Source organism: Nansenia antarctica, assembly GCF_963989245.1.
Source record: "Nansenia antarctica genome assembly, chromosome: 4".
Taxonomy (NCBI): domain Eukaryota; kingdom Metazoa; phylum Chordata; class Actinopteri; order Argentiniformes; family Microstomatidae; genus Nansenia; species Nansenia antarctica.
In genome coordinates, this window is record NC_137689.1 from 55,018,298 (window position 1) to 55,090,386 (window position 72,089).

General features: G+C 43.7%; 3 protein-coding genes across 4 annotated transcripts in view; 2 read left to right on the top strand and 1 right to left on the bottom strand.

The window, feature by feature from the left end:
* The window catches only part of ark2n (arkadia (rnf111) N-terminal like PKA signaling regulator 2n), a 13,368-nt gene extending 10,774 nt beyond the window's left edge, over positions 1-2,594 (top strand). Inside the window, exons 3-5 of the mRNA XM_080528188.1 lie at positions 735-917; positions 1,457-1,565; positions 1,785-2,594. Of these exons, the coding sequence (XP_080384314.1) occupies positions 735-917; positions 1,457-1,565; positions 1,785-1,974 (482 nt within the window). The 3' untranslated portion in view covers positions 1,975-2,594. The remainder of the gene's footprint in view (positions 1-734; positions 918-1,456; positions 1,566-1,784) is intronic.
* Positions 2,595-7,293: 4,699 nt separating this feature from the next.
* Positions 7,294-15,867, top strand: ark2ca (arkadia (RNF111) C-terminal like ring finger ubiquitin ligase 2Ca; the record flags this gene model as incomplete). Of its 2 annotated transcripts, none has more annotated exons than XM_080528480.1 (8): positions 7,294-7,354; positions 13,692-13,995; positions 14,215-14,376; positions 14,487-14,619; positions 14,783-14,887; positions 15,053-15,148; positions 15,279-15,382; positions 15,750-15,867. In XM_080528480.1, 8 exons carry the CDS (start codon positions 7,294-7,296, stop codon positions 15,865-15,867), a joined length of 1,083 nt encoding a protein of 360 aa, XP_080384606.1. The 2 variants fall into 2 exon arrangements, with proteins under 2 accessions (XP_080384606.1, XP_080384607.1); XM_080528481.1 differs by having other exon boundaries at positions 14,245-14,376.
* Positions 15,868-20,623: 4,756 nt separating this feature from the next.
* Positions 20,624-49,646, bottom strand: loxhd1a (lipoxygenase homology PLAT domains 1a; the record flags this gene model as incomplete). Its single annotated transcript, XM_080529962.1, has 41 exons — positions 49,166-49,646; positions 47,040-47,154; positions 44,461-44,541; positions 43,068-43,255; positions 41,964-42,062; positions 41,699-41,850; positions 41,479-41,602; positions 41,033-41,283; positions 40,653-40,788; positions 40,331-40,491; positions 38,610-38,696; positions 38,240-38,375; positions 37,804-37,958; positions 37,488-37,648; positions 36,755-36,831; positions 36,363-36,559; positions 35,975-36,167; positions 35,487-35,647; positions 34,920-35,250; positions 34,442-34,593; positions 34,186-34,319; positions 33,665-33,816; positions 33,187-33,291; positions 32,951-33,076; positions 32,564-32,728; positions 32,191-32,372; positions 31,937-32,053; positions 31,412-31,574; positions 30,820-30,974; positions 30,359-30,568; positions 30,143-30,269; positions 29,745-29,953; positions 29,348-29,533; positions 28,702-28,829; positions 27,627-27,744; positions 25,964-26,141; positions 24,562-24,747; positions 22,790-22,960; positions 22,446-22,584; positions 21,930-22,085; positions 20,624-21,104 (listed from the first exon to the last, which is right to left on the bottom strand). The coding sequence occupies exons 1-41, from the start codon at positions 49,527-49,529 to the stop codon at positions 20,624-20,626; spliced, it is 6,909 nt and encodes a 2,302-aa protein (XP_080386088.1). The 5' UTR covers positions 49,530-49,646.
* Positions 49,647-72,089: the final 22,443 nt, after the last annotated feature.

Genomic DNA, 72,089 nt, shown 5'->3' on the forward strand with positions numbered 1-72,089 from the left:
AGATTTTGAACTGAAAATTTACTGAGTTTTGTAATGATTGCATCCTGTAGTAGTTTTTTTGTGAATGGCTGTCATTTGAAAAGCATTAAAAAGGATACGCAAAATACATTGTCATTTGTGGCCTATTTTCCAATGCATTAAACCTGACATTGCTCTGTAAGATACGTTTAGGTTTTCATCACAAATTAGGCTAGAGCAAAAATGGTCAACCTCAGCATTCTCTTTAATTGTTGTGTTCTTTCCAACTTCACACAGCGTTCGTCTTTGTAGGACACACACAGAAAAGTCTCAGACGGTGTTGCCATCAAATACATTTTCTTCAGTCTGACAACAATTAAGCCTACTCTAAGAATATTGTTGAATAAGATCCAGGCCTTAACATTGTGCACAATTCATCACCATAGCGTCTTGACCGGTAAATGCAGTGTATACTATATAGGCATGGCAGATGAGAACATATGAAATGACATCTTTGGAGTTGTACGATGTAGCCTGATGGTGGCAGTGGCGAGTGGTGTCTGATTTTTCAACCGAGGGAAAGCCAGAGCTATGTTAATACACACTCAGTGGGCCGAGCTGTTCTGTGCTCCAGTGTACTGCTATAACCTGGTGTAATGCCTATGATCTAGGCCCTAGATTCTGGGGTTTTTAACCTGCTTTGCTTTGTTGCACTTTCCCCTCCAGTCTGAGAGACATGGTTTAAATAATGAAGTGTTTTCTGTGTGTTTCTGCAGACGGGCCTCCTGTAGTGGGGCACTTTGATATTTCAGACACTGATTCTAACCAGGAGAGCTTAAGTGTGGAGAGAGTCCAGCGGACCAGCGTGATAATAACACATGAGCTAAGCACACACAGAGACCAGGATATGGGAGCACACTCTGGGTCTAAAAGAGCACAGCATCTGTGCTTCCTCTCAGGTCAGTTACAAACCCAGTGTATCAAACTGAAAATGTCCTCCTTCTCAAAGAGTCGATTAGGCCCATCTCTGGCATAAGCCAGGAGACACGTGGGGAGCAGCATTAGTTACACTAGGTTTAGGCTCTGTGCATGTGGCCCAAAATTCATATGGGTTTCAGAAAAGGTAAACAAATATTAGTCTTGAGATAAATGGAATAAAACAATTCTGCTGTGCTCCGAAAGCTGAAGAGTGGAATACGTCCTTGGGAGTTTGCCTGTATTGTTAAAACACACGAAACAGAAGCTCCCTCTGTCCGCTTTGGCCCAATGCAATGAAACAGTTTAAGCTATTTATGCCATACAACATTGTATCCACCCCGACACCAAGTGTTGATTTGTGTCCCTGTATTTATCCTAACTTTATGTTGTTTCTGTGTATTACCTAGGTATAAGCTAATGTCTAAAGACCCAGTGTGTATTGTGTGTGTGTCCCTGCGCACTCTAAGTGTGTTGTACGTGTACCTGTGCACTCTAAAGGGTGATGTGTTGTGTGTTCCAGGTCATATGAAGGCTGAGCTGTCTCACAGGGACCCTCCTCACAAGGGCCAGATCAACATCCCCTCCTCAGACAGCGAGGTGGAAATAGTAGGAGTGCAAGAAAACACAAGGTGAGTTAGTTCCTCCTGTTGGTTCACACACAAAGGCAGAGTCAGTCCTGGTCCCACTGGAAACCCTGCAGATTATCAGTAGTTTGAAAAAGTGTTTGCAGCTCACAATGATTTGATATGAATTTGATTGATGTTTTATTAATGTATGCAAACTGTCGGCATATTTGAGGTCACCAAATTGCTACTTTAATGCTGTTCTGTTACGGTGATGTCACATAGATGTGCCCATCCTCGGGGAGGTGTTATCCAGAGCCTGTCTTCCTGGAAGCCAAACTCAGTGGAGCAATTCAACAGCACAAGGCAATCCCAGCTCTGGACTACAGTGTCCCCACAGCCCAACTGGGTGTCCCCTCCTGAGGTAGTGGACCTCACTCTGGACGAGGACACCAGACACAAATACCTTCTCTAAGCAACCTGTGCACTGAAGACTCCCCGCCCCTCCACCACCCCCAGCCTCCCCTCCATGGCGGAGACCCTACCTGTTGTTAGACACACACCTGTAACTCATGGACTCTCCCTGTTCCTTAGTGCTGTTTGTTTTTTAACCTACTGTAGAACCTTGTGTATCAAAGCCATTTCATCAATCACTAAGGTGGTTCCCTAATCATGTTTTTTTTTTTTTTCAATCAAAAAAATTATCAATTGATTAAGAGGATTAAAAAGTAAGCATAGCAATATTCTCCCTGTTTAGTACCTCGTTGACCCTGAGAACTGTCTTCGGTAGGCACTGTGTGTACACTAGCTGTAATAATAAGACTTAAAGCTGCTGCATGAGGGGAGGGGGCAGGATTTGAGGCTGCCATCACTGTTGTTGACCTGCTACACTACACACTCTCTGTGGCCTGTTCTCAGACTGGATTGGGCTTTTTTTTTATCAACAGTCACCTGCAGTCAATACTAAACGACAGTTGGTACACTTTCTGGAGTGCAATAGACCAGCCACTGACGGAGGCCACTGCAGTCTAACCTCACATTAGCTTCATGTTTTTAAGATAGCTAGAATTCTACCACTGGCTCCATACATGATATACAGACTATATTGATTACATTGTTTGATTATTCTATGCTTAAAGAAAGTTACAGTGGAAGATAATCATTTGTATTTCTGGCTCTGTCAATAATTGGGGCATACAGTAGATGTGTTTGTTTGATACAGAAAATTGAATTTCTCAATGTTAAGAATGAAACCAGTTCATTTCATCTCTATAAGTGCAAGCTCCATAAATGTACCTTTTTCCTGTTCTAAAAAAGGTCTAGGTGATGCTCCCTAGAGGGGGTAATGGTCTAATGTAGTGCTGCAGTCTTTGCACTCAAGCAGTGCTGCAGCACACAGGCAATGCAGGTAATGTACTATTATTACTGTAAGGCAAGTCTACTGTTTGTGGAGCCAGGGTGTTGCTATGGAGGAGGTCTGAAAGTGTCCCAGGTGTCGTTTTGCCAGTCAGTGAATGTACAGTATGACCCTGCAGTGCTGACTGGGTGCACTTTTGGTTTGCGTGTGTTAGTGTGAATGAGAACTCCCTCCTAAACCTCTCTGGACCCCTTTGACACCTGAGGAAATGTATCTTCCATTGAACATTGCAAAGCAAGATAGCCTGAATGCCTTGGAATGTGCACTATTTTCTTTCAGAATCATGTATATTCTTTTACCTTAAACACGGCAGATTTTGCCGTCTCTACAAGAAATATTTTAATAATAGATGTGAATTTACTACATAGATACTCAGAGGTAAAGTGCTGGTGAGTTTGTGCCCACTCGGGGGCTTATACTAGAGAGACATATTTATGTATGAATTGTTTTAACCCTGATCCTCAGGGCTATTTCTCTCCCTGTCGTCTCATGTGTATCTGTGCAGTACTGCGGACCTGGGGAGACTGCAGCCAAGCCTGCTTAGTTTTTATCAATAATCTGATTTGACACATCAGCTCCATTTTACTGCATCATACCCCCTTGTCTCTCTCCCTCACTAAAGGGTTATTTAAGCATTTCATTTGCTCCTGCTGGTCACAGAAAGGGAAAGTGCTCGAACCCGGCAGGAACTGAACCAAAGTGTAATGGAACTGTTGTCAATGAAAGACTAAAACCTAAAGACTTATGATATTTAAGCTTTTGACAACTGTTTTCTTTTTCTTTGCACGTATGACATATTTTTTGCTCTATGTTTTTGAAGCAGAATTTTCATGATAAGTGAGTTGATTTCAACTTGAACCTTCCCAGAGCAAATGCTGTGTAAATTAGATGACATCATGATTATTTCAGCATCACCTTGACGGTTTCTAACTGGCCAGTTTTCTCCACTGTATGCAGCTAGCACTGATGTACATTTTTATTCCAGACCTCTTCTATTGCATGCAAACCCGCAAAACCCATTTTTGTTGTGTAGCTCCTCATCATGATTTATTGTTAAATGTCAGATAAGTGAGACTTTGCTCATGCCTTTAGGGTTAGCCTAGTGGTTTGCTTTCTGTAAAAAAAACTAGGGCATTGAAGCCCAAGTATGGTTGCACATACCATTTTTGTAACATTTTTATCCAAATGTAAAACATTGTTTCCCAACCAGGAATTTAACCATTATGTTCTGCTATTTTCATTTATTTTACTGTCAGTATTTTAAATTAACAAAACAAATTTGAGTGTTAATATTTTGTTGCTTCTGCAAGTCCCTGGCTTCCTTGAAATGATATGTCTGTAGAACAAAAGGAAACTATTTTAAAACTAAATAAATAGAGTATTATTTAAAGGCTGTGTTGTGCATTTTATTTCCTCATTGTGCAGTGAAAGCAGTATCAGTGTTTCTGGCTGTAAGAGTAACTATAGGGGGTGTAGCCTGGTTACCAGTTGAATTATTTACTGAATATCTTTGTGGTCTTTTGTATTTGTAAAACTAGTTTGCCAGCTAACACTGATGGGTTAGGTGTCCCAATATTCACTTACCTAATTTCAAAAGATGATCTGCCTGTGGTAGTTAGTTAGTTACCCTTCGTCCTGAAGTGTATGTACGCTGGCCAATCTCACTGAAACTAACGCCATGCTCCCAGTCAGAGTGAACATAGCAAATACGTATGCTTCTGTGTATGACCAAGAAGTGCTTGACTATCAATGTATGACATTGCGCATGTATGAGGGTGTGTATGAGTATGTGCTTCTCTGTGAGTGAGTTTGCATGACCAGTTTACAGAGGTGGGGGGTTACGGGATCTCTCATTGTTCACTTTTGCCCTATGGCCAGGCTGTCTAGACAAAGTGCCTTCTATGAACAATACGACCCCTCACCCACAAAAGGACAGGGTCAGAGGTCAGGCAAGGGCACCTGCCGCTAGGGGGACATGTGGAGCTTGAATGGAGAGGACAAAGACTGGAGCTGTGCAATCTGCCTGCCTTAACCCTAACCCTACAGCCCCTCTGTCATCTCTGCTCATCCTGAGGGCAGAACCTCAGCTGTATGCTAATTTGTGTGGGCACGAGTTCCTTGTCATTGGCTGTATTGCTGTAGATGTTTCACTAGTCAAGAAGAGAGCTGTGAAAGCATTCAGTGCTGGCATTTTAGGGGACACTTATACAAATACTTTGCATATGAATAGAATAGTTATGGTATTCCCGCGTGTTCTATCCCAGCCTACTATCCACATCTATATACAGAGACTGTAAGATGCAGACCTGACCACCAGAGGGCCATGTCCAGGCAGAAATCATATCATTTCTCCATATTTGCTTTTTTGTCAATGAGAGTAAGTAAGCAGGTCTGCCTTATGTGAGAATGGGCTATTATTCTCCTTATTACACCAAACGTTCTCAGTCTACTGGTCCAAAGTGTAATCACAACATTTATCTGCCTGCCATTTTGAAACATTCATAAGCTTTCACTTTCCAAGACCATCATGTCAATGTTCTGCAATCATTTATGGACATACTATTTCATTCATCACACTATTTATTTTTCTATTACTATTATTCATGAATTATTATTTTCAGTAGGATGCATTTGTTATACTGTTGTGAACATGTTATTGAGTTAACCTCAAGTCTGCTGCCAGAAGACTTTGTCTGAACCAACTGCTGGCAACTTTGCATTGAATTGAGTTTCATATGCCAATTGTATACACAACAATATTTACACGTCAGCAAAGAAGAGAGAGAGAGAGAGAGAGAGAGAGAGAGAGAGAGAGAGAGAGAGAGAGAGAGAGAGAGAGAGAGAGAGAGAGAGAGAGAGAGAGAGAGAGAGATTGACACAATGTAAAAACTACACAAATATTAGAGAGGAGTTCTTCCCAAAATTTGAAACTAATTTCCCAGAATTCCGAACTATGACAGAAAGGGAAAGATTACCAGCCCTTCTGGGGGAACAGAAAGAATGTGCAGTTTTGGCTGCAAAATATGTCAATTCCTGTCACAAGAAAAGGGACAACCAGTAGGACATACATACAGTATGCCATGTTTTATTCTCTGCACCACCTGCTTTATTTTATTTATATTATTTTTATTTATTTTTTCATGTCATTGATATTATGTTGTTATGTTGTTGTTCGTCATATCTGTGATTGTGCTTTGGCAACACTTGTAAAACGTCATGCCAATAAAGCCTGTTGAATTGAATTGAATTGAATTGAGAGAGAGAGAGAGAGAGAGAGAGAGAGAGAGAGAGAGAGAGAGAGAGAGAGAGAGAGAGAGAGAGAGAGAGAGAGAGAGAGAGAGAGTGTGTGTGTGTGTGTGTGTGTGTGTGTGTGAAGAACATGTGTAAGGTGTATAGTACCTCTTTTTAAGTCAAAAATGTTCTCAACTGCTGTCTTTCTGGTTGATTTGGGTGCAATAAATGGGAATGAACAATTGAGTATGTTTTCTTGTTTTTTTCCTAACAAGCAAATAATAATAGATGGTCCGTTTGGTAGGACTATGACAGGAGTGATGGCCAGTATCTTTTGGGAGCACAGAGGAGATGAGGTAATAGTTGCAGTAGCATGACCTCCATAGACAATAGAGTGGGGTGCTGCAGGAGCAGAACTCAGCTCAGGGTCCTTTGTGTAAAACGAGAGGCGCATGGTGGTGGTGGCTCGGAGTTGTGAGTAGAGCTAGCCAGAGTTTAGTAACCCCCTCCACTTCCCGTCCCCATCTGTTCCCATGTCAGACCACCCCCTTGTCTTAATTCTGGTAGAGTCTGTCCAGGACAATTGTATGGGTCAGATTACAACTGTAATTCCAATTTACATATACAACTGTAAAAAATATATATTATTTCATGGATATTTCACCCATACATACACAGGAATATGACACACACACAAAAAAAAACTTTTATAAATATAACAATATGTTGTTCATTAGTTAAAAAGAAATACAATCATCTATTCAACACAGGATCTGGGCATGATTGACTTTAGTGGGCGTCGAGAACATAGCTTTGGAACATAGACATCTCCACCTCTTTGTAATTCACAAAAGACTGGTTGCCTGATATGCTTATTGTGATTGGCTGTTCTGGACGCCACAGGAAGAGTCCTCTTAGCAGAGGTGTTCAATGATTGGTCCATTCTGTCTTTGTCTTATTTATGATTGGCTGTTCTGGACACCACAGGAAGGGTCCTCTTAGCAGAGGTGTTCAGTGATTGGTCCGTTCTGTCTTTGTCTGCGAGGCAGCTGGGCAGCCTGTCCTGTTTGAATGTGCAGGGATTGGAAGGGAACATTTCCATGGACCATCTGTCTCGCAGGCTACCGCTACAACAAAGGACCCAGGATGGTGTTAGTGCATGTCGGATATTTGGTTCTTCCCGTCTTTGGATCTGTAAGAAATAGAGGTATAGTTATTTTTTTTATTCTAACAAATGTGTATGTTATTTTCAAGGTCCCAGCGTACCTAACATTATGGCTAGCTAGGCTACCTGCCATCTGCAACGACCAAGCTAGTCAATATGCCTGCCAGCAGCCTAGCTGATGTTAGCCAGCCAGCTAATAGCGATGTTCTTCAGCTTGAAGCGAATAATTTTTTTGGGGGGGTATTCGTTGTTCTATAATGTCAAACAAAAGCTGGCAAATGTACAGAGCTGGCTAGTTATAACGAACGAGTCGCTTATGTTTTGCCATGTCAATCTCTCTGACGTTGTTTGATGTTGATATTAGCTCATTTTAAAATCGAGTATTTTGTCAAAGTCAAATGTTATCCTGTCAAAGCTGGCTACGCAAAATGGTAGCAATGAATCTAGCTAGCTATGCTGTTAGTTCATCTTCTGACCGAGGCAGGCTGTCACAGTCGCTGCACCAGGTCAGTGCGAGTTGAATCAGAAAACTGTCAATTAAGAAAATGTCATTAGTCGTCGTTTCCTCTCTTAAGCCCACACGGGATCACACCGCCAATGTATATGACTAACATATTATAGCCTGGCTGGGCTGTGTTCAATCTGACCCAGCAGCTGGTGTTGTGACCGAAACAGGCGATTGTTTACCCAAGCATTATGTACCTGCTAGTTACGGTTATTATAACTGTTATTGGCAACATGGTGGGGTTAACTAGTAGTTGCCTCAAACTGGATATTTCCCCAAACGTATTGTATTGTATTGTAAGGTTAATTGGTCATGCGGTTATCCTAGTTTGTAACACAAATAAATACAAATCAATTTGCAGTATCATGCGATAAACGCCCTGAAAGACCAGTAAGCTAATAGATCTGTGTTGTACATTTGTGGAACTGGGCTATGTGCCGTGATGATGACGCCATTTCTTATATTAAACCAAAAACATTCCCACTCAGCCGTAATTGTATTGTTATAGATAGCACCGAGGTGCGGTGATGAGGTTTTTCTTTTCTCAAACGCTTAGACCAAAATCTCCTTTTCTCGTTTTAAAAATGGTCTTCAAAGAAAAAACATCAACACACCGCCATTTGTTGTGGTCAATTTCCAACACTATGAAAAGGCTTCGACACTATAAAAAAAAACAACATCATCCATATATGCAGTAGGCTATCTTTGCTGATTATTATGTAATAATAATGACGTACATTTTTAAAAGACATGCAGTAGCACCAATGATTTCATTGTGCTTTTATTTGTGTTCTTTTTTCCTGTTCCATAGTATCGAGGCTGGCTCTACATTCCGCATTTCTCAGACCTTTGTCCCCCTCCATTGTGTAGCTAACGATCATCTGCTGCTGTCTGCCGTAGCCTCTGCCTGTTCTCTGCATCTAGCTGTGTTGTGAACCCCTTCTTCCTCATTTCCTCTTTCCATCTGAAGACGACATTGGCATTAAAACCGAGTTCCCACTCATATCCTGTATCCTTCTGTGTAACAGACTAAAGAATAACACCTTTCTGTAGAAACAGTTTGTCTTTATTTAAACTGTCATGTTGCTCTTTAGTAAATAACCCATTGTAGCATTAGATCTTACTACAAAAAATGTCATTGTGATTTTCCCATTCAGTGTGGATAGACTACATTCTGCTGTAAATTTCTGTAAAGTGGATACATTTTACCCCCCTCCCCCCCAATTCGATTATAGCCAGGCTTGATCGGACAATTGGATAGCTGTCTCAATCCCCTTTCCAAAGGTGCATTGCATTACATCCAGATTTGTTAATTTAACAAAATTAGGCTTACCTTTTGAAACAAATCACATTCATATCCCCCAAATGCTACTCTAATAATGATTAACCAATTTGCCAATAACTGCAATACACGGCACAGTAATTTGCATGCTGTTACTTCCCAAACAATTTGAAATGGTCACCTTTGATGGTCCACTGCACCTGTTTTAGTGGCTAAATTGCCAGTCATAATCCTATCCATGTGTACAAGGCTTTGTTCCTGCTAATTGAATGAACCCATTTAGTTCATCACAGACGATTGGCGAGATTTAGGCCTAACCCAACTTGCCATTTAAAATTCCCTGTGTGATCCACTGTCATGCTAAATCCCTAGTCTCAACACCCCCAGAATGCTATCCATTTTACAGGGATGTCTATATCCTGCACTGCTGTAGAACTCCTTTTAGAATCAAAATGTCTTTATTCTTTGGTTGTGGTTCTCTACCTTATGTTCTTGTACTAGAACCTAATGCATGATCATTTTTTATTGTTTCACATTGAACAGCAGATTCCAATGTAATCTTTGTGTAGAGATGTCCCTGCTGTACTGAAATGTGCTGTAGCATACACATCTACTCATTGGATGCTGCTTCTGTTCTGTTAACCCTACAGAGCATGGTCGGGCCTTGCCTTTGGTCTTTATTTGCATGAAGTTATTATTATATTATTACTATTATCACACAGTGCCACACATACTAATATTTTCCAATAAAGACTGTAGTATCTTTCCTAACCCTCAGTGTGCTTTTTGCTGATTTCCATGTGTGTGTTTTCCCCCACCGTGCTGTCACTGAGGCAGACCCCCCTCTCTCTGTGCTCTCATCTCTCAGCTCTCTCTCTCTCTTGTGGAGGCACTTCAAGGTGTTGCTCTGAATCTGAATCATTGGATTAGGGACAGCCAAATCTCTAGGTCCTGCTGCCAAAACATGTTTTAACTTAGACCTAGAGATCGGGACTAATGTTGGAACCATACAGTCACTCCTTTCCAATCAATACACATTCCATCTGTATTTTACTCTTGTCAGCTTTGGCACGTTGGCTGTGGAGTGAACAAACCGGCTCCTTTCCGCTCATCCATTTGCCAGTCTCGACCTTCCTTGGTTTTGGGCTATTAGGCCTATATACACTTGTTGTTAGGAATTTACATGTCACGCCCAACTTACGAATTTGGCATTCTTTTCTTTTGCAAAATAATGAGACTTGACTGTGTCTTTCAGAAACTGACCTGGACGGGAGATTTGGCGTTTTTATCAGGATGCACCTTGAAGTCCCTCTTCATTTTACACAACATAAAACACTGATCTAAATGCTTTGTAGGTTTTGCCAGTTCTGATTACTATGGTGTTCTTGCACATTACACATTAGTAACAATTTATAAAAAGATTAAACTAATTACTGATAAATACTGGGCACACAGAGTAGATGAGGTTAGTTATCTCAGCACTATAACATTATCAAAACATTGAGCCTGCATTAACATTCACATCAATACCCTTTGGTTCATTGTCGATTGGGACTGACCTCTGTTCGGGTTAACTAGAGCTATCAAATGACTGAACTGTTAGGCTATCGATGTTTTGTAAAAGCACAGCAGCTAATGTCTTGAGTTCACTTGGTATGATTTGGCTCATAACTGTATGTGGCCATATCCTTTTCAACCTCAATTTAAAGAAGTGTTATGGCTAAATATATACAAATGGGAAAAGTAACAACCAAGACAGTCTGAAGCATTTTTATTAAAGCCCCGATCCTCATTCTCAGTACATTTCTAAAGTCTTCTGAAAAGACATTTTCACTGGTTGTAGTTTTTAAAGGTAGATTTGGGGATGGGGTCATGTTGATGACAAGGACAATTAGGCTAGATTTAGCTGAATTGGAGATTACACTGTCTAACAGTGCATACTCAATACAAGTCAGAGTTTATTTATATGATCCATTATTCTACTTGTATGCCTGTTTCACATATGTTGCTTTTATGAAGAGGCTTGTAAATATAAAGGTCAGGGTTACAGTTCTATATTTACAGTTCAGTTATCCCCCTAGAGGGTAAAGTGAAGGTCAAAGTTGGTGTTTTACCACCTCAGCCCCTAAGGAAGGCATAGATGCTTCATGGAATAATTGCAGATGGATTGTAGCGTTTTCAAGTAGTTTAGACTTCACATTACACCTGCATTTCAAACATTAGAATGAAGAGGGAATGGAAAACAAGAATTAACATATTGTTTTTGTTTTATTAGAGATACCATCCTCTGCTCTCAACCTCATTCCACCAACCAGCTGCACACTTAAGCACATTACATGCTGTTACATCAGACCCTACATTTTAAAAACATTCAGGATTGGTTGGTACTGCACTGCTCAGTGCTCACACGCATAGCCTTGCGCCACCCAACCCCCCCCCCCCTTAAGCGAAGCGATGTAATGTAATAGGATGCTGAGGGAACAGGGGGGTGTAGAGGGGGGATTATGTTGGAGGGTAGTAGCAGTGATTATAAAGCTGCAGAGCGAGAGAGAGAGAGACAGGTCGGAGGACGTCAGACTGCTGCAGTCATGGGTAGGCAGGGCTAAAGGGCTGTCACTCAGACAGAGGAGCCATGCCGCAGCCACACAGTGGGGGAGGGGCTGTGGTGGGGGAGCTCTGGGAGAGCAGATCTGCACCAGTCAGGAGATTTACGTCCAGAGCTCAGCTCACAGGGAGGTATGATCAGACAGACAGGCAATAACAACATTAAAGCTCTGTGTATGCTGGGGCTCTGTGATTGGTGCAATGTGGGCCAAGTCCCCTAATGTAGTTCATCATTAGACCGAGATAAGCTCTTTTCACCCTATTCTCCTGGTATAAAAATATACAATTTATGTAATTGTGTTGTTTACGTCTTTGTCACTGAGGTCACTGGAATATTTACACACGCAGTGACGCAAGGCATTCTGTCAGAACTGGGTGAAAATGCCTTGAAGCTGAATCCTCTGGTCCACCAAATCCAGAAGCCAACATTTTCCACTCTGCTTCCCCAGCCAACATAATTTCTCCTCAGATGGCTCCAAGGTTCAGGAGCGTCCTGTGTCTCAAGGCAATATTATTGTATGTTGCAAAATCCAACCGAAGAAATATGTCAGGTCTGTGATTAGAACAGTCACGTGCACAGCTCCAAATTAGACTATGATGTATGAACAACAAAGGGATAACAAAATGTATAGATGACTTGAATTACCCTCAGTACTTTGTAACTGAATAGTCCCTAAACTGCGTCAGATAAATACATTTGGTATGAACATGTAATACAATGTGTTGCGAACAATACATCAACATTCAGCAATCTCCCCACTCTTTTTATCATCATCGTTACTGGCAATCAATGCTAAATGTCCCTCTTAAACATTGCACTAATAGAATTGTGTGGTTTAACCCTTCCGTCGCAGTATCAAATTAGAAAAAACATTTCATAGCCAGTCTGACTTTCAGTAATGCAGTAAAAAGCCTTTTAGGCTTGCTGGATAAATAGATGACACCACAGATCCTGCATGTCCATGTTCCCAGGACATTCATAGCCACAGAGGCCTGGTCTTGCTCTTCACATGTGAGACGCGTGTCTGAAAGCCCCCCAGAGCTTGGTGTCTGTTCCATGGCTCAGACAGCTGGGGGGCTATAACTGGGGCTGAAGGAGCAGCTGCCGGCCTGCCCCCACACCCCCTACCTCTTCCTCCCTCCTCGGGGTGTAATGGATATTGATTGTTTGGCCGCAGCCCAAGAGCGTGCTGATTCAGCAGGAAGGCCAGAGCCCCACTCCTCCGACAGAGAGACGGCCCCTCACCCTGGAGGGAAGGTGGGAGGGAAGGAGGGAGGGAAGGAAGGAGGGAGGGAGGGAGTAGGGTGGGTAGACCAGCACCAGCCTACCCTGCCTGAAATGGAGGAGGCTGGATTAAGTGTAGCCCTTCTCAGTGACTGGTGGGTCTCTCGCTGACCCCACAATGTCAGCTCCATTACCACACACACACCTACCCTGTATCTGGCATCAGTCCACATGTCCAAATGTTCTACGTCTGAGTTGTTCATTGCCAGGCTCTTTCTAAAGGACAGTATGTGCTCTGTGAACCCCAGTCACCCCAGTCACCCCCACCCCCCACCTGCTGACTCTGTAGAAGTGCAAGACAGGAGCTGGACAGTTGGGCTCCCTCTGTGGGGTTAGAGGGCACTCCTCCATGTCTGTCTCCATCTGTTGTTTCACCTGTTTTGTGTTCTCTCTTCCTGGGTGAGGTCTTACTCTTTCTGCTTTCTGACCGTGTATGATTGCTGTCTGTCTGTCTATTGTGACGTTGTGTGGCTGTCTGTGCGTGATCGTTCGGAGCGTGTGTGTGTGTGTGTGTGTGAGATTTTCCTGTGTGTTGTCCAGTTGTTTATTGGTTACCTTGGCTCTTGTATGATTATGTGTGAAAGTGTGTCTGGCTGTTGTCTGTGTGGGTACTCTGTCTGTTGTGTGCTTGGTTCCTCTCTGTTATCTGACTCATTGGAGCTACTCTGTCTCAATGCTGATAGGATGCATTTCTCTCCTGCAGGGGCGCACTTCACTCGGCATCAGCACAGCCATGCTACCTCCTGCCGACATTTTCACCTGGGTGCGGCCCAGGCGCCCATCTCAGCCGAGTTCCCCCTGGGTCACGCCAGCCAGCCCCCCCAGACTGGCCTCGCCCCCCACCTGGCCCCAGCGGCGCACCATCCTCCTCTCACAGCCCTGCCAGCACCCCCTCAGTTCCAGGATGTCCCAGGCCCCCCGTTCCTACCTCAGGCCTTACACCAGCAATACCTCATCCAGCAACAGCTTTTGGAAGCGCAGCACCGCAGGATCCTCCCGCACTCCAGGTAGCTACAACACACACACACACACACACACACACACACACACACACACACACACACACACACACACACACACACACACACACTTAAATACACACTTAAATACATTGGCTGTCTCAGTTACATAGTGATTCACACACTTGAACACTCACTTACACATTTTCTAGCATGCTTACACAGGTTTTCAGATAAAGACATACACTTGCAATACAGATTGAACAGATTACTGACAGAAATGTTTCCTGCATGCAGACGAACCCAGGAACGTGTTCCCCTGAACCCTCACAGGCTACGCCCAGGCTACGACTACTCCCCTCCCCTCCATGTCCCCCAGCCAATCAATCAGCAGCAACAGCCACGCTACTTGGCTGAGGGCACAGACTGGTGAGTCACAGTTGAAAATGAAGCGGGTTTACCATGGAGGCGATAAGTTCTCCTTCCATCTGTCTGGCCTCGGTGTTGATGTTGACTTAGGTGTCTCCCTTGGCCTGCAGGGACCTCAGCGTGGATGCTGGCCTCTCTCACCATCAGTACCAGCTCCAGCAGCTCCCACAGCACTATCAGCATTACCTGGCGGCATCCCCCAGAATGCATCACTTTCCCAGGAACACCTCCTCTGCACAAGTGGTAGGTTCATGGCTGTTTACGTCATTGTCCTGCTGTCTTTTGTGTGGTTTAAGGTTTCTCTTGGGTCCCATCTGGGCTGTGTATTTGCTCTTACACTGTTCCAACAGTATTATAACGGTATTATGTCGATGATCAAAGAGGCCTCTCCTATCTGTTCTGACAGGTTGTGCATGAGATCAGAAACTACCCGTATCCCCAACTCCATCTGCTGGCCCTGCAGGGCCTGAACCCCTCACGCCACGCGTCTGCTGTACGGGAGAGCTATGAGGTAACCGCCAGGTCAAAACCCCAATATCCTTCACCACCGGTATTAGTGTTTTGTCTAAAAGCTTTATGTTATTTATTTGACTCGCCGTTTACCTTGTTTTAGCTGTGCTGACTGGTTTGTGTTGGAAGCCTCTCCTGTCTAAAGCCTTGTTCTCCTGTGCCCTAGGAGTTGTTGCAGCTTGAAGACAGGTTGGGAAGTGTCAGTAGAGGAGCTGTGCAGACCACCATCGAGAGATTTACCTTCCCACACAAATACAAAAAGGTGAGGAGGCAACTCTGTTACATACACACAAGTGGATGAATTTACCTTGCCTCTTTGGGTGTTTTGTATCTTAAAACTCGGATGACCCTGTTGGATTCTAATTCTGATCTGTAATGTGATTGGTCTACAGAGGAAGCCTCTAGATCTGAAGATTGGTGATGAAGACGAGGAGACTGACGTGGATGAGAAATGCACCATCTGCCTGTCTATGTTGGAGGACGCAGAGGATGTCAGGTAATGTCAGCTTACACATGGGAGACTGTGCCATAGGGGGGGAAATAATGTAGGATAATTATACGGTGGCATGAATGTCTGGGATTGTTTGAGACTATGGGCTTTCATATCATACCAAGGCCACTGGTGGTAGATCTTAGGATTGGGGGGCCTCCTGTCACTATTTCTGTGTGAATTATATACCCCGGGGGACACTACTGACCAGCAAACCCATTATGAATTTTAGAATTGGTTAAAGTTTGATTAGGGTCAGTTTTAGGTTTTGAGTTTCAGTGCTGGTCAAAAAAGTCTCTTTAGTCTCTCCTGTGTGAACGGATCGTCAGCTAGAGGACTGATGTTCTCTCTTGCCACTGTCTCTTTCTCCCAGGAGGCTACCCTGCATGCACCTCTTCCACCAGGGGTGTGTGGACCAGTGGCTCACCATGAGCAGGAAGTGTCCGATCTGCCGAGTGGACATTGAGACGCAACTGAACCCTGACAGCTGATGGCCCGGGGGAGGAGCCTGGCCCTGTCACTCTCCCTGGCGTGGTTCCTGCTCCCTTCCACCCCGGCCCCTCCCCCTTCGGGTGCTTTGCCAAATGTCTCCGGACGTCATATGACTTCATCACCCTCTGACTCACGCTTTACTGAGCCAACACAGGATTACTGCACGAGAGACTGGAGACTCTCTCAATAAAAGCACATCCCTGGCAAAAAGACACACACACACACACACACACACACACACACACACACACACACACACACTCACGAACACACAGGCACACAGAGACGTAGACACACACACACAGACAGACAGACAGACACACACACACACACACACACACACACGTACACAGGGTTTACTAGTTGCTTGCTGGTTGGAGGTGAGGTATTGTTGCAGCTGTGTCGTCGTAGGTAGCGGAGGCAGGTGTGTTTCCTGTCTGTGTATTTGTAGCATGTTCTTAAAGCCATGACTTAATGTACGGAGAGTGGAGAACATACAACCCCACTGCCAGCTGGCTATGCTCACACAACTTTACAGATTCTGCCACAACTGGAAGCTAAACACAAACACTTAACGCCCTCTCGCCATGTTTGCCTACAGATCATTTGTGGTAGTACAGTAGCAGACACAGTGGAAACCCCTTGCTTTGTGACAAGAGGCACCTAACTGAGTGTTCAGATCTCACCCAGCTTCTACGTTTTGCAATAGTACATTTCCTTGGGACTGGTGGTGTCAATGTTAATAGGTCTATTTCACTGCTATCATGTGAGCCAACCCAAATGCATGGGTTAGTGTTTAACTAAATACGCAGGTTAGAGAGTGCGTTTAACCAAATGCGTTGCTATGGTGTTGCTTGACCCGGGCACGGGTCACTGTGTGTGTTCTGCCCAATACAGTATGTGGGTTACAGTGTGTGTTTAACCAATGCGTGGGTGTGTGACAAACCTTAAGTGCGGGTTCAAGTGTGTGTCAAGGGTTCCAGAGAGACATCGATGTTAGCTGAAGGTGCATTGGAGAGCTTGTAGTATACAAAGCCAAATAAGGAATAAAAAAAACTAAAATTTAGGACCCATTCCCCCGTCATGCACTGCAGTGACTGAGTGAGGTGGGGGGCATTCTGGGAACACAGGAGGGTTAGCTGCCCTGGATATGGAGACTCTGAGCCATCCACCTCCTGGCGCAGGTGTTTTGGCTGAGCAGTGTAGTAAAATGCATGTTTCAATGTTGGCTTGGGCTGTTGTGTTAGCGTTTATAAAAAGGAGGACAAGGCGCGGGGTTGTCTGTGCATGACTTAGTTAATCTGAGCTGTGACTATCTTTCTCAACACTAACAAACAAAAAAAATGAGCACGATGTCAGTGGCTGTCCCTGACCTGTAGCGTGTGTTCACCATGTACCCTTGGTGGCAACGATGGAATCCTATTGTGACGTTTACCTTATTGCCTAAAGAACAAGCACATGTGATGATAGATATAGCAACAACCTCTTTCTTTGGTATTGCATTTGCGTTGGTTTTAGTATATTTAGGTATATAAACACACGCAGTGTTTGGATGGAGGGAGGAGCTTGTGTGCGTGAATCTTGTGTTTTTGTGTGACAGATCTCCCCTTGTGGTTGCTATGCTGGTTGCTATGCTGTATTGCTAGAACAACAATGTAGAATGTTGTGGGATGGAGGCAGTATCCTCTCACAGTGCACTAATACTGAGGAGGGGCGTTAGGGCAAGATAAGAAGATGTGACCTTTTTGTTGTTAAAAACAAGACTGAACTTTGTGTTAAATTTGTATAATTCATGCTCTTTCCCTTGTTCTGTCTGTTGCTCTTGTAATACTGTAGGTCTTGCTGTAGTAGAAGGGTGCATGAACACTAAACAGGGTTATAGGATTGGCACAGACCCTAACTGTCCCCATGCACTGAGGACTCAAGTAGTAAAGGATTGGGACAAACCCTCCAGATCCCAGTAGCCCTGTGGACTGAGGGATCAATTAGAAAGGATTAGGACAAACCCCATGTGTCCTGTGCACTGCCAGTGTTGATACTGCCTCCTCCAGTAGTGGAGTTTTCTATGGGAAGTTTTGATAGTTTACACAGGGTGTTGTCAGATGAGATGCCTTAAGTATTTAACAATCATAATTTATTACTAACTGTAGATATTGTGGGTACGTATTTAATTTTATATAGTTTTTTTTTGCAATTGAATCATAATTTATTTATTTAGAAATAACAACAAAAAAAATGATTTAAAAAAAAAAACAATTACCTCATTTTGCATTGTTTTATGGGAATGCTTTGCATGCAGTTGTAATTTTTCCGAAGACTAAACTAAAAAAGCCCTGCTGTTTAATCTCCTCCCTGAGCCGGCTGTGCTATGTTTACTGTCCTGGGCTGAGCCGTTGAGCCTGCTCTCTCATGTGGTGCTGTGGATCTTGGTTACATTCCATTCAATGCAATTTCTCTGATCCCCTATGCTGTGATGTAGTGGACAAACTGCAATGGAGTGAAATGGTTTTAGTTTGTATTTTCTGTCTTGTTTTGCACTCTTAGTTTTAACATGGGAACCCTCTCACTGGCATAATGCAGTTACGATCGTAGATTTATGATTATGATTATTATTATTATTATATACTCTGTCATTTGCAGCTCTCTGCCTCTCATACTGTCTTGACCTCTCCATTCTGTCCTCTAAGCATGTTCCTTCTCCTGCTTTCTCTCCTAGGGTGTTTTTCACTCCCTATTTTTCACAATAACTTGTAGTTTTAAGCCCAACAAGTGCCTCGCTTCTAGTGTCAAGAGATATTTTCTTATGATTTTAACCGTTTAACACAAGTCAACCTCATTCCTGCCGTGGAAACTAATTTACCCAGAGGCTATCATGCTGAATTGGGACACATCCTGAAACCACACTTCTGCACTACTCGGGCACGATGATATTCTGAGGGCTATGTCCAAATGAAATGCTGTGTTCCTTCCCTCAGCCCCCTTGTCCTTGCTTCTTTCTATAAGGTGACCACTGGCTGATGTGAAAGGACTAGAAAGGCCGTTTGGTGGCAACCTTCATAGATGGAGTGTGGGAACTTCCAAGATGGCGCTGCCATTGTATTGCTTTCAGTGGTTACCTTATGAAATTAGGTAAAGCAGCGTTTTATGAGTACCATGACAACTTAATGGTTTCCCATCGTTTCGGATTTAACGCAGAACACTGACATTTTCTACCTAAATTATTATTATACAGTATGGAAATATTTCTGACTACAAAGAGGCATGTTTCACTGTGTTCATCTACACAAACACTACATCTATACTCCCAGATATTATTTTCTCTTAGTTTCCCTTCTCCTCCATGTCTTCTCCTCTCTTTCTCTTTCTGTCTTCTGAGCCTGACCTAACCGTCCATCCCTCTCAGAACCCATCCAATGTCTCGCATCACTTTATCCTCTCTCTCTAGGGAAAAACAATGACAAACAGAGGATCTTAAAGCACAACCTTACTAAAATGCATGTTTTTCTCAGGTTTGAATATATTCTCAATGGTATATAAGTATATGGTGAAATTATTGCAGATATACAAAGAATATTACAGATGATTTAATTTTGCTGCTGCTTGCATCTGAAAAACAAAACTGAAGGAAGAGAAAACCCAAAAAGTGCCAGTGAAAGGGCTGCCGCCATCTTTGTATGAGAACCTGCTGTTTAGCTGTGACTGCGCAATGTTTTTCAATATAGGATATTTTATTGGAGATTAGAACTATTTATCATTAATATTAAAGCAATAGCTCATTAATGATGATGAGTGTGTTGATGAAGAACTGGATGAGCATATTATGTGTAAATGTTAGATTCAAATTTGGTGGAATTTTGTACTTTATTTATTACTACTAATAATAATGATTTTAAAAGTTGCATCGCTAAACCCAAACTGTTCTTTTTTTAATTTCAATTTTATTTCAAGGCTTGTATATTATCCTTTTTTGTATGTGCTCTTTTTGTAATAAATTGGATAAAATGCAAGTGAATCCAGTTGTTGTTTTTACATGATGCATGTGCATTGATTTTATTCTGCGTGGTAGTGTGTTTTCCCTTTTGAGGCTATCTGAAATGTCCTTTTTTGGAGTTGGACAGGATGGATGGAGAAAGAAAATTAACCAATTTCCGTAAACAGTATGTGCTTTCACTTATAATGTGCAGTACAGCGTATGTGCTAGCTTACAAGGGTGACACTCATATTCTGATTTGTTTTCAGAGTCTGCCTTCACAAGGTAATGGAAAACTCACTGTCATCTTAAAACATCTGACAAACCGTAATCTAAAAAGCAGACGGGTATGGAAAAGAAAAATATTTGAAACGTGCAGTACAAAATAGCACACGTGTAAAAAAAAAAACATTATAATAAAGCAGCTGAGCACATACCATCCCTGATACATTGCTTTAAAAATGGTGGCACAATTGTGTTACCTGGCCAACGGACGTCTATTATGGCTTCTCCACTATCAACAGGCCACATCAAAAGGTTAATCCAAAGTTATAGTATATATATACTATTAAAAAAAATACAATAAATATATAAACATCAGTTCCTGAGAGCTTGACCTTGTTTGGGTAAATAAAAATGTCCATTAGAAAATGAAGCAGCTGCCTACAACAAGCCCCACAAGAGTTAAGTATCTGTCTCTCCACCATGGAGATGTTCAGATAATGTATGGTCCAACATAGAAAGGTTTTGTCTCAAGGTCAGAGGATGAAGTGCTTGTGAAGCCATCAGTACTTTGGGTAGAGGATTCTGAAGATCTGCCTGTCTGCCCTCTTGTTGTCCAACCACTTCCCACAGAGGAAGATAGTGGTGACACCATTGGCAGTGTTGGTGATCTCCACCCGGTCCAGCAGCCATCCTGGGCTGAGGCGGGTGTTATCGTGTTCCACCCTCACCCTCAGTAACTCCCCCATGTCCAGCATCTCCAGCAGGAAGCGGTCTGTCTGCCCGCGCTCAAACAGGTTACGGAACTTCTGCCGTAACTGCCGGCAGCCTGAGTTTCCATTGGAGCCGTAGATTGTGACGAAGACGTTGGCATCGGTGCCTGCCCCCTTGTCGTCGCCGGTGATGACAATGATCTCATATTTGACCGGCACCAGGCTGCGGGCCTTGCTAGCGAAGCTCTCTATGGCTTTGGTGCACTCAAAGGTCTGGAACTCATCTTTCTTTGGAGAGAGGGGGATCAGGCTATTGCAGAGAAAGATGAACCTGAGAGAGGATTGATATAGAAGGAAAGATATGGTCTTGTTCAATAACTGTGCTTGAGGATGAAGGATGAGTAAGTGGTTAATTGGGACAGATTATTATTTGGAGAAAAGGTAATACGGAGCAAAAAATCTACAGAGAGTCGTGAGAACAGCACAGGGGATCACCGGCGCCACCCTCCCCTCTCTGGAGAAGCTGTACGAAACACGCTGTCTCAGGAGGGCCTCCAAGATCTCCAAGGACCCGACCCACCCTGGGCACGAACACTTTGTCAAGCTGCCCTCGAACAGGAGGTACAGGACCCCGGCCGCTAAGACAAACAGACTGAAGAACTGCTTCTACCACAGGGCCGTCAAGGCCCTGAACACAGAAAAGGCCTAAGTTCTGGGCCCAGGACAAGTCCGGACGGATTGTAATGGCAGCCAGTGCTGAGGCACAAACATGTACATTTTCAAGCCTGCAAACTGTGACACTTTAAAAAAATGTGAAAAAATACTTTCTTGTGCAATATGACAACCCTAGTTGACTATCTGTGCAGTATAGTACAGTGGATTGTGTACATAGCCTCTATTGATGTAAACCAGCTCTTTATCTTCTTGTGATTTTATGCATCTATGCTTTTTCCAAAATGTGTTTCTTTTTCCTTTCTTAAACACCAGGGGAGCCTCCCCTCCTAAATTTCGTTGTTTGGTACCTGTACTGTAACAATGACAAATAAAGTCTATCTATCTATCTATCTATCTATCTATCTAAAAAAGATTCTTCCATCAGTGGTTGATAAACCTGAAAGTCAAACTAAGGCTGATAGGTCAACAAAGGGTCACTCACCTGTTACCCAGCTCTTTCTCTATGACAACGACCTCCTCCACATGCCAGACTGCCTCCCCTTTGACCTTTTTACCATCTTTGGGGATGTGGCCAAGGCAGATGCCAGCAATGTCACCCAGTTGCTTGGAGGAAAACTCAAAGTTATCTGTGGTTCCGCTGAAAAGAAACAAGAAAAAAAACATATCCAAATCATGTTGTGAGCTAATGTAACTGATTAGATTTCACGAGACTCTCTCTAGGTTCGGAAAAGTCATAATGAGTTAACTTGATTTAATTAAATTAGAGCTGATTGGACTGATGATTTAAGGTCCTGACTCATCTTATGTTGTTTGACTTGCATCAACTTGATGCTGAGTACATGTCCACTGAAATATTGATATATCTTTCTGATGTTGCCCACCTATTATTTCTACCAGCACACCCTAATAGCAAGCTAAAACCGTCTCTGCTTCCAAATCCAATTATTTCTTTACACAAACAGCCCCGTTTTTAAAACTCATCTTAAGAGCAGCATACCGCAAGAATCTCTTTTTCTTTGATGAGTTCTCCATCATAAATTCTTTTGATCGGCCCTTCCTTCCTTCCAGTACGATCCAGATATTCTCTTTGGTTTCTGCATCATCTGTGTCTGCCGTCATGGTAACAATTTCATATTCTTTTGAACAGAGAAACAAACACAAGGAATTAGCCTAGGGTAACTGAACTCTTGATATGAACCATCATAACATTAAGCAATACAGTGGTGTACAGGAGAGTACAATGTATACACAGTGCATTATGATGCAGTAAAAGATACTGCACACTGTTCTTATTTCTTTGTGATCTGACTGGAGAAGTCGGTAACAGGCAGTTGATCTTACTGGTCTTCTCATTGAGGTCTAAGATGGTGTTGTTGGCGCAAGCTAACTCTCTCATGATCTGTCCATCATCATCGCTCTTGGCCAACCAACGGTCGCAGGGGAAGCGGAACGTCTTGTCCATAGTTTCGTCCTTCACATCAATGTACTCCAAGTGCCATCCCGGGGCAGGTCCTGATTATGACATGAAGACAGGAAACCCACATGTAGACCGTATCAATGTGACAGATGACAGAGGACAGGTATGAGTTAAAGATACCAACACTGAACGTTTGTCACGAATCCATCACTTTCTGGAATGTTGACTGTATGGTTCGTGATATTATGTTAATTTATTTCCTATCTCATTAGGCTGCACAGCCCTTTGTAACATATGGGTAACATATGGGTGTGACAGTATGTCTATTTAGGGGACCCATATAATCACTTTAATTAGTATGATATCACATTGAAGCATACAGTACTTATACTTACAGTACAATAAATCAATAGATGCATGTCAACAGATGCATGTACTGTATGTTTGTAGGCTATTGTACGTGCAGCATAGATTATATATTAAAATGAGGTATAACAAGCATTTTATTATACAGTACAGACTGGTTCACTCTGATTCAGCCCAGTTTCCCCATGTGATGTCACTATTGGCGCTTTTCCATTGACCAGACCGGTACGGCTCAGCATGGCATGCATTTGAAAAGTTCGGTATGGTACGGGTAGGATACGTTCTCCATTATACACAACAGACCAGGAACGAGCGGTGACAGTAGGAGGAGTTAAGTGTCATAAGAGCACTTCACTTTAATAAGTGCCGGTATACAGCTCAACAGGGGGAAATGCATTAAGAATTAAAAAATGCAGCACTATCATGCACAGATCAGCCTTAAAACATGTGACGTTAGATATATAACATTAGACAGGGAGTCATGTATTTCTACGGAAAGGCTGTGCTTGACGCTCCCATTGGACTGACGGCGGGGCTCATACAATCTCTACGTTTGTTATAGATACGAGTGCTCCGGTGTCTTGCTGGTAGTCAAATATATTTATTTATACAGCATATAGATGTTACGTGCCTGTTACTTGCCACTTTCAGTTCTAGTAGATCTAGTAGTTCTAGTAGATCGCGCAGCCAGGGAAACGCCGATATGTGTGGGAGCAAGACGCGAATGTACCGGCATTTGGCTCATGAGTGAACGGCGAAAATGCCTGGTCGGCACAGCTTGGGATTCCATGGAAATTATAGGGAACTATGTGTGAAAGAGGCTTAAATGTTGAAATAACAGCAATACCATGTTCATTGATAAAAATGACATAAGGGATGAAAAGGGGGGATGGCAGTTTTAGAAGGGGGATGATGAAGCGCGCTGGACTGAGGAACGATCTAACATAGATCACCATAATAGCGATTTTTTTTGTTATGCTTGTTGTAAATAAAAGTTCTATGATGCATTGAAATGACATTAAACTAAGATAATAAGATGGTTATCATAATTTTTCAAATCTTTATTAATAAGTTATTACATAAACAGTAAGTGACATTTTCCGAGAGTGAAATCTGTTTCACGATAAAGTCTATGAATATGGGATGACGATGTTGACGATTACCATTGACCAATCAACGGTCTGCAGTGTCACACGTCACACACAGCCTGGCACGAAAGTACCGAAAGTACCCCTCTCGAACTGGAACTAAAAACGGCACGGGTACTATGGCCCGGCACGGTACGGCACGGTAGTGGAAAAGCACCATATCTGTTGACTGACTGGCTCACCTGTGTTATCATGCCACACCCGTACTTTAGAGAGCTCTCCCAGGCTGAGGATGTCTGGGAAACGGAACATATCCGTCTGCTTGCGCTCAAACTTGTTGGATTTGTTGCTGGCCTTAAGAGCCAGCGTCCCGGTGTCACCACTCTCTCCAAACACGATGAGCCACACGTTAGCGTCAGTGCCTGCCCCTATGGAGAGAGACCAACCTTCCATCAACACGGCACTGTCTTCACAAACCTCAAGTCAGCAGACTCCACAGCCATCATCAAATTAAAATATACCAATAACGAATGCTGCAGTCTTTACCTACATTCACAGACTGCTTTTTTCAACCTTTCCAATTCACTGACTGGCATTATTTTGTGTACCAAAAGTCAACATCACCAGAAACATACCTACTGTATGTATGAAAAAACGATTTCACAAATAACAGTTTTAATAAACCCAATCCCCAATTTCAAAGCATTTCAAACCATCCATTAACCACACCGCTTGTTCAAACCTCAACTCAGCACACAGACAACCTTCAAGAAAATCAATTCACCAATAGAACCTAGCCTTCGCAAACCTAATTTCACCATAGCATCCTGTCCCTTTACCCCTCCCCCATCAACCACTAACCCACTGTCTTTTCAGACCCTGATCAAGAGAGGTGTTCTGGCAGGGTGTGTGGTATGACTGGGGAGTAGAGAGCCCCTGTTTCCTCCGACTCAGAGAACACACGGCTTAAACCCCTGGTGTGCGTAGTATTGCGAGATGCAGCCGCAGTGCCTGTGTGATGCTGTGTGTGACAGCTCGGCTCGTTATCTTCTCCAGAGCGTCAGTGAGAAGAAGTGCAGGGCCACGTCTTACGTTACTGTAGCCGCCGGGGGCAGAATGAGAAGCCCTCTGAAGTCATAGCAGACACCCTCCTCTATCATGTCAATCAGCAGCCTCGCTCGCTACCAGAAACTGCTGCATGGGAAAGAAGGGAAGAAGCCCAGCAAAGGTTTCACAGGAGTTTTTTCTTCCATTAGTCCCATGTCCATTAGTCCCTCTTCTGCAGCTTAAGATGCGCTTGTGAACACATATTTCCACTGCGTCACAGAGAACAACAACACGTCCCAGGTAGTTGCTTTATACCTGTGCATTAATGTTGTCATTACTGTATGTAACAACGCTGTATTAACATGTTTATTACATAGTAAAATTAGTATGTCATCTTGTTTTGGAATTGCATAGTGATTGGATTGAGCGGTTTGTATTACTACACAGGTGGAATAAGGAACAGCCTCTAGTCCACATGTTTAATAACAGTGATGTCACAGAGTAATTAGAGAATTAGTACACAGGTACAGAGGTATAACCTACACCGTTTAAGTCTTACCAACTGTTTGTGGGTGAAGAGCTTGTTTCTGGACTAACCTCCCGCATCGCTGGTCTTGACCTGGATGATGTAGGTAGTGATCTCCACCATCTCCTCCTCATCCACCACGGCAGCCATCTCACAGATCATGGTCCTCTTGGGCCCTTTGGTCTTGGACAGCCACTCCTCATAAGTGAACACTGACACATCCTCTGTCGTCAGGTTACGCATGATAATCTGACAGGCAGGAAATTAGTTTGATGAATACATTGAAGTCAATGAACATGCGCATGTGTATGTCTTTATACATTATGACTCTAATACTATTGAGATCAATCAATTGTCCTAGCTGTCTAATTGTGTTAGCTGTCCAGGACCACAATGGACATAAGCCAGTAAATCATTTTTAATGTATGTATTGTTGTATTGTACTCTTATCCTCTTATCCTCTTATGGCTGAGGCAACTAAATGTATTTAAAATGTGTCAAATAATGTCATTAATTCATTCATGGATGTGGCTCAATGCCAGTCAGCAAATATCAATGCAAATGTATGCATATATGGAAATGTATGCAAATATATCCACGCACGTACATACAGTAAAGCATATTATCTAACTCCTCATGTGTTTGATCACAAGGGCAAGGGCATGGTCTAAGTAAGCAGGTAGTGAACATAAACTGTGATTTGGCTGTGGCAGCAGAAATGGCGTTACCTTCCAGCAATATATTAATCTGAGTGGATTAACCATTCTGGCTGGCCGCCCAGCTCACAGCGGTGGTGATTTTAATAAACAGGCAATGTCATCTTTAACGGAGCACATCTGTTTGTGATGCTGTACAGTATTTGGTCATATCAAGGACACTTCCCAGACACAGACACGATTGGATATCAGCATTGACTGCTCAGCCTACCCAGTGGCGCACACACGCTCACGAGGAGAGACAACATAGAGCTTCTCCTGCATAGGAAACGGCTTTCATCAAAGTGGCCAAGCCTGGACTTTGTGCTGAATAAGGCTATAAGGAATATATAAGGAATAACTGGACACAATTGTGTCCTGACAGGATCAACTTTGACAATCAAACAGAAAAATACAATGTATTTCTCAAACAGCTCCCTCAAATGATTTAGGGAAGGATCAGAAATGTTTACCATTTGTACAGCCTCTGTATTAGAACTAGTGATAGTTCTACATTGACATCATTCTAAGCACATCCTTTCTGTTTTAGTAATGATGTGGTCATATAGAATGGCAGAGATAGTCTTGTCTAGTGTCCGCGAGACAGTGTGATAGAGTGTAGCGTTGCAGCTCATTACTGAGACTGACAGAGACTGTGTATCCATGGAGAGTAGCAGCACCTCGGATGCCTGAGCACCATAGTGACTGAAATAGGTCAATGCACTCACGTAGCGTTAACCAAATCTCACCCCAGAAGAACTCTGACCCTTAATGCGTAGAGTTGTGTGTATGCGTCTGGTGTGTGTCTGAATCCTGCAGTGACCTATTGCCTGCAGACATGGATCAGTGTCTGACAGTTTTCTGACAGCATATAATGTGTGTGTGTGTGTGTGTGTGTGTGTGTGTGTGTGTGTGTTTGTAAGTGTGTGTGTGCGCGTGCGTCTCTAAAGAAAAAAATCTCTAAATCTCTTTCTACCACTGTAACGTAACTGGTTTGTTCTATTGAGCTGTTAGACTGTGACATGTTGTCACTACTGACCTTATCCAGGAACCAATCAGGTCTGCTGCCGGAGCCGTCGATGCGGACTCTCATCTTACACAAGGGAGCGATGTCATCTACCTCCAGACTAAAGATGTCCTCCTGACCCCTCTCAAACCTGCAAACCACCACAAGGATTGGAAACTCAAGCCATGCTGAATAGGGTGTATGCACTCTCTCCTAGTAAATATAACAGAACAACCCAAGAAACATGATTATAATAACAACGCAATAAACATGGTTTCTCATTTGGATTAATGTGCTGTTAAAACGGTCAAATATGCCTTGGTGTGTGTTTCCTTTGATCAGATGTGTGCTTGGTTGTGTATGTTTGAGTCAGGTGTGTGTTTGGGTGTGTGAGTGTGTTTGGGTCAGGTGTGTGTTTCTTTTGATCAGGTGTGTTTTGGGTGTGTGAGTGTGTTTAGGTCAGGTGTGTGTTTCGGAGTGTGTGAGCGTGTTTAGGTCAGTAGTGTGTATGAGAGTGTGTATGTATCAGGTGTGTCTTAAATTGTGTATGAGAGTGTGTTTGGGTCAGGTGTGTGTTTGGTTGAGTGGGAGTGTGTATGTATCAGGTGTATGTTTGGGTGTGTGTTTAGTTCTGTGTATGTACAGTATGAAGTGTGTGTTTGGGTGTGTGTATGTACAGTATGAGGTGTGTGTTTGGGTGTGTGTATGTCCAGTATGAGGGGTGTGTTTGGGTGTGTGTATGTCCAATATGAAGTGTGTGTTTGGGTGTGTGTATGTACAGTGTGAAGTGAGTGTTTGTGTGTGTGTATGTCCAGTATGAAGTGTGTGTTTGGGTGTGTGTATGTCCAATATGAAGTGTGTGTTTGGGTGTGTGTATGTATAGTATGAAGTGTGTGTTTGGGTGTGTGTATGTCCAATATGAAGTGTGTGTTTGGGTGTGTGTATGTATAGTATGAAGTGTGTGTTTGGGTGTGTGTATGTACAGTGTGAAGTGAGTGTTTGGGTGTGTGTATGTACAGTATGAAGTGTGTGTTTGGGTGTGTGTATGTACAGTATGAAGTGTGTGTTTGGGTGTGTGTATGTACAGTATGAAGTGTGTGTGTCCTACCTGTCCTCGTTCTTCTGTAGCAGCATTTCCTCTGTGGTGCCGTTGGCTCCGAACACAGACAGGAAGATCAGAGTGTCTGAACCTGCGTTCTGAACATCTCCTGTCACCACTGTCACCTCATAGATGATCTGACCGTGACAGACAGAACACTCAATGTGTGACCGTTAAACACACACACACACACACACACACACAGTTTAACTAATGTGTTAAAGGCTCACTCACACCAGCCAGTTTTGCTTCCTGGTCATTCTTTACACAATACTCAAAGAAAGGGCGCACTGAGCCGTATGTTAGTCATAGTCGGAGGGTTATATTTGACTCTGGATGCTGACTTTATAAACAGGCTAGCCACGTCACCCTTCGAAGCACTTTCGAACTTGAATCATTGTGCAATAATATTGTGCAGCACCAGGATGTTAAACATACACCAATATATGTGACAATATACAAATGACATATACACATGTATATTGTACAGTATACATCAGTTCATAGTTATTATGACGATGTGTGTTAGTGGTTGTATAACAATCACAGGTCTATTTTAGATTATAGTAATGTAGCAGTAGGACTGTAGTACTGGTGTGTGTGTGTGTGTGTGTGTGTGTGTGTGTGTGTGTGGTAATATTGTGACAGGACATACCTTCTGAGAGATAGCGATGCTGACTGCATCCAACACGTTGAACACTCTGGATGACAGTCCATCACCACGGTCTTTGGCCAACCAGCACTTGCAATGAAAAATGAATTTGACCCCTTTGGTTGGCACGGCAACAGCCAGTTCATCAACCAACCAGCAGCTCTCAGGAGTGGCCCCGTCGTGTCCGAGCTGCAGGGAGAGCACGGAACACTCACACCCATCAGGTACCAACACACTCTGCGTGTGTGCGTGTACGTGTGTGTGTGTGTGTGGACGTGCACACGCACGCACGCACGCACACACACACACACACACACACACACACACACACACACACACACACACACACACACACACACACTTGATTCTGAATGAGCACTGTGTGCAATGGTCCTCTTACCTCCACCTTTTTGATCTCTCCCACATCTGCTGCATGGCACTCAAAGGTTTTGAGTGAGCCAGCCTCGAAGCCCCTCTCCCCCCCAGACATGTCCAGCCACAGCCTCTCTGTCTGGATGTGGTTTGGCCCCATGATTATCACGAAGGCCCGTGATAATGTGTCAGCATCGCGCTCCATTCCAGTAGAGATGGTAAAGTGGTACGGGATGACTGCAGAGAGAGCACACGGTGTACCAAATCACATTCATAGACATATACCCATCACAACGTATTTGACTCTGTGTACCGTATGTGAATGTGCATCATGTTTGTGTGCACGTCTGTGTGTGTGTGTGTGTGTGTGTGTGTGTGTGTGTGTGTGTGTGTGTGTGTGCTTGAATTGCCAGTGTGTTCACTTACTGGGGCTGTCTTCTATTATGTCCTCCTTCTTTTTACTCTTCCTGTTCATGTTGCTGTCCACATTCTTCACTGTAAGGATAGAACTCTTCTTCTTGCTGTGGAGACTCTCTCTCTCCCCCTCGAAACCCTGAATGATTACACACACACGTCACACAGACACACATACAGACACACACACACACACACATACACACACAGACCCCCCCACACACATACCTTGACGTAGAAAAACCTGTTGATGCGTTTGTCCTCCCTCTTCCTGGAGAGCCAGCGTTCACACAGGAATAGGTACACCTCCTCCGTATCCACGTCATACACCTCCACCTGGTCCAGGTACCAATCCGCACTCATCATGCTGTTGTCATGGCGTATTTTAATCTTGAACACCTGGCCCAAGTCAACCGCCTCCAAGGTGAATTTATCCACCTGGGAGGGGAGGAACAGCCAATAGAATGACACCAGATGGGAGAGGAACAGCCAATAGAATGACAGCAGATGGGAGAGGAACAGCCAATAGAATGACAGCAGATGGGAGAGGAACAGCCAATAGAATGACAGCAGATGGGAGAGGAACAGACAATAGAATGACACCAGATGGGAGAAGAAGAACAGCCAATAGAATGACACCAGATGGGAGAGGAAGAACAGCCAATAGAAATAACATTGTTTCCTCTTACCGATCCCCGCTCAAACTTGTTGCTGTTGGTCTCTGACTTGCTGAGTTTGCGCTCACCAGTGTCCCCCATGTCTCCATAGATGGTGAGGAAGACATTGGCATCAGTGCCAGCGTTGTAGACATCCCCCGTCATCACAGACACATTGTATGTGTGGGCTGTGGGCACAGACAGAGACAGATTGACTTACTTACTCAGACAGAGACAGATTGCAGCAATACACAGAACAATAGACTGAAGCGTTCAAATGCAAATTGAGCAAATTGAGACAAATTCAGAGAAGCCGAAGCAGAGAGAGACACCCATTTAGGCATCCTCATTTTTGCAGAAAACTCTCTCATGATGAACCTGGCACATACTGTAGACAAAGGATCCTGCTGTAATAGCCAGCTGTGTGTGTGTGTGTGTGTGTGTTTTGATGTGTGCGTGTGTGTGTATGTGTGTGTATGTGTTTTGATGTGGGCATGTGTGTGTGTGTGTGTTTTGATGTGTGCGTATGTGTGTGTATTTGTGTGTGTGTGTGTGTGTGTGTGTGTGGGGGGGGGGGGGGGTAGGGGTGTGCGAGTGCTTGTAGGTGTGAGTGTACTGTACATACTCTCCAGTGCATCTTCCACCTCAGTTTCATTGACTTTCAGGGTTCCATCTCGGAGTAGCTTCTCCTGTATGATATCAGAGGGCACCAGCTCTCTTATTATCTCCCCGTCATCCTCTGACTTGGCCAGCCAGCGCTCACATGGGAAGATGATGGTTTCAGATCCCTGGACAGACAGAGCAGTAGTGCATCAGAGACTGTGTGCACGTGTGTGTGTGTGTGTGTGTGTGTGTGTACATGTGTACGTGTGTGCGTACGTGTGTGTGCATGTCTGCCTCCCCGTGTGTGTGTGACTGTTCAACACCAGTGAGGTCATCACTGTTCTAGTGTGAGAGCCCAGCATGTATGAGAGAAGCGCCATCTGGTGACTGAAGACAGTACTGTTTCTGTTTTGAATTATGACTCAATGTCAGCCTTCTCTTCATAAGTAATGACCTGGGAATTACTCTTTAATGAAGAGGAGAAGGAAGGCGTTAGGGGAAGTTTGACTCAGAACAGAACACACACTGCAGCCTCTCTCCTCTATACCTTCCCCTTCCTTAGCAGCCTCCTGATCTCCACTCTGTCCAGGTGCCAACCCGCATTCACCCCTCTGTTGTCATGACCGATACGGATCTTCTCAATGACTTCACCCACATCCTCCAACTGTAGAGAAACCAGACATCATCATCAACATCATCATGATCATCATCATCACCTCATTCTCTTAATCAGTTCTTAATCATTTCCCCTCACAGCTACTGTTGTCTGTTGAGATCCTAAAGAGGGGTCTGTTCACTCACCTCAAATATGAACATGTCCTCAGCCCCCCTCTCAAAGTACATCGTCCTCTCCCTCTTATTGACACAGAGAGCCTTCTGCTGAGTGCACACTGACTCCCGGCCATAAAGGATAATGAACACGTCTGCATCTGTGCCCGCTGCAAACACGTCACTCGTAAACGTCTTGATCTCGTACGGCACAACTGAGGAAAAACAACCGAGTCACATTTTGGAAAAACTGCTATGGCAGAAATCGTATGATACTCAGTGACAAGTTGAAAATATGACATTATAGGTAATATAATTTGGTGCTGTGGTCAATTAAAATCAGAGATTATGATAGATTATGGTGGGTGATGTTATGGGTGGGTTATCTAAATTGTGTTGTACTTACATGGTGTGTACAGCTCAGTCTGGAGGTCAGCAGGGAAGAGGTCTCTTACGATGGCTCCATCATCTTCTCCCGTATCTAGCCAGCGACCACAAGGGAACCGTAATTTTTGACCAAGAGATGGGGCGTCAATCTCTACCCAGTCCAGGAACCAGCCTGCTGAGCCCCCTGCAGACCCAACACACGTTATCATAGTGTGTGTGTGTGTGTGTGTGTGTGTGTGTGTGTGTGTGTGTGTGTGTGTGCGCGTGTGCGTGTGCGTGTGTGCATGTGTGTGTATGCGTATGTGTGCGTATGTGTGCGTGCGTGTGCGTGCGTGTATGCGTGTGCATGTTTGCACATATACTATCATTGTGTATGTATACTATACTATGTGGGTATTTTCATTACCTGAGCTGTGTCCTACACGCAGTTTCTTGAGTGCTCCAAGATCCACAGATTCCACTGTAAACTCGTCGATCATGCCCTGCTCAAACTTATTCCTATGTGTCTTTGAGGCTTTCAACATTATGATACCTGTGAGTGCACACACATCAGAACTAATATTATGTTGTGCAAACACACATTCAGAAAACAAAATGCACATGTTTAATGATCTACCTCTGTATTTGGGGGAGAAAGAGTACCTGTGTCATCCTTGGTGCCATACAGGACGGCAAACACGTCGGCATCGGTGCCAGCATACTTCTTATCTCCTGTCTTGATCTTCATGGTGTATGTGGTGGACATGGCTGCCAGACACATCAACACAATTACATTATTAGAATGTATTGATTATCTGATGCATGAACGATGAGAAGTCAAATCCTCATTCAACAAAGTCGTTGTTCAGCCTAACACTTCAATATGTAACGATGATATACAAATCTATCAAATGAATGACACTTTAGTGTCTATCCACAGGAAAGGCCTGGGCATTGTCTCATTTCAGTTGTAACTAGCTTCCACTCTCCATGATCACTGATTGGGAGATGGAAGATACACAGTGGACATTTATCAAGACATTTTAGTGGTATTTAGAGGAGAGGAGATGATGAATTGAGAATTGTATTGAGGAAGGAATTGAGTTTTGAGACACAGCTCTGGTGAGATTCACCGCCTCACCCTTCTGCTCTAGACCCAGTGTCGCTCCAGTATCCTCTTCATCCTCATCATCCCCCTTCTTCATAAAGGCTTCGTCCACAGGGACGAGCTCCCTGGCGATCTGTCCATCATCCTCGTCAATGGCCAGCCAGCGTTTACAGGGGAAGTAGTACCTGAGACAAAAACCCTGCTAAGCTTTTTCACAGGCCCAGGCTTCTATTCTGCATCTTCACATGACGGGTTAAAACCACAAACCTGTCACATCCTCTAGTGTGCATCCATTACATCACCAGAAAAGCTATCTATTTTTAGACCAATCCCAAGAACAGAGGACAATGGAGGACACGGTGGATCTTGGCCTGGGAAGTCAATTATACCGTTTCATACCACTAGGGGAAGCTCGACAGTTGCGTTGTCATTAATCCATGATCAGAGCTATACATTGCTATTAACAAAACAAATCTAGTCATCAGATACTAACTAGAAAAGATAAGCAGACAAGAACAAGCCACTCTCATCAGGTGCCTCACCACCTCACTTACGTGGTGTCATCTTTGTTGTCCACAATCTCCACTCTATCCAGGAACCATGCGGCGTAAGCCTGGCTGTTGTCATGGCGAATCCTCAGCTTCTTTAGAACACCCAGATCGATGGCAGGGACTGAGAACACGTCCTCCTGACCCACCCAGGGGACCATGGCCAAGGTTCAAAGGACAAACAGCTTGGTTAATAAGGGAGGTCACAGCTCAACAGTAACTCAGATATTGCCATCATCATGTTGATTGACAGGTGGCTCACCTGGCCTTTATCAAATTTGTTCAAGTTGTTGGATCTCCTCAGCCTCCGCTCCCCCGTGTCGCCGGTCTCTCCATAGATGTTGATGTAAACTTTGGAGTCTGTTCCTGCCCCCCACATGGTCCCCGTGAACACGTGGACCTCATACGAATTCTCTGTGACACATCCACATTCAAATAGTCAATTCATAGCTTCAATCTAGCCCCTGTGTGTTGTATGTACTGTTGCATTGCTGCAGTCCTAGACTCCAGTTGGCCTACGGGAACAGATTCCGGTGTATGAATTGAATTTTATAATCTGCATACTGCACAGTATTAAAAACTGTATGCTGTGCTGTGTTGTGGTGTGCAGTGCTGCGATGTGCTGTGATGTGCTATGCAGTGCTGTGATGTGCTGTGCTGTGATGTACTGTGCTGTGCTGTGTTGTGATGTGCTGTGCTGTGTTGTGATGTGCTATGCAGTGCAGTGCTGTGCTGCTCACCCTCCAGGTCTACTGCGTCCTCAGGGAGGAGCTCCACCACAATTTCCCCGTCCTCCTCATCCCGGGCCAACCAGCGCCGGCAGGGGAACATGAAGCTCTCCACCACCTCCCGGAGCTCTTCAATCATCTCCTCCTCCTCTTCCTCCTCTTTCTTCTTCTTTTTCTTCTTCTTGTCCTTCTTGTCCTCCTTCTTCACCTCCTTCACAGTCTGAACCATGGCCATGGTCAGGCGTTTGATGTCGAGCAACTCCAGGAACCAGCCATCCCCTATGCCTGAACCGTCATGACCGATGCGGACCTTAAAGATCTTCCCCACGTCCAGGGCCTCGACCTGCAAGGTGGGAAACAGAAACAGCAGTGGTTACTAAGATATACTCCCCTTTACACACCACACTCGGCTGAATGACTGATTTGTGGGTCATCTGAAAAACTATGACTATGAATTCCTTCGATTCACACAGAACAGCTGTTCCATGGCCTTGCCGACGACATAGCCATGCATTCAACACCATACCAAAACATGCTACTGTTCCAGCTTAGAGACTGGTTTAGTGACATAATCCAGACCTTAAAGATCTCAGTGGTCCCGCGCTCAAAGTTGTTGGACCTGCTCTTGAGAGTGATGAGCTCCGTCTTTCCCTCATCCCCGTAGATCTGACAGAAGACATTGGCGTTGGTGCCACCTGCACGCACGTTCCCCGTGACAACCATTATCTCATAGTTAATCACTGTAGACGAGAGGGCGAGACAATGGCAATTAACCCACGACAAGATGATGGAGAGCAGACCGACGTCCACCTATCTATGAAATATCATCATCCCTTACAGTATCTACAAAACTAGTGCCATCATCATGCTATGGGACATCAGTCTATGGGACTACTAGTATTGGGCTCATTGTAATGCATTGAATGGAATGAGGAAAGGTATCAAATGAGCCTGTTCTCTCCGATTTCTACCTCCACCAGCCTCCACTGACTCTGCTCTATACAGTAGCGTGTACAGTTTAAATAGATGGTAAGGGAGTGTGTTGTGTATACTAAATTCTCAGGTACATTTCTCGATGTCCAGCGTCTCGCTGGGATAGATCACCACCTCCACCTTCCCATCAGCCTCGTCCTTGCAGAGCCAGCGGTGGCTGGGGAACATGTACTGCTTCCCATGAACTGGCACGGTGATCTGAACACTGTCCAGGAACCAACCAGCACGCAGGCCCTCATTGGTGTGGCCTATCAGGAGACGGTGTATCTACCAATAGGAATCCAGGCAGAATAGATTAAAATGCAAAATTATTAGTAGGCTACAAGCAAGTGTCCACACCACCTGTGACCATTGCAGCACCAAGAAACCCTAACAAATTCAACAAGACAGTGGATAATTGATAATAATGTCAAATTGAATTCCTTCCTATTTGGGAAAGGTTCTAGAACTTAAAGAACGCACCTGTCCCACGTCAAACGTGTCTACGGTGAAGATGTCAGTTTGTCCAGTCTCAAAATAGTTCCTGAGGTCGTTGTCTGAGACCACTATGAGTATCTTATTGGTGTCTCCTTTCTCCCCGTACAGCTTGACAAACACTTTGGAGTCAGAGCTGGCCCCATTGATGCTTCCTGTCTTCACTGTGATATGGTAGCCCACATCTGTAGAGGAGCATGGGACATAATATGTCATGATATTATCAGACATGACATGCACACACACACACACACACACACACACACACACACACACACACACACACACACACACACACACACACACACAATAGTTCTTTGAGTGTACATTTGTTAATGTTTCAATGGGTTGATGAGTTTATCATTTCAATATTCACTCACTACGGAGACGCAGTCCTTCTCCTTCTGGCACTAACTCTCGGTCGATCTGACCATCATCCTCATTCCGGTCAAGCCACCTAATCAAATATTAGCAGGAAAGTTGGCACATTTGAATAAACATATTTTCAATAGAATAAACTCTGCATAGGCATCTTACATCAACAATATCTTCCTCAACCCAGTCAACCAGGTAGAGATTGAAACAGGAAAGGGTTTCTCGTGGTGCAACAAGGCACCTCAGGCCTGAAGTATACTGTCTCCAGTTACTGGAGAAGACACAATTTACTGCCACAGTGTATTTAGTCCCTATTTGTAATGGGATGCTGGCCTAAGCCAGCTGACTAACTGGGCGTGGATAGGTGACAGTGTCTCCTGAGCTGTTAGTGAAACACAGTCTGATTGGTGAGAGGGTTAGTGAGGAGGGAAGAGTGTCATTGGTTGAATTGTAAACCATTATGACTTGAATATGATTGGTTAAGAGCCCTGAGTAGAGTAAGTTTTTTTGTAAGTAATTTTTTCTGAGTGGTGCAGTCCCACACATATTTTTTATTTTATTGGACAGACAGTGAAGACAGACAGGAAAGTAAGGAGAAGAAGGGAGAGAGGGCATGATTTGAACCCATGCCGACATGGGCATATGTGTGCACTGTAGACCGTGGTGCTAGACCACTGGACCACCCCAGGCTACACGAGTAGAGTAGAAGTTGAACACATGATTGGCTGATTGGCTTGCCTGAAACAGGGGAAGACGATGGCCTGGGACTCTGGTTCGCCCTCCTCCCTCACCATCACCTTATCCAGGAACCAGCCGCAGCCCCCACCCCGTCCATCATGACCGATGCGTACCCTGCGCACCTGTCCCAAGGACACCGCCTCGATCAGGAACTCATCAGCCTAGGAAACAGAGGGAGACAAACCTACCAACTCAGGACTATTGCGATGACTTTGAACTTTTACAACAAGTGTTTCAGTATCAGCGTGATATTGTCAATACTTATGCCCCGGTCTCTAATTACTGGTCAGTAATCCCTCATATGAAGAACACTCACGTTGCCCTTTTCAAACTTGTTGACGTTGTTTTTGCTCATGAACATGAGCCGTTCCCCTGTGTCTCCCAGGTCCCCGATTACATTGAGGAACACACTGGCATCAGTGCCGCTGCCACCCACATTCCCCGTACAGATTGTGACGCGGTACTTTATCACTGGGAGAAGAGGAACACAGTATACACACAAAAAACACAATACTCAGAAACTCACATAACATGACATTGATATTATCTAGTCTTGCCATATGAAATTTGAGGTTACTTGTTTGTCATGTGTGGTTCAGGTGAGTGTGTTCCATGTGTATGGCTGGTGTGTGTGTGTGTGTGTGTGTGTGTGTGTGTGTGTGTGTGTGTGCGTGCGTGTGTGTGTGTGTGTGTATTTGTGTGTGCGTGCGTGCGTGTGTGTGTGTGTGTGTGTGTGTGTGTGTGTATCTTACATAGCAGTGGCTCTGGGATGAGTGCTCCAACGGCTGGCAGTTCTCTGATGATTTCGTTGTCGTCCTCGTTGATGTCCAGCCAACGGCCGCAGTTGAACGAGTACTTCTCCATCGTCAGAGTTTTCATCAGTGTGGCCTGTGGACAGACACAGCCATTAGTAATCATGGATCTTCACTCCTCTACCAGACAATCTACTGACACATTATTTACCATTAGGTTCATGATGTATAATGTAGTTAATGTTAATGATCAGGTGACAGATTATTCCTGGGGAAAGCCACTTTGATCACCAGAGGGCAGATTATGTATTCATCCTGCTACAGAATGAAACGTTGCTGTTGACAGATCAAGGACAGCAGCAGATCTCACCCTGGCCAAATGCCAGCCTGCGAAGGGACTCCTCTTCTCATGCCAGATACGGAGCTTCTGCAGCGGTCCCAAGTCTGGCATCTCGATCTGCAGGAGTCCGCCACCAGGACACACACCAACAGTGACAAAGACACACCTGTACAGTCAGGACTAGATACTGTACACACCAACATGTTGGTGAACAAACACACACGTTTAACACGCATACATGCATACATGCATACACATACACATACATACATTACACACACTCTGAACGTTTTGTGTGAAATCTATCATCAAATGAGTATGGATGAGTTAAAACATCCACTATACACCTAGGATTAGGTCTATTTTTAATTCTAAGGCATTTAAAGGGGGCATGTTTGTCTGCCAGACATTATACAGTGGGAAAAATAAGTATTTCACCCCGGCTGCTTTTGTGAGTTTTATGTACAAAGAGTTTTATGTACAAAGAAATGAACAGTCTATAATTGTAATGGTAGGTTCATTTTAACAGTGAGAGACAATATACTGTATATTTTAAAAATCCCTGATCACTTTATATGAATTTTGAAAATGTATTTTATTGAGTAAAATAAGTATTTCACCCCCTAGCAAAACATGACTCAGTACTTGGTGGAGAAACCCTTGTTGGCAAGCACAGCGGTCAGACGTTTCTTGTAGTTGGTCACCAAGTTTGAGCAGATCCCAGGTGGGATTTTGGCCCACTCCTCTTTGCAGATCCTCTCCGAATCCTTAAGGTTTGGAGGTTGTCACTTGGCAACTCGAAGCTTCAGCTCCCTCCACAGATTTTCTATGGGATTAATATCCGGAGACTGACTAGGCCACTCCATGACCTTAATGTGCTTCTTCTTGAGCCACTCCTTTGTTTCCTTGCCATATGTTTTGGGTCATTGTCATGCTGGAACACCCATCCACGAACCATTTTCAGTGTCCTGGCTGAGGGAAGGAGGTTCTCACCCAAGATTTCACGGTACATGGCCCCGTTCATCCTCCCCTCGATGTGGTGAAGTCGTCCTGTCCCCTTAGCAGAGAAACAGCCCCAAAGCATAATATTTCCACCGCCATGCTTAACGGAGGGGATGGTGTTCTTGGGGTCAAAGTCAGTATTTTTCCTCCTCCAAACACAGCGAGTCGAGTTGATGCCAAAGAGCTCGATTTTGATTTTCTGGGATTTTTAAAAATATTCTATCTCTCACTATTAAAATGAACCTACCATTAAAATTATAGGATGTTCATTTCTTTGTAAGGGGGTAAGCTCACAAAATCAGCACGGGGTGAAATACTTCCACATATAGATTAGATATAGACATTTTCTAGAGCCAAATCGGGGTCAGGTATTGTTTGTATCCTTTCATCTCTAATACAATCTATTAGACAGTGATCGCTGATGTCATTAGCAAAAACACCACTGTCTATATTAAGATCTATTTGTTATGATGATGTCTTTATCCTATTATGAGGATGGATTATGAGGATGGATTTATCAGGATTCTTCAAGTTATGTTGTGTTGTTTTTAAAAATAACTGTGATAACCATTTTGCTAACTTTTTTTTATTTTTTAGACAACCAGTCTTGGTTAAAATCACCTATTATTTATACTAAACATTCATATTGATTTGGGACAGTGACGGACAGCAGAACAGATTCAGTAAAACAGTTTTTGACAGAAATAGCCACACCTCAGATAGAAGACCTGACCCATGCCATGCCTTACCATGAACTTATCTGTCTGAGCCTGCTCAAAACTGTCTGAGTTGTTCTCCAGTCTCATCTCCTCTGACTTGCCCTTCTCTCCGTAGATCTGCAGGAACACCTGGGCGTCTGTCCCCGCCCCCTTCACATCCGACGTCCAGATCCACAGGGACCACGGGAATTCTGGGAAAGTTGTGATTACATGGTAAATGTCCCGTTGACCCCTATAGGCTACAGAGTTAGTATCAAATTATAATATATGTAGCTGATTCATATATATGGGTTTATCTACACGCAGTATGTTGGTATACTGAGTATACCTATGAAATGGATAGGTCACTCACTTTTCTGCTTCTTCTGCCTGAGTGAGACCATCTCATAAAGCTCCCTCTCGATCAGTCCGTCGCCTTCATCCTCATCCAACCACTTGCAACATGGAAAAATCTGCTCCAGACCCGTGAATGGACAGTACACTGTCACCTGGCATCGATGGACAGTGGTCCATGTGGTTAACATCCACATAGCAAAGATGGTAAAGGATTCATTCAATTTAGAGCTTTATCATGAGACCAGTGTTTTACATTGTGAGGGTTAAACTCACCACTACACCCCCCCACCCAACCACCACACACACAGACACAGACACAGACACAGACACACACACACACACACACACACACACACACACACTCACACACACACACACACACACACACACACACACCTTTTCGCAATACCATCCGGCTCCGACAGCTCCGTTGTCGTGTCCGATGGTGACTCTGCTGAGGGGGCTGAGCAGGGCAGCGATCTCCACATTGAAGATGTCGATGAGGCCTCTCTCAAACGCACCTCCCTCCAGGAAGATCTTCCCGCTGTTCTTCAATCCCTTGGTCCCGTGCATGATGATGTGGATCTTAGAGTTGGTGCCCCCACCACGCACATCCCCGGTCATCACCTGAACGTTGTACACGATCCCTTTTGGGACCCAGTTACAGAGTGGTTCTATTATCAGTCTGTCAGCTGGCTGCTCTCATAAAAGACATTGGCATGTACAAACTATGAATCTGTGTCTTGATCATACCCTATGCAACAAGAATATGCTGATGCAGAAAAGAGGCCATCTATGAGCTGTGTCTGAAGGGCTGAGTCTCTCTCTATTGGTGGACTTACCCATGGGTTGTGTTGCTCCCACCAGCACGTCTCTCTGGATTTTCCCATCACCCTCATCCAAAGCGAACCAGCGGTTCACTGGGAACTCGTACATATCCTTATTCCCCATGTCATCTATCACCACCTGGCCAAAGATAGAACATACAGTGTGTGTGTGTGTGTGTGTGTGTGTGTGTGTGTGTGTGTGTGTGTGTGCGTGTGCGTGTGCGTGCTTGTGTACCTTATCCAGACACCATCCAGCTGATGAGCCTCTGTTGTTGTGGCCAATGGTGATTTTTTTCAGCCTTCCCAGGTTTGGTGCTTCAATAGTAAACTTGTCCTCTGTGCCTCGCTCAAAGTTATCTTTGCCTTCACTGTCCAACCGTCTCTCTCCTTCGGTGATATAGAATGACAGTAATAGTAGCTAAAATAAAAGTAATAGTAGCTAAAGCTAAATGTCTCAAAGAAGAACTGCATTTACAGCTTGTACAGTGAAGCAGTCTCACCTGTGTCTCCCATCTCGCCAAAGATATTCAGAAAGACGTCAGCATCAGTCCCACTGCCCTTCTGGTCAGAAGTGAACACACTCACTATGTACTTATTCACTGTAAAGAGAGGATATGTCATTTAATATTCTAATCAATCAATTCCTCAATCTTATACAGGACCGGCGCTAGGACTTTTGTGGCCCTAAGCAAGATTTTTGTGGTAGCGGAGTTTTGGATTGATGGATGTTTCATCGATGGTGGTGGTGGGGGGGGGGGGGGGCCTAAACAACCGCATAGACTGTTTATGCCAGTGGCCGGCCCTGATCTTATACAGCGAACCATATTGAACTGTTTATGGCCTGACAAGGAGGTACCACCATCATGGCACCTCTCAGGTGTTATCAGTGAAACCAGAGAATCTACTGTGACAGCCGTCAGTCTAGTCTCCCCCTGTGCCTCGTGTCAGTCAATCTGTGGGTGTCTCCTCCCTGCCTCTCTCGAACAATAGACAACAGACAACCAAGAGGATACTTATATCCTCAATAAGCCAGTTTCCACGTTCAATATTTATGATTCCTATAGGTAGGGTGGTGATTGTTGGGTGGGTGTGCCACAGTGCCGGATGCTGTAAGAACAGCTTGGGTATGGGATAACAGCAATTTTCTGACTACTCCTCCAGTCTTGATTGGACCGGAGGGACAGAGGGACAATAGCAGAGATCCAGCCTGGAGGGAGTGGCGTGCAGACATGGTTACGCAGAGACACTTCTACACCCTAACCTCACACTGAGCTCTGATACAGTGACAAGGTTTACCACAAGATTAGGCTGCGTAGGGACACAGAGTTCAATGAGTTCAATGAGTTCAACAAGTTACTTTGGGATACGTTCAAGAATGTAACACTACCCGCAAATACAGTACAGCATATAATGTACAACACATACTGTGTGTAGTAGAAGTCAAACAGATTCTTAAGATCCCAGAAAGTATGCAACATAATAAATGTAGTAGTATACTAGGTTTCAATGAATCTGTCAATGTAACTATCAGGCAGTGCACAGTACACAGTGTAGACTTGATGTATGCTGTGTTGTGTAGAGGTGTGTGTTCCAGAGCGTCCTACGTTTAGGGACGTCCATGGGGTTGAGGCTGCCCAGCAGGTCTCTCACAAACAGGTGGTCGGCCTCCTCTCTGCTCAGCCAGTTGCTACAGCCGAAGTAGAAGCGGAGGTGTGGGCGGTTCATGTCTGTCACCATGACCCGGTCGAGGAACCAGCTGGCATTCATCCCCCCTGTGTTGTCATGCTCAATCCTGCGTGGGGACACAGGAATCATAGGGTATGTACCAGATGTACCAGATGTAGCCTACCTAGTACATACTGTACTCTATGAGGGTAACAGCTAGTTGTTTGACAAGTGGCCTTGACAAGACACAACAATCATGGTTTACACACCAGGGCTAAGTTGTATCTCCAGCATGGATATTATACACTCACCTAACACTTTTAGGAACACCTGTACACCTTCTCATTCCTTCAGGTGGTGTAATGTTGTGGGGAATGTTTTCTTGGCACACTTTGGGCCTGTTAATACCAATCAATCATCGCTTGAATGCCACAGCCTATTTGAGTATTGTTGCTGACCATGTGCATCCCTTCATGGCCACAATGTACCCATCTTCTAATGGCTACTTCCAGCATGATAATGCACCACGTCACAAAGCTAAAGTTGTCTCAAACTGGTTTCTGAGTTCTTCAGTGGCCTTCCCAGTCACCGGATCTGAATCCAATAGAACACCTTTGGGATGTGGTAGAACAGGAGATTCACAGCTTGAAAGTGCACCTGAAAGATCACCTGCAGGAATTGCGTGATGCAATCATGTCATCATGAACCAGAATCTCAAAGGAATGTTTCCAACATCTTGTGGAATCAATGCCATGAAGATTTGAGGCTGTTTTGAGAGCAAAGGGAGGCCCTGCCCAGTATTAGAATAGTGTTCCTAATAAAGTTTGGTGAGTCTATATAGTAGTATTACTATACCATATGCATTTCAAGATGCTATTGGTTTGATATTTAGCCCAAGTTAAGGTAAATTCTAGTTTATAAACCATTCAAACGCACTGGACAATAATGTCATATAAAACTGGTTGTATCTTACTTACAGTAGAGTTGTTTTGTCAGACAACCCACAGAGTTGCAGATGTGCTCATTGCTCTCCTAGACACTTAGAATAAGACAGTGAGAGATTCTCCAGAATTGTCTCTTCACCTTTGAGGACTGGCTGAGACACAGCAGCACCAGTCACAACACCACACCAGCACCCAAGAACAGGTGCATAACACTAAGTGATCTCGCAGAGGAAATCCTCCCACAATCATCTCAGCTAGTGCCTTAGATAGCTGCATGGGTCTGAGACTTTACTGTGGGGTACTCACTACATGCTGGTAATATACTGCACAGTATAGCATTAGTACAGATTAGATCAGTAGTCTGGGAGTCTGGATCCCATCATCATACCTCAGCTTCTTCAAAGGCCCCACGTTGTGTGTTTTGATCCGGAACACATCTGTCTTATTTTTCTCAAATGCGGTTCGGCTTCTGTAACGTGAGGAGAGACAGATGATATTGGAGAGAGGAAGAGATTGCATGACTCAAGACTATGACAGAGACTATGGGGGGTAAAGAGAGACAGAGAGAGACAGATCCTGACTGACCAGCCCAGGACAAGGTCTCTACCAGGTGGGCAGATTCTGACACCAGACACTAAGCTGTGGTTCTGACACTTCTCTACCCCCATCCTCTACCTGACAGTGACAGAGCAGGACCTCGCCTGCCAACAGTGAATCAGATACATTGATACCCTCAGACACAACAGAGAATGCACCTGCCATTGTCACTGACCCACATTGTCTCCTGCTCGCAATTATGCTCTGTAGTCAATTATGCGTGACAATGCCAAGGCTGCACTCCCTAATTAAGAAGCAAAGTGCATAAATAAAAAATTGCCAAGACTGTCCAACACACCTACCTGCACCTGCAATTAACCTGTAAGAAATTGTTGAATTATACTGACAGTATAGAGTACAAATCAACCCTAATGCAAACTTTGGAATTCATGTCATTGGAGAATTCATGTCAATTCCATTAGAATTCCAAAATGTTGCATTTACTCTGCCTTATTGTTCAGTCAGGCAGATCTGTTCAAAACCAGACCAACCACTTACCTGTATCATGATGCAAATTATCATTGATCATTACACAATACAGGTAGGACATAATATCTGAGTAAGACAAAACTTACTTACTTAAAATCAGAAATGATGATGATATGAATGTTTTTACTATGTTTTAACTACGGTATGTGTAATTGACATATACACATACAATATTAATATACTTATCACAGTATATACAGTATATAGTACATACAGTATATGTATAGATAGATATATATATATACATATATATATATATATATATATATATATATATATATATATATATACAGTGCCAGTCAAACGTTTGGACACACTTTCAATTAAATGGGAAAGAGTGTCTTTGACTGGTACTGTACACACATACATATGTATGTATCTATGTATGTCTGAGTATAATTATATGTTATATATTGAGTGATATGTATTATATATTATGTTATAGATTGAGTTACGGTTGTCTAATGTGAGATGGTGAGGTGAAGTTTGAATGACAAGGTGTATTGTAGATCACTATACATTACAGCCAGTGTATGTAATTCTATCTGTGTCCATGTGAAGTGATAAGGAGAGCCTTTACACCTATCATGATAACAGCCCCTGTAAGTCACTTAACATAAATGAGTGTGTTAGGAAATGACATCGTGGTCTTCTTTCATTTACTCTGAATGACAAGAAGACCGGCCATGTCACATAGTTCCTCCTTACTCCAGATAGTCTGTCCATCATGTTTCTGTATAGAGGAGAGATTACTGCACTTTAGCCATGTCACTCTAATCAAATGCCTTAGAAACTGTCTCCCGTCATAATGAGAAAACATTGGAGAGAATTTCATGAAAATGTAGCTTTGTGTTAACCTTCTTGGTTTATTAGTTGTACCGTTGAGGTTAAACAGCATATTTAAGGCAGTTCACATGAGTCTCATGGGTTTTTAAAGTTACAGCAATACACTCTTATACAGCACCATAACCACAATGCAACACAACACAGGAAGTGATTCTATAATCATCTTTAGGTAGAAAATACCTCTTTTCTGTGCTGGGGAATCAGAGAAAAATGCAATGGTTAATGGTTAATGGTTAATGTTAACATGGAAGCCTAATTTTTACTATATTGTCTCCATAGGCATTATACATCCCATTTACAACATACCCATTGCAATTCTATACACAGTGACATTCTATACTTGTATACAAAAAAGCATACAAACATACAGTTGATGCACAATATGCCATTTAGAGCTAACAATAGTTCATACTAAAGATACAGTATATTGAAAGTATATTTGTGACAGCAGCTCATGAAAGTGGGAACAAGTCGGCAACCAATCAAAATGTTGATTGAAATGTTGAAATTACTTTTATTCTGAAAAATACATCTCAACGTTGTTGAAAATCAATGACACACCTGCTAGTCAAGCCAAAATATTGCAATGCAATGGATTCGGTGAGTAATCCCCACTACTCTACACTAGGTAGTAGTGGGGATTACTGGGGGGATTTTGCTGAAATGTATTTACATTTTTCAGAATAAAAGTCTGAACCTTTGGTCGGTTGCTGACATGTTCACACTTTCACCAGCTGCTGTCACATTTGAGTTTAGGATTAAGCTAACAGACAATGGGCCGGTTTCAGAGACAAGGCTTAAGCCTAGTCCTGGACTAAATCACACTTTCAATGTAAAATCTCCATTGAAGATGTTTTTTAGTCTAGGACTAGGCTTAAGCCTTGTCTCTGAAACCGGCCCAATGTGTCCTCTCATACTGACCCTCTGTGAGTCAGGATCACATTAAGACAAGTGACAGCATGTTGTCCGTATCAGTTCAAAATGTCAGGGGACCAACATCAGAGATACAGGAAGAGTAAAAGCTGTTGAACTCACTTGCTGGCCAGATGCACCTTTGGAGTGATGCCAAAGTCTCCAAACAGAGTGACAAACACATTAGCATCTGTGCCTGCCCCTCTCACATCACCTGTGACTGTCACCACCTCGTACACTGATGAGAGAGAGAGAGAGAGAGAGAGAAAGAGAGACAAAGAGCGATAAAGAGAGACACAGAGACAGTGAATTTACAGTGCTATGCTATCCATCTGTATGGGAATGCTACCCATCTTTCTAGAAATCCATAACAGGCTGATCAGGTGATAAGACAGCCAAACGCAGAAGCATGGGTTCAAGGAGTGTTCAATTAAAAACATGGGGATGATGTACGCATAACCACAATTAGGAGCGTTATGTTTCCTTCCATAGACAGCTGCCAGCCAGGGAACTCAATGCAACGAGATGCAGATTTGTGTCTCTCTTACAGGGCAAGATAACAGGGGAGGCTGGTGGAGGCTCATTGTAATTTCGACCTCCATCAGCCTCCCCTGCAAGACAGCCAACAACCTGTCAGGGAGGAGGGAAGGCACATGAGAACTCAACACTCTTTGTCATATGGATTTGCACCACACCCATCTGTTTAGAATGGAGGAGGAGAGGAGGAGTGGACACACACAAGTCTGCTGTCACTATCAAATCTGTTCATTCTGTCACTTTCTCTTTGTCTTTGCTAATGTGTATCATCAAAGCAAGTGTAAAAGCAAAGCTGAACCCTAACAACTTGTTTTCTTCCATTCAAAGGTTTTACTTACAACGACTGATGTTTAGTTGATTCACTTATTTTAGACAAACATACTTATTGTAAGTCACTTTGGGTAAAAGTGTCTTCTAAATTAGTTGTAAGTAATGTGTTATCCATCAGGTCTGTTTTTTGCTTTCTATGATTATTGGTGTCTTGTGATTATAGTTTGATGTTGTTGAAAACAGCATTGGTCTTTGTCAGGCTCTCTCTAAATGATTGAGTACAAGATCATAGCACAACGCTGGGGTAACACGCAGGTCATGGTAAATATTACATGGCAAGGGTAACACTGTATGGTACTGGGTAAATACTGTGTGTATAATCTCATAAATTATACAAAATTAAGAAGAGACTGTATGGTTTTCCTCTGCAAACAGTAAGAAGATTCATACAGGGTTCTGATGACTGCAGCATAGGCCAGGAAAGGAGGTCATGGCAAGCTGCAGGAGATTGGCTGAGTTTGTTAGTTCAAGTAAAAAAACCTGATCAGGGAGAGACCAGAGAGGGAGGTAGGGAGGGAGGGAGAGAGAGAGAGAGAGAGAGAGAGAGAGAGAGAGAGAGAGAGAGAGAGAGAGAGAGAGAGAAAGAGAGGGAGAGAGAGAGAAAGAGAGACCTGAGAAAACAGATCAGCGATAAAGGTCTGATTCCGAGAAAAAAGACACCTAAAAGCTGATAAGAGAGAAATAAAGACACTTGATAAAGTCAGAGAGCGATAAAAGTGATCATTGATAAACCCTGATCGGATAGAGTTCTAGAGCCTGCTGCCCAGTGAGTCAGACAGACTGGAAGAAATGCCAAGCCAGCCAGCCAGGTAACTGAGAAGACAGACACCTATCCTAAGCTAGCCTTTAAATGATGAGACGCACCGTTTACCTGATCTGCACCTTCACCATGACCACAAACTAGACTAAATAAACAAAGCCTAAAAGCCTTTCGGTGTCAACTTGAAACAAATTCAGTTGCTAATGTAAATTGCACTGTTGTAAAGAATGATAAAGATTATTATAATTATATCTTAATGCCAATATCATAATATAATATTTCAAGGTTTCCAGGGCCTTCCTCCCACTGTATGTATGGCCCTGGCCTAAACTCTGCCCTTGGCCCCCAACCTTACTTCTAGCCCAGCCCTGGCCCCAGGCCCTGGCCCCAGCGCTGGACCCACCACCTGCCTGTCACTGGGTCTCTTTGGGGCTCCATTCATGTGGAACACTCTGAGCTTTCATCCAGGGACAATCACAGAGCTTTGTTCAGTGTTGTCCCAGCTTAGAGGACCTGTGGAAAGGTGGAACAGTGTACCTTACCTGGACGAATGTGGGATGATATTGTTGATATTGTAATGCTGTAAACTGGGAGGGAGGGGTGGACAGATATGTAGGCCTACCTTTCCTTTTGTGGTATTCGTCCTCGTAGCCATCAGATGAGTCTGTGTGGTAGTTCATGAGCTCGGCCTGGTAGATCTCAGAATAGTCTATCTGCTTAACTTTTGACTTCTTCCCTTTTTTCTTTTTGTCTTCATCACTGTCGCCCTTCTTCTGCTTCTTCTTCTTCTTTTTCTTGGAGTCCTCCTCCTCCTGTTCTTCAATTAAAGGCTCTTCATCACTGTCGGCAGATCCCTTCTTTTGCTTCTTCTTCTTCTTTTTCTTGGAGTCCTCCTCCTCCTCCTGTTCTTCCATTTGAGGCTCTTCATCCTGGGACTTCTTCTTCTTCTTCCCTCCATCTTTGGACCTCTTGTCTTTGGATCCCATCTCCTCTTCTCCCTGTTGGTCCTCGGAGGATGCTTTCTTTTTACTTTTCTTTTTCTTCTCCTCTTTTGTAACTTCAGTCACTTCCTCGTCCTCTGTGGGCTTCTCTGATTTCTTCTTCTTGGTTTTGCTGATGGTGGTTTTATTGTTGTTCTGCTCATCCCCCTCTTCCTCATTTTCAATCACTTTACCCCCATCCCCATTGTCATCGTCTTCTGATTTATTTTTCTTCTTTTTCTCTTTCACCTTATCATGGGTCTCCCCTGTTTTCTCCGGGGATACCTCAGACACCTCAGCGCTCTTCTGCTTCTTCCGACTCTTCTCACCGTTTGATGCGTCTCCGTCGGAGACAGACTTGCTCTTCCCTTTAGAATTTGGTTTCTTTTCCTCCACTTCGTCATCCAGCTCTTTGGTTTCCTCCGATCCTGTCGCTTTTTTCTGTTTTGAGGGCATCTTTTATTCATTCACTTCCCTGGCCTTCAGTTTCGTAAGAGCTTCCTTGAGTTTCTTCAGCTGTAAGACAATTCATTTGACCCGTAGCGGCGGGGAGCCGTGGGGGCCCTCGGGCGCTGTGCTGACTGAAGGAGGTGTGCGGGTTCAGATGGAGGCGGAGGCTGGGGCCATGGGGAGCTCTCTCTGCCTGGAGCTCTCCTCTTGGGTCAGCGCAGCCAACACGCTCTGCTCATGAAAAATTACTGTCCCCATGGTGGTCATGTGACCCAGGGGAGAAAGCCCTGTGAAAAAGGAGCCTTGCCGAGAGAACTTATCCTCTCTGTCGCGCGGCCCTCCATTATTCATAGTGTCAGGATCACTTTACGGGCTGGGGGTGTCTCGCTTTTACCTGCACAACCCCCCCGCCCCCCAGCACGCCTGGACATGACACACGTGACAAAACACTGCACAACTGGAAGACACGTCTGTAGTGTAGAGTAATGACACTGACTCTGGCCTTGAGCATAGAGAGACCATGGCGGCCATCTGAGACCTGCAGTAGGTCTACACCCTGAAGACTCGTCCAGCACTTAGATTTATGCCCTTAGCTGAATGTTGTCTCAAGCAATGCTTTCCTTAAATGGTTGATATTGGCCCTCAAAGGTCTATTTAAATGATGATAATATAGTCCTATCAAACAAATGTATGTTTGTGCAGAACAATGATTTGTCAACATATCTGTTTTCTGTTTGTGCAGCAATATGTACAGCATTAAATATCAACAAATGTACCTCCATCTGGGATATGTCAATCTCTCTCTCTCTCTCTCTCACTCTCACTCTCTCTCTCTCACTCTCTCTCTCTCTCAATCTCTGCACATACAGTGCTTCTCCATTCTGACACCTACTGTTTGAAATGAGGCATTTCAACCTAGTCTCACAATTGATCCGTGCATTGGGACCCCAAGTCCAGAAGATCATCCAGGTCAATTTATTCTAAGTGAGTCTCAAACATAGTGTATTCTATCTCAGTTATAAACAGTGATATCAATATAGCTCATGTTGAGTGTATAGTATAGAGTGTATAAACAAGGAGCATAAGGCTTCAGTTTCAGTTCTCCTTTTTGATCAGGAGGTTCTCAGTACGTTTTAATAGTACTCCTCCTATTCCTTGTTCGAGTGATACATGAGGTTGAATAAAACATGGTTTAATTACCCACACAAATGTTTAATTCATAAAGACAAATGATTCAAGTAGATGCCATTCTGGTGATAAGAAAGAAATGTTAGACAGCTATAAACAAAGCGATAGATACCATCAAATCTATATTGTAGCAATGTACTTTGTTATATATATCCCTTGTTCAATGCATTCTACAATTAAGACAGTCGATTAGGCCGTTTGTTGATTAGATTTAGTTCAATACACTATATAATAGTATAGTGTATTGAACTAACCATATGCTGTATATATTTAATTTTATCATTCCAATGACACCTTAATATTAACATGTGCAGGTCCATAACCTTGGTATACCCTGGCATCAGCCAAATCATTTCATTAGCTTTATTGCTGCTACCTGACACCAGTTCATCTAGGCATGAGGCTGTCAAGCGGGATGGGGTGTTAAGGGAGGGCATTTGAGAGGGGAAGACATATTAATGTTATCGTCTCAATCAACAACAGATACCCAATCCACGAATAACGGCAGATACTCAAGCTTCATAGGACCTGGTGAATGGAGGAGTGCATTCCATACACATCCCAAAAAACATGTAGTCTAATCTATAATCAAAAAACGTCAATCTTAACATTGGAAACAAACATACAGTATGCTTACCTTTGTTTCTCTACTCGTTCATCTGTATCTGCTCACCTGTTGACTCTCATAAGGTCTGTATAATGCACACATGAATTAACTCACTTGTATCTCTACTGGAGACCTTCATACTTTCTGTTGATTTTTTTCAAAGACATCCAGTTCTGACCTCTTCTAGTCCTCTCCTGTAGTTGCACTTGTACTGTAAACAGGTGAGATGATTTGAAGATCATCAGGTCAATCACCTCCAGTCCGTCCTCTTTATATAGACCTCACCTCTTTAAAAAAGCATGAGAACATCATTCAAGTTGGAGTTCATTATAAAATGTGACATGAACAGAGAAAGTGATCAGGGATCAGGGACACAGGGACGTCATCTGTTCACTTAATTCAACCCCTTTGATTGTATTGTATTACCTTATAACTCACACTTGTCTTTATGGCAGAGACAAGAGGTAATACTTTATTTGGATAGTCCCAAATAGATGGTTTGTAAATGTTCAGTAGATGTTCAACTAACTGTCAACAACATGTTGTAACAATCCACTAACCCTAACTTTAACCCTTATCCTAACCCTAAACATAAACTCAAAACCTAACCTTAAACCTAACCGTAACTGTAACCCTAAGCTGCAGTTGCATTTGATACTTTTAGCAAATGTAGATCATCTGTAGGGGTCTATCCAAATAAAGTGTGACCTTAATTGTACTTCCCTCCTGAGGATACCATCATTGAGTCTGCTTCAGCAGCTCCAGTACATTGTATGGTGGGTAAATGCTGTAAGGTCTGTCCTGGTGCCTCATCCATGATGGTTTGTGGTCTGTCACATCATCAAGGAGGCGTTTCACAGCTTTGCACACAGGGGGATCCTAATAACAAATGATGCTCATGCGCATTTCACTTGGCAGGTGAATATGGAGGTTTTTTTATCTAGCAGTCATAGTGTAATCTGGTAGGTGAATATGGGTGTGTTTTATCTAGCAGTTATAGTGTAAGCTGACAGGTGAATATGGGTGTATTTTATCTAGCAGTTATAGTGTAATCTGACTCCACTGATTTGACGTGATGTAAAGTGGATGCAGAGCGCCAGCCTTCCTTCAGTAAGAGGACTGACACCAAATGTTGCTTAATTATTAAGGCACTGACAGTAGCTTTGTTAAGGAGCTAATTGCAACTGACAAACCAGAGGTCAACTGACCTTAAATGAGAGGGTAAATTCCACACCACATGGTCCCACACCCCAAAGCACGCACATGTGACATGTGACAGACGGGCAGGCAAAATACATTTTCCTGTAAAATGTAATATAATGTAATTTGCGGCAACTGTATTGCTTCTAGAGATTCTCCAAGTATGGTATTCCATGTTGCTGTTGTTGCAAGCTATACAGGTGATATGATTGTGGATATTGTTCTTAGATAAATTGTTTGTGAAATAAACCCAAGTATGGGGTATGAAAGGCAATTTGTGGGTTCTGGAAATAGCGCTGCCACCACCTTTTTTTTACCGGGTTGGTCCAGGAAACATATGTCACATGGATGAGAATTCAGAAAGCACACCAGGGTTTAGTAATAGAAAATACAATGTTCTTTATTTGACAATATCTCTAAAATTCATGTAACATAGCTGTTTGGACAGGGCATAGACCTGAATGGTTCGGGCAAACTCACCCGCAACTAGCCCCGCCCACCTGGAGCCAAAAAGGGTATGCTGCTTAATAACTGAGAAATCAAAGTCAGACCCGCATATAGCGATCACAACACTTCAACACCGGCCTGCCACACAAGCCTTAAACACAGCACAACAAACCAAAAAGAGAACACTACCACTGTTCATTACATAAAACTATAACATGACATAGCAAAGCAAAACAAAAGGGGAACACTGCCACTGTTCCTTTATAGTAGGGTCCAAAACCACAATTCTGTGACCACTCTCTGGCTAACATGTTTTGATGATTTATTTGACTTCTAGGGACCTTTTATGAAAAATGTAGCCTCCAGGTCCCTGCCAAAAATTCCGGGTTTTTTTGCCAGAGGGCCAAATTCAAAATACCTGTAACCTTTAAGGCAGGTGAATAGGGTAAACATTTTTACTAATAGCCATCACTATGAAACTTCCCCAGTTAATCACTTACATTAAGACAATTATTTTTTGTATTACAAGTTTTCTGAAATTGTATGTTTAAATATGCAAATGAGGCGTTACCTAATTAAATATGCGGTAATTTGCATAACATTCAAGAACTTAAATCTGAACATTGGATAAAGCCAGGTTAAAAATTCTTGTTTCATCTTGTTGACATATTAGAGTCAAAGGCTTGATTAATAATGGTAGTGTACGATAACAATAGGTATGGGAGGTGGCTGCCTGACTTCTGGGAAATGCTGACTAGCTCTCCTTGCTGATCAGGTCGCTGGCTCTCCATCCTCTAGAATGAGAAGCAGCTGCTATTGCACTCCAGAAATACGAACAATGTGACCCAGATCCGGGCGGCTCACAACGCGCTGGCCAACCGAAAAGAAGCCAAGAAGAAGCACATGCAATGTGGCCACGGATGCGAGAGGATGAGCAGTGTGTGCAGGACCTGGTCGCATGCATGAGTTTGACTCCTTCCCGTTCGACCCGGCCTCACCCACCCTCCGCACCCTACAGTCAGCCATGCCTGCCTCTGATGAGCTCATTGCTGACTTCAACTCAGCCGCCCTTGCTGCAGGAGAGGAGAAGTTGACCAGCATTTTACGAGACAGAGTGTTCAGTAAGAATACCTCCCTCCATGCATCCGTCCCATTGAGCAAACGCTTGACATTTGACAAGGGGCCATGCACGAAGAAACCCGGGGAGGAACCCAAGGTTCTGCTGAGATGGAGCAGGATGCTCTCAAGGCAGTGATCGACCTGGTTGAGGTCAGTTAACTTGTGAATCTCCCAGAGTTGTTGGAACACTGTGTTGTCGAGGAGTGTATGGCCTTATTCAACTCCAATGGCACATACAGGAAGACGCAGAAGAGCAAGCTCATCCAGAAGATCTCTCCAATCTGTAGTTCTGAAAGGACCTTACATCGCTCTCGTCGACATGGGCATGATTTGGAGGATCAGCAGAAGATCGACAGACACAAGATAACACAAGATGACACCCCATACAAGTGGTCGGACGACGTCCACAAGGTGTCATCCATCATCCTTGCCCGCCATGGTGATGTTGACTAGGGCTGGGTATCGCCACTGATTTCCCAAAATGATTCGATTCCGATTCACAGCTCCCGATTCGATTCACGATTCGATTCGATTCCGATTCGATCTAGTTACAATATACATTTTTTGCTTGAATATGAAAGAGATTCTCCGAACTAAAGCTATAAATGGTTCAAGGAACCCTATAACATGTAGCATTGTTAAACATATCAATGAATTGACTCCAAAGCAGTTACATGAATGTACTTTTTATTTACATATGAGTTTGCTTTTGTCCAGCTCATCTCTATAGTCAAATTTTTAAAATCCAAAATGCACCCAGACATCTGACTTTAAGCCTGGTGGTGACTTGAGTGTCCCTGCCATCGCCATGTTTTTAGATTTTAGTGTTGAGACCTCACGTTGCGTGAGATATGATAAATTCTTGTAGCGCGAGATCTGGCCACGAGATCTCGTTGCGGGTTGAAGCTGCAAGCAAAAAAAAAAAAAAAAGAAAGATCGATCTCGGGATTTATGAATCGATAATCGCTCATTTAATGAAGATCGATTCAGAATCGGGAAATCGATTTTTTGAACCCAGCCCTAATGTTGACCGATTTAAAATACCCAACTCGCCGAAGCGGAGGCACCGCCGTGAGTTGGAATTAGTATCGGGGGAAACCCGTTGGATTGCATGGTGCCTGTCTGGAGCGCTCTGTCTGCAGCAGGACACTCCAGCAGCCAATGTGAGAGCGGCCTGCACAATTAATTTCCCCGTCCCTAACTTCACCCAGCAAGCTGCTGGGACTAATCGGTTGATGACTCGTTCCTCCACCTCGCTACCTATCTTCGGCGACGGCGACCCCTAATGGGACGCGATCAGCTCCCGCCCCCCAAAGATAGTGCACAGGTAACGTTTGAAAAGCTACGTTTTGAGTTGACAACGTCTGTCAACGGACCTCCGGCCGCTCCCATCAACCACCTCAACTCCCGGCTCTGTCTATTTATGCTCAGAGTCCCCAGCCAGAGTCGGCGTGGCCAGGTGCATCTCGTCAGGTTCATCATCTTGTAATCAGGGTTCATTGTTCATCACCCAATAGAAACTCTGGTTCACCACACTATCCCCTCCCCCAGGTGAAAAAGACTCGTCCCCGAGTCAGGGATCAATGTGGTAGTCTCGGGTCCACGCAGGCGCCCTCCTCGGTCTCTCGAAGCGTGTTCCACGGCTGGACGATGGCTGTGTGTGTCCTCGTTCAGCCTGGGATGCAGATGTCTGGCTGGACGATGGCTGTGCGTGTCTTCGTTCAGCCTGGGATGCAGATGGCTGTGGTTCTCTGGTTGCCCCTGCCCTCCATGCCGAATCTGATGGCCGAGGGTGTCCCCCATTGGTTTCGGGGTGGACCTCTGCCAGACGCTCGCTCTGGGAGGGGCGGCCTGGAACTCCACCTGGCTCTCGTGCCGTGGGCACTAGTGAGGCTGTAAATGAACAGGGAACAAAGGGTTTGAGTCTGTTGAAGTGAATAACAGTTTCGGGCCCTCCATCCACCAATGCTATACGGTAGAGGACATCTGTCACACACTCCAGGATTTTATACGGTCCCTTGTACCGTCGTTGCAACTTGGGGCAAACCCCCCGCCTCCTTGCTTTGTTCCTAACCCACACCAACTCCCACAGAATAATACTGGGCCCTGGCATGAAAATCATATGACTCTTTCTGTTGGGTAGAGGCCCTAGTCTGGTATCTCTTCACTGCCTCCACCACAGTAGATAACGTATCCGCCAGCTTCAGTATGTAATCACTGGCCGAGGCAAACTTATCCTTCTGCCCTACATCTAACATGACATCCACAGGAAGGACGATCTCCTGTCCAAACAGGACCTTGTAGGGGGTAAAAGCTGTACTCGCATGTATACTGCTCCTGTAAGCCATCATCACGTATGGCAGCAGGATGTCCCAGTTAAGCTGGTTGTCATCTATGAAAAGGGACAACATGGACAATAAAGTACGGTTAAAGCGTTCTATCAACCCGTCTGACTGGGGATGATAAGCAGTCGTACGGGTTTTCTGAATACTGAGTAGCCTACATAGCTCAAACATTTGACTCAATTTCTTCCTTGATCAGAATGTAGACTACGTGGAGTCCCAAAACGGCAAATCCATTCTTCAGTGAGGACTTTGGCAATCGTACGTGCCTCCTGATTAGGGAGGGGGAACGCCTCAGTCCACTTAGAAAAATAGTCCCCGATCACCAGAACATATCTATTTTTTCCTGGGGTCTCTGGTAGGGGGCCGAGGATATCTAAAGCTATACGCTCAAAGGCCCTAGAAGAAACGGACACATTCATGGGCGTGCATGGAGGACGCCCTTGCGTTTTCCTGGAAGCACAATCCACACATTCTCTGCACCATTTTCTAACGTCCCCAAACCAACCAGGCCAGTAGAATCGGTCTTTCGTCTTTGCCTGTAAATTTTGAATACCTAGGTGGCCGCCGGTAGCTATGCTATGCAACTGACAACACTGAGGGTACCATTTCTTTAGGGAGGACCACCTGGGTTACAGCAGCGGCATCAGACTGAGGGGAGGGAACCCGTACTAACCGTTGGCCCTGCACCTTCAACTGTTCCCATACTGGGGCATATTTGCGCAGCTCCGGGTTACTTGGTAAAGCCCCCTCTCCCTCCACCTGCTTAGCCCTAATGAGTTGCAAAAGCTCCGCGTCCCTCTGCTGCACCTGGGCCAACTCATCCTCGCCGGCTGCGAGGACTCCCGTACTGCCCCAACAGTCATAACAGGCTGCTGTCCTGCTTGGGGACTAACAGGTGCAACCTCTGCAGAAAAAACTGGTAAGCGGGAAAGCGCATCAGCATTGGCATGCTATTTTCCTGGCCGGTGAACTATCTTGTACTGAAAGCTTGCCAACTGTTCTAGCCATCATGCTAGCTGTCCTTCTAAGTTCCCGGAAATTATGGAGCCAGCGCAGAGAGTTGTGGTCTGTACGAAGAATAAATTCTCTTCCTAGCAGGTAGTGCCTAAAGAACTTGGTAAACATCACCATACTTAGAAGCTCCTTTTTGGTGGTGGCATACTTTCGCTCCTCTTTAGTAAGGGCCCTGCTAGCGTATGCGATAACATGCTCCATGCCCCCCACCTCCTGGGACAACACTGCCCCGATCCCGACATCGCTAGCGTCTGTCTAGAATAAACTGCTTAGCTGGATCTGGGTATGCCAGGACAGGGGCAGTAGTCAAACTATTTTTCAGCTGTATAAACGCTTGCTGGCAATCTTCACCCCACTGAAAACGTCTTCCCTTCTCAGTTAACTGATGTAGGGGTCGGGCAATGTCTGCAAACCCCTTAACAAAACGTCTATAGTAAGAGGCCAAACCCAAAAACTGTCTAATTTCTGTCTGAGTGGTGGGTGTCGACCAGCCACGGACCGATTCAATTTTAGTGGGGTCTGCCCGAATACCCTCCCTGGATATGATGTGTCCTAGGTATTTGACCTGTGTTGAAAAAAAGTTATACTTTGAGGGCTGTACTTTCAGGCCAGCCTCTTGGAGCTTACGGAGGACTTCGTCTAGCCTATGCAAATGCTCCTCAAATGTTTTCCCGAACACAATAATGTCATCTAAATACACCAGGCATGTGGTCCATTGCAGATCTGCTAGTACCAGGTCCATTAAGCGCTGGAATGTACCTGGGGCATTACAAAGACCAAAACTGAGAACGTTAAATTCGAAGAGCCCTTGCCTAGTTGTAAAAGCCTGTCCTTGGGGTCCATCTCTCTGCCAATAGCCGCTGGCAAGATCAAGGGTGGAAAACAAACGTGCATTATTAGCTAGACTGTCAAGAGCATCATCAATTCTTGGGAGGGGGTAAGCGTCCTTCACGGTCACATCATTTAGCCTCCTGTAGTCTACACAAAAACGCAAACTACCATCTTTCTTTCGTACCACAGGGGCTGCCCATGGACTGCAAGAGGGCCGTATGATCCCGTTATCCTGCATTTAATGTGGTCAGTAACCTCCTGCTGGAGATGGAGGGGGACCCGGCGCGGCACCATTTTAATAGGCTTAGCGTCCCCCGTGTCTATTTGGTGTAGAGTAAGGTGGGTTCTGCCCAAATCTGTCCCTCCTATGCTAAAAATGGAAACATAGCGCTGCAGGAGGCCTTTTAGTCTAGCAGCAAGTCCTCAAAAAAGGCTTTAGTTTTCGAGATACCCCTACCCGAGGTAGAGCAAATGACAACAATAATTTTTCTTATCTTTAGGGTCTCCCATTAATGAAATTGATTGTTGTCAAATTTTATTTTTAGGGAAAAGATGTTTTTTTGGTTGTTCTTTAGAGCTACCCCAATCCCTGAAAAAGAGCCAAATTAGACCAGGCCGAATATGGGGAAGGTGACAAAAAAGCCCATAACTTGAGAATGATCACTCCTTTCCTCTTCAGATTTGCTGAGGTATGAACCAAGTGGTTGTCCTACATCACCAAATAGTCAGACAACTATTTATCTAAATAAATACTGAATTATAGTCCTGTAAACTTAGCTTTAGTTTAGACGGAAATTGTACTTTTTGGTGACAGGAACATAGGACTCCATCACTTTTCTCTCATTTATCAGAAAAACAGAAATCCCTGAAAAATATATCATTACTGAATTGTCTAGGGTGCTATTGAACAATAACCAGTAGTTGTATGGAAATATCTCATACAGTTCTATTGCAAATGAGATTTCTTTAGACATAGGCCTACCTCTTCTCTGATACAGTCAAATTCCGAATGGGGGATAAGTGGCATAATAGCCTATAAGTTAAGAATGCTCACTCTGATGGTCATCATATTTGGAGAGGGAAATACCAGGTGGCTGAACTACATCACCAAATAGTCAGAATAAGAGTAACCCAATAAAATAAAGTTTATTAGTTCTAAATTGCAAGCCTCTAAAACATAGGTGTAAATAGTACAGGTTTTATTAAAACTGGAACCTTAATTCAAAGTACAGTATAGAAATAATTTTGAAGCTTGACAGTGGAACACTCTCTGCCACTCTGGTTTGAGTGACAGCTGCATGTTTCAAAACTGTGTAGCCAACTGGGCAGCAGCAGCCATAACAATCTCCATCTCAGAGGGAGAGGGGCTGTGGATTGACAGTTCTGTTCAGATTATCACCAATCTAATGACAGATAACACATTATGTCCAACTATGATATTAATATGTTGTTTAATATGTTGAAAGATTTGTGAGCTTTTAAACCATAGTGCAGGCATTCTGATCTAGGCAGAGGCTAGCAGAGCCCAGCTTACAAGGACTCAGAACCATACTGAACGTTGCTCAAGGACGAGATGATGAAGTTCATAAGAGACTATCGCCCCACTCAGATGACATACTGTCCTTCAAGGTCAAGGTTTCATATCACAGGTCATGTCGGGCCAGTTATTCAAGCACACATAACTATACGCCTACAACCAGTGATCAAGAACCACCCCAGGATCAGTAAAAGACTTAGACTGTCCAGAGACACTAGATTTGACATCCGTAGCCAGTGTTTCATTTGCAGCCAATGTTTCAATTGCAGCCAGAAAGTCACAAAGAGAGAAGGCCTGACCCCTATATGTACCGGTACAGGTGAAAGTACAAGGTCAAAGGTCCTCAACGCAGCCTCAGAGAGGTTTGATGAAATAATACATCACCGTATGCTGACCTATGAAGATCTTTTTGCCTATGATGCAAAGTATCACAGAAGTTGCCTAGGACACTATCTTTCAGAAAGGAACATTCTAGCAGCTAGAAACAAACATTTAACAGAAAAGAAGTTAAATGAACATGAAAGAGCTTTCATTGAGCTAACTGAAGAATTAACTAAGACAGTTTTTTCAAAGCATATGACTGTCACAACACTGAGTGCTGTAACTGAGAGCTATAAAGGAAAACTGAGTACAGCTACAGAACCAACAATGTATAAATCCTGGAAACTCAAAGAAAATATGAACCAGCATTATGGGGATAAACTCATCTTCATTGAACGTCCTGGAAAATCTGATCTGATCTGTTCTGGTGCCATGACTGTTGGCCATGCAATGAGAGAAGCTTCTCTCCTCAGAGAAAACATAACAGAAGACAGGGAGACAATGCCTCCACAGAGAACAGAGACCCTCACTGACACTCAAATCCTCCACCAGGCTGCAGGTATATTGAGGAAAACTATGGAAAAGGTTGAGCATGAGCCTCAATTCTACATAAGCAGTGACAAGCTTTCCCTTCTCCAGTGCAGTGAATATGTGCCAAACACTCTGTATGATTTTGTGAACTGGTGTGTCAATGCAGGTGCATTTAAAAATGTGCAGACCTGTGATGAGGACCCAGCTCTGAAGAATAACACAAGTGTTATAACCTTTTGCCATGATCTAATTGCACAGTGCTGCAGCAGGCGTACACCTATCACACTAGGACTTGGGATTATGATCCATCATGAGTTTGGCAGCAAGGCCCTTATCAACAAGCTACACATGATGGGTCATTGTGTGTCGTATGATGAAGTGCGTCAATTTCTCACATCAGTAGCAGCAGATCAATTACAGAGAAGCAAAGGTGTTTACATTCCAAATGGACTGACAAGAACCACAGAACATGGGATAATTGATGCAGCCATTGACAACTTTGACCAGAATGAAGAGACGCTGGATGGCAAAAATACAACAGATTCCATGGCAATTGTTGTATACAGAAGAGGTGATGTTGCCACAGCACACAACCCCATCCTGAGAATCTCAGAGAGATCTCTCCATGCCCTGGACAGCTGTGATTTGGATAATGAAGAGGTTCAGAGGTAAATATTATAGACCAACTATCTGCCAGACACATGCAATACTTGATTGAAATGGCTCTGATATACTGTATGTTAATGCAATATAATCCAATATTAAAATGTAAAATGTGTAATGTGCACTGGAGGCTTCAAGTTTCACATTACACTTGTGTAAGTCAGACTAGCATTTGTCCAATATTCAAGTTACACATTATTTGTGAGGTCACACGTTATAATCTAAGGAATCTGGAGTGTTGTTGTTTGTAAGGGCATTTTGTTAAAGATTGAATTATATGACAAAAGATGCCTAATGACTTGTTCTTGAATTTCAGATACATCAAGCCAGGTAGGCGATCTGAACCACCAGCAGTTCTACCACAGGTCCTCAAATCAGACAGCACAAAAGCTCAGGCAGCAGAAGGCCAAGACTTACTTTGGAAGGTGAGCCGTATCATGAAAGAAGAAGACCAGAGAATCCCAGGATGGTCTGCATTCAATGCCTATGTATCCACGTCAGACATCCCATTAACAACAGTACAATATATGCCCTTCATAAGAGCTTCACCATCAGACCTATCTACAATCTATACAGCTCTTTTGCAGCTCACACAGCTTGCTCAAGAACTGGGACAGAGGCATATACTTGTAACTGCTGACCTTGCCATCTACAGCAAAGCACAGCAAATTCTGTGGAGCAAACCTGAAGCTTTGGATGGCAAGATCACCATGAGAATTGGAGGAATGCACGTCACCATGGCCTTTCTGGCAAGCATTGGGAAGGTGTATGCAGACGGGGGCCTCTTTGACATGATAACCGAGTCTGGAGTCTATGCTGACGCAACAGCTCGGCAGATGCTTCAGGGGAAACAACTGACAAGAGGTGTGAGGAGCATCAAGGTTGTTTCAGAGGCTCTGTTCAGGCTCTTCTGGATGGCACTGGTCTCCTGGCTGAACAAAAAAGGCCAGAGTCCATTGTCTGCTGAACAAGAACACCTCCTGCGAGATGTGCAGCATGCCTTTCATGGCGACGACCAGGTCTCTGCCAGACAGTTCTTAAGTGAAGTGGAGACAGACCGTCCTGAACTGAGGAGAAGAATACAACAGTTTTCAGAGAGGGGAGTTCAACAATCAGCAACTTTTAAGTACTGGCTGAATTTCCTCAAAGGGGCTGATCTCTTACTCAGAATGCTACGATCAGAGCGTGAAGCTAACTTTGACCTTCATCTCAACTGCATGTCTGAAGCAATACCATGGTTCCGGGCTGCTGGCAGGATGAAATGCAATGTGTGGTCATGGTATTTGACAGGTATGACGGCCCACAGTCAATCAAAGACCTGGAGAGGCAAAGGAGAGGTGCAAGTGATGGAAGGCCTACACATGTTATCACTGGCAACACAAATGTCCCAAACTACAGGAAGTACTTGAGGAGTAGTGGAAACAAGACTGCACTGTGCATGTTTGTGAGCAACTACATTGTCATTGCAGCCCCATAGAGACTACACTCAGATGACTCCATCATCTTGGCAGGTGGATTTGACAAAGGGGAGGAGGTGAAGAGCATCTGCACAGCACGAGTCAGCAGTTTGACATCACTGTACAGTGATCAGGAGGAGGCAGACACAAGGATGGTGCTCCATGCCATACATCTTGCAGAGTCATATTCCCGCATTATTGTGAGGTCTGATGACACAGATGTGGAAGTACTGCTCATATACTATGCAAGCAAAGAAATGTTTGGTTCATCTCTGGTGTACATGCATACAGGCCATGGAATGAGAGAGAGCTATGTCCCCATCAACACCATATCTGAGAAGATTGGAAAAGACATGTCTAACTGTCTACCAGCATGTCATGCACTCACTGGCTGTGACACAACAAGTCGTTTGTACAGAATAGGAAAGACAACAGCATTCAACAAACTCAAGACCCATCTCAGCGAGCTCAAAGATCTGGCCCATTTTGGACTCTCTGCCAGCTTGGAAGAGTCTTTGCCAGTCGCAAGAGAATTTGCGCTACTCCTATATGGAAAAAAGAAAATGGAAAATGGATTGATTGGGTTACTCTTATTCTGACTATTTGGTGATGTAGTTCAGCCACCTGGTATTTCCCTCTCCAAATATAATGACCATCAGAGTGAGCATTCTTAACTTATAGGCTATTATGCCACTTATCCCCCATTCGGAATTTGACTGTATCAGAGAAGAGGTAGGCCTATGTCTAAAGAAATCTCATTTGCAATAGAACTGTATGAGATATTTCCATACAACTACTGGTTATTGTTCAATAGCACCCTAGACAATTCAGTAATGATATATTTTTCAGGGATTTCTGTTTTTCTGATAAATGAGAGAAAAGTGATGGAGTCCTATGTTCCTGTCACCAAAAAGTACAATTTCCGTCTAAACTAAAGCTAAGTTTACAGGACTATAATTCAGTATTTATTTAGGTAAATAGTTGTCTGACTATTTGGTGATGTAGGACAACCACCTGGTTCATACCTCAGCAAATCTGAAGAGGAAAGGAGTGATCATTCTCAAGTTATGGGCTTTTTTGTCACCTTCCCCATATTCGGCCTGGTCTAATTTGGCTATTTTTCAGGGATTGGGGTAGCTCTAAAGAACAACCAAAAAAAGATCTTTTCCCCAAAAATAAAATTTGACAACAATCAATTTCATTAATGGGAGACCCTAAAGATAAGAAAAATCATTGTTGTCATTTGCTCTACCTCGGGTAGGGGTATCTCAAAATCTGAGGGCCCTTCCTGCTAGACTATTTAACTGAACAGAGTTCTGTGGGTGATAACTCTTTCTCCTCCAGCCCGAATTGTGCCACTAGTCCCTCCACAGACCAAGTAGGGCTACACTCTCTCTCCTGTTTTGAGCTGTGGCAGGGCTCTGGTTTAATATTTACAGATTAATTGGCTAATCATGGATTCATCTCCAGTTCCTCGTCAGCAGAGTCAAGAATGAAACTACACAAACTCAACAAAATGACTGCAGACCCAAAGGCCTCTAATTACCTCTCTGTGCCTCATACTTCCAAACGGGGACTTGAGAACCAGGACCCAACAAGCCCACATAATGTTCAAAAAGCCCTACGAAGATTAGGCATAAGAAGGCTCCCGGTGCGTGGCAAATCTCTGCACCTTCAAACTCCCTCAGACTTCCCTCAGTCTCACAAGAGGTGGGAGGAGAACTCTCTAGTGGGTAAAGCTAAGAGGAAGAAGCCATGCACCAAGCCTGCGCCTTTCAACTTAACTCAGCCAAAGGCAGACAGAATGATGACACAGAACCAGAGGAGGCCGCTGACTGCCACCTCAAGGGCTGGTGCTCAACCTACCCAACCTGAAAAGACTGGACATCCAAAAACAAGACCCACAACTGTCAAACCAACCAGGACAGCCCCAGCAACTCACAAGATCCACTCAAAGTCAACAGTAGAGTTCACTGCTCAACTCCCCATTGCTCAGTTGACAGAGAAAAAACCATGCCCTGCCATATTATCACAGGACAATGGAGTGTCAACCCATGGAGTCGAGAAGCCTCACAGAGTACATATTTCCAGTGTTGCTACCTCCATGTCTCAACCTCCAAAGCAGAAGACGCACTCTTCAGACTTTTCATTGCATGGATCTGGACAGCTCAGCCTCTCCAAACCTCCCACTACATTTACAGTCAGCTCAGAAGGTTTGTCCAGTGCTTTCTCATCTTGTCAAAATAATACCCAGACGCATCAGAGTGTTTCCGGACAAAAATCGCTCCGGAGTATAAATCGCACCCTTAAAAAATGCTTCATGAAGAAAAAAACACATATAAGTCGCACTGGACTATAAATCGCATTTATTTAGAAAAGTATTTCACAAAATCCTAGACCAAGAACAGACATTTAATCTGGAAAAGCAAGTTATTCAACTACACAATAGCACACAGAACAGGCTGAATAGGCTAAATTAACATAACAAGCCACATTAACAGTTATTCAGCTACACAATAGCATAAAGAACATACCTGGGAGGCTGAATAGGCTAAATTAACATAACAAGCTAGCTAGTCCAACAAGCAAGTTACCAGTAAACAAGTTCACCAAGCTACCGTTAATATTTCAGTTAATTCTTCAGTGGTACAGGAGCAGCATATAGTTGTCACAAGCCCAGAGCGCCCTCTCGCGGCTGTAGACGGTAGTGTAAAACTATGAAAAAAAGTGTGACTTATATTCCGGAAAATACGGTAGTGCCTCTACTGCCTCAGCACAGTCTGCCTCCAGTACAGAAGCCTGCTTAAGTCATCTGGACTTGCTTAGCCTTAAAGACCTATCCAAGACCCCACCCACTGTCCAGCCTGCACAATCTGCTCCCACAATGAGTGACAACACTCATCTATCCAACAGCACTGCTGGGTGTGGGGAGGCCTTCTGCCACGACCCTACAGCCTTGCATAGTATCCTCCAGAATGCAGGAAGCAGTGTTAAGTCCTCCACTCAAGCCTATAACTACCTGCCTATGAGAGTGTTTGTCATGAAGAGTCGACAAAAGCCTGCTGCAGGTCCAGCAAAGGCCCTGCTGCCCTCGGCAGCATCCTACAGAATGAAAGGGTGAAGGCTGGAGGGACGCTGGGGGCCACACTCCGGAGCTCAGTCTGGCCACCAGGCAGGGGCACTTCTATCTACACAGTACAGAGAATACCTGTCACAAAGAGTCGCAGTGATTCACCTGCAAGACGTATGGTGGTGACTCTTAACCAAAGCCCAGGAATGAAGGGGACACCCCAGCGTGTCCCCAACACCAGGCACCAGCCCATGTCTATGAGGAAGCTCCTCTCATCCCACTGCTGCCACCAGTGAAATAAACCCAAGTATGGGGTATGAAAGGCAATTTGTGGGTTCTGGAAATAGCGCTGCCACCACCTTTTTTTTTACCGGGTTGGCCCGGGAAACATGTCACATGGATGAGAATTCAGAAAGCACACCAGGGTTTGGTAATACAATGTTCTTTATTTGACAATATCTCTAAAATTCATGTAACATAGCTGTTTGGACAGGGCATAGACCTGAATGGCAAACTCACCCGCAACTAGCCCTGCCCACCTGGAGCCAAAACCGGTATGCTGCTTAATAACTGAGAAATCAAAGTCAGACCCGCATATATCGATCACAACACTCCAACACCGGCCTGCCACACCAGCCCTAAACACAGCAAAGCAAAACAAAAGGGGAACACTGCCACTGTTCCTTTAAATGAAGTGACACGGCTCACGCTGCCCACACAAAAATAAAAGACCCCCAGTAGCCTACCAGTGTGGGCTGGCGTCGTGCGCAGAATGCTCTGACCTAAAGTCTACCCAAGTCCACCACTGCTATGTCCCCAGAGTAGGCCTACACAATTGTTATATATAGTTGTAAATACATGTATATCTATCAACGGCATCGCCTATAAATCAATGCATGTTTCGTTGGCTATTTGATTTATTTTGTAGTCTTTAGCCTATTTGATCAAGTGCAAATGTCGCCTAAGGGGTTACAGTCATTTAGCAGACGATTTGTCCAGGACCATTGTAACCCATTTGCGACCCATAAGCTTGATATTTGCATCTATGTAGGCCGATATCTTTGCATCTTTTAATTTGAGTCCCAGGGGGGTCATTGAGGGATTGAAGGGATATCACGTCATATGAAGATCATGAGGGGCATTTCAGGGGTCTGATAAGTGATAAGGGATAGACGGCGTGGGCGGGGTGAGTGCGTATCACCCGAGAGCCATCCTATAAATTAGTTCACAGGTAGGCTAGCCTATGTAGGTATTATTTCTCTAAAGAATAGGGAATTACTCATGGTCTTATATATTATGCGACTTATTTACCGCTGGTAAACTCTGCTGATGTTAATGCTAGCCCGGCTATTATTCATTAGGCTAACGATCAGTGTGACCATTTTTATGACTATGACCGTATCAGGACTATAGCTCTAACTCCTAGCGTCAGTTAACTATGTACGCAATTTTTAGGGCATTTCTGCTTTAATGGGATAGAGGCAGTAGATAGACAGGAAAGATGGGTGAGAGAGAGCAGGGATGACAGGCAGTAATACATGTCCGCGGCCGGAATCGAACCGACGACCTTGAGATGACATGGCTGACGCCTTGAAATTGGCTATGGACAACACACAATAAAGTAGCTATAAGAAGACAGTTCACGGTCAATAAATATCAAAAAGTGTGGTTGATCTGGCTTTATTGTTATGGATCAAGGTTCGGACATACAGGTCCAGATCAAGGTTCTGACATACTCGAGTTCATAGTGCCGTCTCGTACCTGCGACCTTGGAATAGGTCAGAACCGCCTATTGTTCTCGGACGTAACCACAAGACCACCGAGAAGCTAAGGGAATTATGACGGCGGTTAGGATATTTAAACCTTTCGAACGTTCAACGGAGCGAGAGCGTCTCCCATAGTAACTTCCCAGAGTGCAGAACTGAGAAAAATTACTTTTTTCTTGTTGTCCAGCCAAAATAGTTCCAGGCAGATCACTGGATATGTGGCAGTTTTATGTCTTTATATTAGGTTATACTTTGTACATATTAATCCTGACCTCTGATTTGATCTTTGACCCTTATTTGGAAGTTACTGTATTCTGCCTTTGCATGGCTTGCCAAAAGATATAGAGTCATGCCAAGGCAAAAGGCAGTAACTTCAATTTCATCTTGTCACTTTAGTTTTGATCACAATAAAAAAACAGTATAATGAGAAATATGATTTTTTTAAAATCCTTATTTTGATATGGATAGAGTGACATTATTATATTATGGTGTTCTTGTGTTGTTCCAAGTATCTTAAGATAAAATTATTTTAATTATTTTTGGATAATAATTAATATGGACAATAATCTAATTTGCCATATGGGGCCAGCATACAATTACATGTTTAAATAACTCCAAGCCTTATGTTTGTAACTTCAAAATACAGTCATTACTCCCAGATGAAGTTCTGGCAATAGCCAATTGGCTGCAAAACAATTTAGCTTCAGTAGCTGAATGCAGTAACACGAATGGATGGAGTATTTTTCATCCACGTTGACTGATTGGTGACATGACATCGATCTGGCATATCAGCTATGCAAAACAAAACATTTGATATGTTTTGCATACCAATCAGGAATTGTATCTGGATTTATCTGGAAGGGCGTCTGCTTATCCAAATAATTGGAATGGATTTACCGTGATTCGGTTATAGAAAAGGTAGGCGTTTGTCTATTAATTACGGCTGTGCTTTGTGCTTATCGTTTGGTCTGTGGATGTGTCTGTCTGCCAGGGGGCAAGGCAGCGCTGTGTGTCAGTGTGGGACTGGCTACGTTAGCTTGTCTGTCAGAGAGACGTAGCCTACTGGCCCGTCAGTGTCAGTGTCAGGATTTGCCATCATGATTTTAGATCATTGGATGACCAACTAGGCTATATGGCTATTATTTGCCTTTGTTAATTGTTTTACAATTCTGATCGCGTCTGGGAGCAGTTCTGCTGTCAAGATTGTTGTTCGTAATCACTTGCTCTTAAGCAAACTAGCTAGCTACAGCTAAGTATAACCTCACTTTTTAAGTGTTCCAAACCAAAGGCAGAGTACAGTAACTTCGCAGTGCGCTACAGTAACTCCGCAGTTGAGCGCAGCGAGACAAAGCCAGAATACCGCAACTCAAGTTGCTGTGGTTTGCCTTGGTTTCTCTAGGCTTTTTTGAAGTTACTGTAAATACGAGCCCTATTTTCTCAAAAATACAACACAGACAGGATATTTGGCCACATGATAAAGAATGTCTTTAATGTCACAAATATGATTTTAACTCATTTTGACCAAAATTGAAGTTACTGCTTTTTGCCTTTGTACGGCATAGCACTCCGCGTGAATCATCTGTCCGACTTCGTTCCTATTGTTCTTTTGTTGTTTTACCTCCTCTTTCTGTAGATGAAGGGTGATTAGTCGGCCTACCCCAGTGAGCAATAGACGTCTTTTCAACCTCGCGTCTACGCTTGGCCATCATATAAACCAGCTATATTACGGCTATATTTTCTACTTATCTTAAATGCATTAAAACCGTTATTAAACCCCTCTAAACTGTCAGAATACGTCCCAGACGTCATGTAGTATGAGATTCATATAGTCTAGCATAGTTATCCTAGCAGAAGTGGTGGTTTAAATTGCGTCTATACGTCGCTGTCCTTTAACCCAGATAAATGCGGCCTGTGTCTAAACCTGTTTTAGTCTAGCAGCACGTTGAGTTTAAATTAATACCCTAAACGCCTGTAGATTGTCAAAATATGTACCAGACCGTCATTTAGTCTGAGATTCCATGTAGTCTAGCATAGTTATTCATGCAGAAGAGGTGGTTTAAATTGCGTCTATACATCGCTGTCCTTTAACCCAGCTAAATGCGGTCTGTGTCTAAACATATTTTCTACTTATCTTAAATGCATTAAAACCGTTATTAAACCCCTCTAAACTGTCAGAATACGTCCCAGACGAGTTGATGCATCCACACACGCACGTTTGACAGCTGACCCCACAAATCTTCTCTCTGGTGCAAACAATATGTGTGCTGGGCTGGCGCTGGCAAAAAAGTATCAAAACTCGAAAGGTTCGATACAATTGGATGTATCAACTCGTCTGGGACTTTCTTGTCACCAAAAGCTTGAGGATTATGACTTTTCTTTTGTGCTGATGAAACAAAAATGTAATGTCTGTGACATACTCCCGGTGCTTCATTACTACCTACGCATAATACATCAAAATCTGTAATGTAATTTGCCATTATACCTTTAAATGGCATTTCTCTGACAGGAGAGGACGTTCTGGGACTATTTCAACAAGAAAGGTGTTATGAGTCTTTGCAGCTCCATGACAGACCTTACCATATTATCATGTAACAACAACATTAACATTTTTTATAATACCTGGTGTAGATGAGTGTTGAGTTGATTTGGAAATAGAATCTTCATCAGCTTTTCAAAGTGAAAAAAAATGCTCCCATATATTCAAGTTAGTTTCACTAGGAATAAATAGTAGAGGATGACCAGTTATATATTTAGAATACTAACTCATTACTTTCATTCATCATTCTCAGGCAGGGTGTAGAGGTTCTTAGAAACTGTAAAATAAACTAAAACCTTAAAACCTGCTTTCTTTGACGTAAATGTCAGTTCAACATAATATGGAACACAATACGGAAAATGAAGATGGGTGGACTAACATTGTGGCTAGCCTACTTAACATCAAGACCGCCCCCAATCTATGGACTTTCAAGACTCTGCTCAAATCCCACTATTGCTGTGAAAAAGGCTATTGAGACGTCCTCATGCTTTATTTAGTTTGGACATTTGTCTTTGTCTTAAATGTGTGCTGTAACAAATGTTGGTTGTCCCCTATTCTATTGTCCTTACGCTCTACTCTATGACTATGAGGCTGGGAAGACAAATCGGCAACACACTACATGAACTGAATTGAGATTATATAGAAAAATAGTCATAGTACCTGGTGTTGATGACTGCAGAGGAGAGTCTATCATTGTAGAGTCATCAGTGGCTTTTCAAACAAAGATCAAAGCACATGAACAACTTTAAACAGGAACAAGTAGCACAGAATGAGAGGAAAGACCAGTTATATTTTAAAAATACAAACGCATTGCTTACAGGCATATTCTTCTTTGTCCTTTTCTTTTAATTCAAAGAGGTCCATAGAAACTGATCGTTAAAAGGAAATATCGTTAAAATGTGCCTTCTTAAATACAAATTAATTATTAAATTGAGATGGGTGAACCAACATTGTGACCAAACTCACATGGATTTGGGGGGCATTTTTTGAGCATTTGCTTCACAGAGGCCTTCTGCAACCCTGAAAATTGAAAAAACGTCACATAATAATCGCATTACGTTTTACTACATGTAACCGGTTGGTTATTATTTCCAGTTTGCGGTTAATGTAATTTTGGTTAACAAATGCTTTCTTTCGCTACGATTGGAGACGGGTTACCACGTGACCATGGGACGTATTGAATTTCCTGGTTGGAACAGTGAAAAGTAGTATTTTTGGGATGTTTTGTACATTGGCACTACATTATTATTGTTAAAACACTCTTTTCTATTATTATTATATAGTGGAATGCCTATAGAAACTATTGTTGTGGTTAAACCGTGACCTACATTGACGTGCCAGAGAATGACTCCCCTACCTCGGACCCATTGTAGGTATCGCTTATCGGCCTTTTGGCTAAGATCAAGTGTAGTGCCTGCCAGCAGGAGAGGTCCTAAACGTCCAACTGGTGCTCTACGGGGTGAGCCGGAGGAGCATACCATCAG